At 31.8% G+C, this 69,673-nt stretch overlaps 10 protein-coding genes and 1 long non-coding RNA gene across 14 annotated transcripts in view; 7 read left to right on the forward strand and 4 right to left on the reverse strand.

The window, feature by feature from the left end:
- The window catches only part of LOC149497377 (uncharacterized), a 700-nt gene extending 351 nt beyond the window's left edge, over window positions 1–349 (forward strand). The window contains exon 1 of the mRNA XM_089719426.1: window positions 1–349. This exon is cut by the window's left edge and continues 351 nt beyond it. Within this exon, the coding sequence (XP_089575552.1) occupies window positions 1–109 (109 nt within the window). The 3' untranslated portion in view covers window positions 110–349.
- Window positions 350–1,333: 984 nt separating this feature from the next.
- YLMG1-1 (YGGT family protein) lies at window positions 1,334–2,366 on the forward strand. The gene has a single exon (XM_012229604.4). The coding sequence runs from the start codon at window positions 1,399–1,401 to the stop codon at window positions 2,158–2,160; it is 762 nt and encodes a 253-aa protein (XP_012084994.1). The 5' UTR covers window positions 1,334–1,398; the 3' UTR covers window positions 2,161–2,366.
- A 514-nt stretch (window positions 2,367–2,880) lies between these two features.
- Window positions 2,881–8,539, reverse strand: LOC105644293 (embryonic stem cell-specific 5-hydroxymethylcytosine-binding protein). Of its 2 annotated transcripts, XM_012229593.4 has the most exons (8): window positions 8,302–8,538; window positions 8,055–8,211; window positions 5,552–5,637; window positions 4,992–5,104; window positions 4,598–4,663; window positions 3,927–4,036; window positions 3,699–3,764; window positions 2,881–3,515 (listed from the first exon to the last, which is right to left on the reverse strand). In XM_012229593.4, the coding sequence occupies exons 1-8, from the start codon at window positions 8,394–8,396 to the stop codon at window positions 3,120–3,122; spliced, it is 1,089 nt and encodes a 362-aa protein (XP_012084983.1). In that variant the 5' UTR covers window positions 8,397–8,538; the 3' UTR covers window positions 2,881–3,119. The 2 variants fall into 2 exon arrangements, with proteins under 2 accessions (XP_012084983.1, XP_037496066.1); XM_037640138.2 differs by lacking the exon at window positions 4,598–4,663 and having other exon boundaries at window positions 8,302–8,539.
- Window positions 8,540–10,841: 2,302 nt separating this feature from the next.
- LOC105644284 (uncharacterized) lies at window positions 10,842–15,238 on the forward strand. Its single transcript, XM_012229588.4, has 5 exons — window positions 10,842–11,309; window positions 11,986–12,146; window positions 13,209–13,233; window positions 13,657–13,759; window positions 14,689–15,238. Exons 1-5 carry the CDS (start codon window positions 11,004–11,006, stop codon window positions 14,790–14,792), a joined length of 699 nt encoding a protein of 232 aa, XP_012084978.1. The 5' UTR covers window positions 10,842–11,003; the 3' UTR covers window positions 14,793–15,238.
- A 665-nt stretch (window positions 15,239–15,903) lies between these two features.
- On the forward strand, window positions 15,904–27,457 carry AUG3 (HAUS augmin-like complex subunit). Its single transcript, XM_012229579.4, has 18 exons — window positions 15,904–16,285; window positions 16,433–16,469; window positions 16,907–17,010; window positions 17,248–17,443; window positions 17,577–17,643; window positions 18,279–18,382; window positions 19,164–19,248; window positions 19,560–19,614; window positions 20,266–20,397; window positions 21,960–22,029; window positions 23,151–23,208; window positions 23,333–23,388; window positions 23,821–23,973; window positions 24,166–24,277; window positions 24,375–24,516; window positions 25,584–25,659; window positions 26,341–26,436; window positions 27,077–27,457. Exons 1-18 carry the CDS (start codon window positions 16,110–16,112, stop codon window positions 27,206–27,208), a joined length of 1,851 nt encoding a protein of 616 aa, XP_012084969.1. The 5' UTR covers window positions 15,904–16,109; the 3' UTR covers window positions 27,209–27,457.
- Window positions 27,458–30,343: 2,886 nt separating this feature from the next.
- Window positions 30,344–32,006, reverse strand: LOC105644263 (pathogenic type III effector avirulence factor Avr AvrRpt-cleavage: cleavage site protein). 2 transcript variants are annotated; one of them, XM_012229559.4, is made up of 4 exons: window positions 31,744–32,006; window positions 31,373–31,579; window positions 30,824–31,006; window positions 30,344–30,622 (listed from the first exon to the last, which is right to left on the reverse strand). In XM_012229559.4, the coding sequence occupies exons 1-4, from the start codon at window positions 31,747–31,749 to the stop codon at window positions 30,569–30,571; spliced, it is 450 nt and encodes a 149-aa protein (XP_012084949.1). In that variant the 5' UTR covers window positions 31,750–32,006; the 3' UTR covers window positions 30,344–30,568. The 2 variants fall into 2 exon arrangements, with proteins under 2 accessions (XP_012084949.1, XP_020538789.1); XM_020683130.3 differs by lacking the exon at window positions 31,744–32,006 and having other exon boundaries at window positions 31,373–31,585.
- A 4,109-nt stretch (window positions 32,007–36,115) lies between these two features.
- On the reverse strand, window positions 36,116–37,288 carry LOC105644252 (replication factor C large subunit). The gene is made up of 2 exons (XM_012229547.4): window positions 37,130–37,288; window positions 36,116–36,638 (listed from the first exon to the last, which is right to left on the reverse strand). Exons 1-2 carry the CDS (start codon window positions 37,142–37,144, stop codon window positions 36,348–36,350), a joined length of 306 nt encoding a protein of 101 aa, XP_012084937.1. The 5' UTR covers window positions 37,145–37,288; the 3' UTR covers window positions 36,116–36,347.
- A 3,228-nt stretch (window positions 37,289–40,516) lies between these two features.
- LOC105644249 (putative lipid-transfer protein DIR1) lies at window positions 40,517–41,583 on the forward strand. The gene is made up of 2 exons (XR_001047361.4): window positions 40,517–40,871; window positions 41,381–41,583. It is a non-coding gene; the product is annotated as a putative lipid-transfer protein DIR1 (long non-coding RNA).
- Window positions 41,584–44,047: 2,464 nt separating this feature from the next.
- Window positions 44,048–45,514, reverse strand: LOC105644239 (Lactoylglutathione lyase / glyoxalase I family protein). Its single transcript, XM_012229527.4, has 2 exons — window positions 45,139–45,514; window positions 44,048–44,412 (listed from the first exon to the last, which is right to left on the reverse strand). The coding sequence occupies exons 1-2, from the start codon at window positions 45,402–45,404 to the stop codon at window positions 44,193–44,195; spliced, it is 486 nt and encodes a 161-aa protein (XP_012084917.1). The 5' UTR covers window positions 45,405–45,514; the 3' UTR covers window positions 44,048–44,192.
- Window positions 45,515–53,138: 7,624 nt separating this feature from the next.
- On the forward strand, window positions 53,139–58,835 carry LOC105644228 (protein PEP-RELATED DEVELOPMENT ARRESTED 1, chloroplastic). Of its 2 annotated transcripts, none has more exons than XM_012229517.4 (9): window positions 53,139–53,629; window positions 54,933–55,088; window positions 55,941–56,009; window positions 56,102–56,272; window positions 56,908–57,031; window positions 57,277–57,398; window positions 57,548–57,613; window positions 57,895–57,954; window positions 58,302–58,835. In XM_012229517.4, the coding sequence occupies exons 1-9, from the start codon at window positions 53,282–53,284 to the stop codon at window positions 58,344–58,346; spliced, it is 1,161 nt and encodes a 386-aa protein (XP_012084907.1). In that variant the 5' UTR covers window positions 53,139–53,281; the 3' UTR covers window positions 58,347–58,835. The 2 variants fall into 2 exon arrangements, with proteins under 2 accessions (XP_012084907.1, XP_012084899.1); XM_012229509.4 differs by having other exon boundaries at window positions 53,141–53,629; window positions 56,908–57,051; window positions 57,240–57,398.
- A 4,375-nt stretch (window positions 58,836–63,210) lies between these two features.
- On the forward strand, window positions 63,211–68,691 carry LOC105644224 (Actin binding Calponin homology (CH) domain-containing protein). Its single transcript, XM_012229505.4, has 14 exons — window positions 63,211–63,570; window positions 63,692–63,862; window positions 64,337–64,578; window positions 64,696–64,867; window positions 65,009–65,047; window positions 65,229–65,297; window positions 65,383–65,499; window positions 66,479–66,690; window positions 66,856–67,011; window positions 67,192–67,391; window positions 67,496–67,653; window positions 67,756–67,852; window positions 67,997–68,088; window positions 68,348–68,691. Exons 1-14 carry the CDS (start codon window positions 63,484–63,486, stop codon window positions 68,513–68,515), a joined length of 1,980 nt encoding a protein of 659 aa, XP_012084895.1. The 5' UTR covers window positions 63,211–63,483; the 3' UTR covers window positions 68,516–68,691.
- Window positions 68,692–69,673: the final 982 nt, after the last annotated feature.

Below are 69,673 nucleotides of genomic sequence, written 5' to 3' on the forward strand. Positions count from 1 at the left end.
TCGAATGCTTAAGAAGATTATTTTGGATATTGCACCTAATGGTCAATTAATAGAGGCTTATTATTGGTCTTTACCATTTCTACGTCCCCAAATATTTCCTCTATGCTGATTGCTAATTTTGACTTGGCTACATTATTTCTTTGTGGGTGTTTTATGTTCTTTCTTTCTTCCTTCCTTTTCTTTTTCTTTTTTTGCCTTTAATTGTAAAAATAAGGGCACAAAGTCCCTATCAATCTCACAGGCAAACTTGTACTTGTACCGTAAATTACTACGATATATTTTGGAAAGAGCTGCAACTAATGTATTGTTGAGGCAAATTCATCATAATAGTATAAAAAGTTAAAAACAACAGAGAGTGATCTCAATTCAACTAAGTCGGCCTTAATTACAGGCCTAATATAGATGGTGGGCCTCAAAAAAGGCCTGTTACTTTGGATCCAAACGCGAACTCTCAAGTCAAACTTTCAGCCCAGTCTTTGACCAGTCTTTGGCCCAGTCAATCATGGACATCCCATGTCAGTTACTAGCAAATTTGGCTGTGGTTTTGTTGGTAGGATTGTTGTTGGAAATTCCTTTTTTTTTTTTTTTTTTTTCTCTAAAATTTTCTAAATCTTAGCCAGTTAATCACAATTAGAACTTAAGAATGCATAAAAATTCTCGTAGAATTGAAAATGAAGTTTTTATTCTGTACGTGTCAGATCATGAATTAATAACTGCATCCAATCGACAATGTTTAAAAAAAAATATTTAGGTTTTGTTTTATTTCTATTTAATTGCTTAATGGAAATTTTTATTTTTTATTTTTAAAATTTTGTGAAACTAATTTTTTATCAAATATGGGTCGATGTTAAGTTAAAAAAACATCATTATTGAATATTATTAATGTGCTAATAATAACTTTTTCATGAAACAAAATACCAATCCCCAAAGGTTTTATTTTATTTTTATTTTAGATATAGATTTTAATGGACCTCAAATTATAAAAAATAATTTTAATATAAGCTAATCAAATTTTAAAATGATATTTGATTGCCAAAACACAAATGCAAGACATTTTATTAATACATCTATTTAGAGGAGATTACAGATTTAAATTCTAACAATCTCACTTTCTTCAAAAAAAAAAGAATTTTTTTTTTACTTATCAAAAATTAAAAAAAAAATTCTACCAAAAATAAAACGAATGTAGCTAACTGAAATCATTTTATCATAATGTTTTTTTCTGGATGTAGTAAAAAAATATATTAAACTATTTTTAATTTAATTTAATTTTAATTTCTTTTTCATTTTCAGGAAGGGCAAAACGGGTTTAAAACGCCCGTCTAGACTCGATACCTTCTCGAACAACTTGATCTTCCTACAAAAAAAAAAAAAAAAAAACATAATCTGAAGCAAAAAATGGCACTCGCCCTTTCTTCCCAGAACGGAGTTCTCCGTCCACCGGTTCCCTTGTCTAGCCGCCGTCCTATCCAACCCGCCGTCACTCTCTTTTTTCCAGTTCAAGAACCTCTAAAATCTTTCTCTATTCCCTTTGACAATCCCAAGAAGCCTCTCTGTTTCTACACCAAACAACATTCTAGGCTTAGGGTTTTGGCCTCGCTATCCTCACAATCTTCACAAATCACCACTCTATCTCCTTCCACCGAGTCACAACCCTTACTCACTGGTTCAACACGGACTATCACAACTATCTTAACCCTCGCTTTCTCTCTCTCTCGAGTATTCCTAACTTCCATTCAGAAATTCGCTGTATCAGTTGCCGGCGCTTCATTTTTTCCTAATCTCAATGGATTGGCGACTATACGAGGTCTACAAGGCGACCTGGTTAACTCAGTTGGTCCGCTTTTCTTCGCTTCCCTCAAGGACCGTCCAAGCGGGTACTTGAATACGCCTCTGACGGTGGTGGCAGCCGGTTTGGCTAAATGGCTTGATATATACAGTGGGGTTTTGATGGTTAGGGTTTTGCTTAGTTGGTTTCCTAACATTCCTTGGGATCGCCAGCCATTATCGGCTATCAGAGACCTTTGCGATCCATACTTGAACTTATTTAGGAATATAATTCCTCCTATTTTTGATACTCTTGATGTGAGTCCGCTTCTTGCTTTTGCGGTTTTGGGTACGCTCGGGTCCATTCTCCATAGCAGTGGCGGAGTGTATTGAAGAGCAGTGATGGATGATACGAGGGCATTTTTATTAAGTAATAATTTTGAAGTTCATATTCATGTTAGTCTTCTTTTGGAATTGGGGGTTTAGTGGTTTTAGTATTTGTAATACTGAAACTGATCAGTTTGGTTCAGATATATAAATTTTGGAAAGTTTATTTGTTAAAGAATACTCTATAATGATTTTATAAGTGGATTGCTGCATATGCTTTATTTGCTTTCTCCTGCCCATTTTAAGTTGGATGCTTGTCAAAGGTATATCCTATCCATTTAGAGGCTTGTCTTTTTAAGGCTGAACTTAACCATGAGGCAAGCCTCTTGTGAACCAAATTTTGATGGTAATATAGATGTTATGATGCGTCTTATACAAGAAGAATAGTTCTAGAAAGTGAGTTGGAAGTACTGACCATGTTCCATGGAAATTTTTCTTCCTAAATGTTCCTAGATCCACATCCTAGTAGCAGTTCACTGATGAGACTTTAATGCAGGCCTAGGCTCATATCTCAGCTTTGGTAGACATGGTAAGTTAAAAGTCTGCCCAACCATTTTCATTGTTGTTCTTATAGCATTCATATTATCTTGTATAAAAATAAATGCTCATATTATCTTGTATAAAAATAAATGCTCTAAGCAATTATGCAGCGTTAGCTATCTAGTTTTGGCTGCATATACAGAATGAGCCAAATTGCTGTCACCAATTTCATTCAAATGCATACCCTGCCATATAAATGTTAGACTGTACTTTATACTGCAGCACGAGGAAATCATCAACTACAAACACATTATGGCATTTGCACTACAAAATTACAAGTTCTAAGTGCTTCCCTACTTGTGTATAAACATAATCACACTAGCACAAACAAAAATGGTCAAAGTGCATGCCTTAAAACAAAACAGATGTTAGGTTACCAGGATGTTCTTATATCACGTACAAGACAGGTGCTCATGAAGATGAAACTACTTTTTGCTGAAGTATGAAAAGAGAGTTGGCTGTTTATCACCATCAATCTTAAGGTTAACCTTTTTCCTTGCGGGACTCTGCGGCGGTTTCTCATCTTTATCCAAGCCCAGCTTTGAATCATTTAGAGTCTCCTCATAGTCCCGCTTTGTTTTGTACTTTGTTCCGTCCTCCTTAGTAATTGTACAAACACTGGATCTCGAATCATTGTTGACCAATGATGGAATATCCAACTTGTCTGCAATTACATCTTCCTCTTTTACACGTTTCGGAGTATTTACATCAGCAGATTTCTCACATGTACTTCCCTGTAGGTTTGATTCTTGTTCACTTTTAATTTCCTTCCTTGAAAAAAACTTAGAGATAGTGCCTTTGTCCTCGGTCTTCAAATGAATCTGCCCAATATTTTACTATGCAAATAATACTCTCATCTCACAGGACAAAAAAAAATTTATGCACATTCGTGAAAGATAAATCCTGGGTGCAAAATGCAGCTTTGCTAGGAATTTTACTTTGTGTAGCAAAATTGTAAACATAAGATTAAGGTTGCATAAAAGAAAAGAATTAACCAACCGCACCTCTTTAATGCACTCTGGGCCATCAAAAGATATCTTGCCCATTGCAGGTGTCACTGGGTACCATACCTTAAAAATAAAACAATAGTGAAAATATATTTTAATACTTAAATAGAAATGGAAGGTGCATCTCTCAACTCTTACATATATTCTTTCTGGTACCCTAGATAGAAAATAATAATAATAATAATAATAATAAAATGGACAACTCTTTGTCCGAAAGGCTCTTACCAAGTCTGGATTTTCATAAGGTTTCAGCATGATATCAAACTTTGAAGAGGAAGATCCATTAAGCCATGTGTCAATTGCACCCTTGTCTCCCAGAATGACAGGCATCCTGTCTGCATTAGCATATGCGTGATTAAAGTATCAGTATTCAGTTGCTATTTATCAAGCTGAAACGCCTAAAATATCGCATTGTATGGAAATTTAAATTTCAGTACTCTTAAGTTGAAACACTTTGATCAATTGTCCACATATACACCCTAATAGCTTCTCATGCGCTGCTGAAAATCCAGAGGGAATAATATAATCCAAAAGCAAGATCTACAATGAATATGTTTCCTTCTCTTTCTCAAGATATTAGAAATAATTGAGGATTTTTTTCATTCTCACTTAGTACACCTTTGTTGTGAAATATTGATACTAAATTTGTTGTTCAATCTTTTCATCTTCTTTTTACTTGAATAATCAATTAATCATATTGGATGCAACTACCGTACTAGAGAATGATAAAAAATGCTGTCGAAGATGTAGAACTTCTGATTCCTTGAGAAAGTATAGCCTGGAACTTGAGCTCAGACAAAGAGGTCAAGATGGTACAAATTCACTTCCGATTAATAAGTGGTTCACAATATCTAAAACTGAAACAGCAGGAATCCACAGAAACAAACATCACTCACCATGCAACCACTGTAAGGCTGAAGAAGAGGACGTTGTAAGTATAGTGAAGGTATCAAGTATCTCACCTGCAACATGGCATGCACTTAAATCATTGTCCAGAGCAAGTATACCAAAAAATAGAAAACTTATTGCCGAAAGCAAATCATCCTTTAGAACAGATATTCCACTGAAAATCAACTTTAGTAAAAGATAATTCCAGCAAACTAACTGCATATAATAGCAGACTCTGCTTCAAACTAATTTTTTTAAGGTACAAAAAGAACACCTAGGTAAGGTGAAATATATGCAGGATAAGGTACAAATGTACAAGAAATGAGAATTACTAACAGGCCTTACAATAATACAATGCATATCCAAGAAGAACCCAAAAAAATGAAAGAAAAAACCATTCACCTTCAGAATTCTGCCACGAATCATAAAGAGCAGCAAATACGAGAGGCCTATCATCCTTGAAATGAATGTAGTAAGGCTGCTTTTTAGACCCATCTTTTTTCCACTCATAAAACCTGAAGGATAATTTGGAGTCATGGCATGAAACTGAGCTTAAATTATGTAAAGATGCAAGGATAAACAAAAATATAGTTTTACTATTCAGTTTGTGCCAAAGTATTCTTAAGAAATATCAGCACCAGGCAGGCTCATATCATCTAACTTGTAAAAGTTTTGCTTTTAACCAGACTGACCAGAGGTTTAGAGTAAAAATAAATTGTGAATGAACCATGGGTTATTCCCAGCAGAATTCAAAAAATCCTGCCATCCTATTTATAAATCTATGGCAAACATCAAGAATAGGAAGTTTCAAAATCTTATTGCAAATGGTTACCGTATTTAAACGATCATTTTAAATATTGTCAGAACAAAAATATAATGTAGATTGGTTGAAAATTAAGTGTCAGCATCAGTAGCAAAGAATGGGTAACAAACAAACAAACAAACCATGGTATCAGACATACCCTTCTACTGCTACAAGACAACGATTTTTAGGAAGTAGTCTACGAAAAGAGGCCTTTTCACGTACTGATTCAGATCGAGCATTGAACTGCATTTGCAAGATGATATTAATGGAATTCTCCCAACACAAATATGTTGTGCAGACACAGTTATATGACTGTCAAGGAAAATCTACTAACAATTATATTGAAACATATTATCCATGTTAATAAGAAACTATTAGGATAATAAACTGTCCTTGTCCAGCTAAGTTTATAAATTAACAACAAAGTTTAATTAGCCCCTTTACAAAGTCAATCTTGATTTTTATTTTTCAGCCTACTGCTAAAAAAATACACCCAAAAGATTAACACGTAACCAGAATAGAAAACAAGATAAGGAAATCAGAGTATAATTTCCAAGCTGTAAGCTAGCATTAAGGTGATGGCAAAGCACATGCTTCAAGCAGAAATCACTGGAATAATTGTTCAAACTGCTCATATCAGCCAGAGTCGATGATTACTCTGTCTACAGAATAAGCTTTGTGGTAAACATGTAAGTCCAAAACAAAGCTTTTAAAGAATAAAGACATATAGTTATGTGACTCAGTACTGATAAATAGTTAACTGCTTACACAACAGATTGATCCCATTGAAGCTGTGTCAATCGCATTGAACTGAATAATACAAAATGTTATAGCATCAAACTGACTGGGAAAGGTCAATGATGAGAATATTATGAGAACATCAAGAAATGATTAGTTGATCCATACTGGCTTTAAAATTTTTAACCGATTGCTAAGGTTATATTTTAGAGAGGGTGAGGGATGGAAAAGAATGATAAACAGGTGAGGTTATCCTTGGGATATGGGAGAGGGGATAGTATTAGAAGTGAAGATTAAGGAATAGTAAGTTGTATCTCTTTAACACCAAAGCCATATACCGAGTAAACCAAGGGAAGGTAACTTTAACTTTTCCTCAGTTCCTTCAAAGCAGGAGTCGCAGAAATTTAATGAAACTTTAATTCCCCTCCCAAATATAATGTTAAGAGGTAAAAAAAGGGACAATCGGGCAAGGAAGCAAGTGATGAGTTAATGTTCAATTGGATTGTGGAAGCCAAATCACATGTGAATAGAATAATATGTGTTCAGTTATCCGCCTAAATGATTCTTGTTCAAAGAGGATATTTTCAGTTATCCGCCTAAATGATTCTTGTTCAAAGAGGATATTTTACACTTAAAACCAAATAAAGGAGGGTTTTGCATGGATGTACAATATAATTTTTTTAAGACTAGGACATTCTAACTGTGGTATTTTTTCTTCTTCTGTAATTTTTTATTTTTCTTCCTTTCTTCCATACTTATGAAACCCTAGACTTGGTAGGAAAATTGCAATTCTCAACTTGAAAGTGAAAAAACGCAGAAGATAGACGTAGCCACATTGCTGAACCACATGCTCTCTCTTTTCAAGTTTGTATAGCATGAATTTCACTGACGAGGATGTGCAAGCAAATCAATGGGTAGTTTCTATTCTAAAATACACTGATTGAAGTACAACAACATGAAAAAGAAAAATAAAATTAAAATCAAAACATGAAGTAGCAACAAAGACATTTTAGAGCATCCACTCAATGACAAAGTGTTAAGTAGAGATTCCAAGTTAACAGGTAAGGCATCCCTTGTTCAATCAATGAAGAAAATGATTTGGCCTCTACACATTTGCAGCCTGTAACACATTGCATGTAGCTTGTTGTAAAATAAATACAAGGAACTTCCTAATTAACAACGTCCATTTATTGCTTTTATCATATGAGATCAGAAAGCCCTTCACAACCCTCAAGCAAGCACACCTAATTTTTACAAACTAAAGCCCTATCTTTGGGCAATACCTGCAGAAATTTTCGTATATAACAATCTGCTGGCCCAACATCTGTTATTACAACGTCTATTATGTTTAAAATAACGATAAAACAAAAGCAGAAAAAGATGACCACCTATCCAGATTTAGACCAAGCAAATGTCCTGGATTCTGAGTAAAATGTTGATTTGGCACTTAATAGTTAATAGCATAGCTCTAGACGTATAAGTTGTAGCCTACCGACTTCTATGTAAAATGAAGGTATCCTAATGTAAAGGGGAGGTAATACGACTAAAATCAGCAGAGACAACTCAACAAACTCGACAAAACCCTAAGTTGAACTTCAGTAAACAAGTGATTAATCCTATGTAACTCTTAAAAGTCTATTCATAAGAATGATCCTACTGTACATAAACAACATCCTGCATTTGCCTATGCACAAATTATATGAATATATCGTTGTTACTAAAAATAAGGAGAGCTAAAAGGAATAACTACTCACTGCAATAAAAATAGGAACGGGCAAATTCACCATATGTTTACATGTGAAAATGGAAGTAGAATTTGTAGTCCACCAGGAAAAAAAAACATTAAAAAAATGAGAAACAAACAAGATGTCAAATCAAATATCCATTCATTTTCTATAAATGAAATTAGAAAAGGAATTTACCATCCTGTAGAAATCAGGTTTCTCAGTTTTCTTAGTGAAACTAGGAACTAATCCCCAAGTCATACAGTGAAGAGAATAACCCTCGCCACCGGACACATCGCCTCTATAAACAACCGGCAAGTTCGATCCCGGAGAGACATTGTAATATGGCCGGTATCTAAAAAATTAAAACCAGAAGTAGAAATAGCTAAAAGATCAACCATCGATTAAGACAATAAGTCAAATGACCCGGCGATATGGTAAGTACCGGTCCATGTTGACCGAACGGACTGGAGCGCCGTTGCAGTGACAGGCTCTGGAGATGTCATCGGCCCTGAGAGTACAACGCGCTCTACCACACATGCCTTTTCGGTGACCGCCAATCGATTCTCACTTCCCTCTCTTTTCCTTAATCAACTGAATGAAGGCGGGAAGAAAGTGCGGGACATATATATTCGTATTTTTTAGTATTGTGTTGCGGTGGCGAGTGTTGTACAAAACCACTCGAAAACCGCGGTATTTGAGACATATAGTCCAAGATTGTAATTTTCCGCCTCGGCTTCCCAAGTTCCCACGTGACCCATGTCGTATTGGAGCACGTCTGCCGGTCGCCGGTCTATATTTCGCATTAACTTTTCAAATAATTTTTAATAGTAAAAAATGTTAAACTTTATTATTGCCATATTGGATAGTGTAGGGTTTGATTAACCTTTAAAAATAAAGTTAACATATCCTTTTATAAAAACGTTAAACATGTATTATTTATATTTTAGCATCTTATGAAAATGTTGCTTAAATAATTAACAATTAAACGCTATTTAAACGGTTGATAATAAAATAATTAATTTTGTGAATAAACCTTAAAAACACTTGAATTAAACTTTTTCTATATTTATAGATTGGTAATAGCTTTTTAAGTAGATATTGATCAAAACATTAAACGTTATTTTTATAACTAAAAAACGTGATGATCTCAAGAAGGTAGTAATATTTTGCTTATATTCCATATTTTGGATTCATTAACCTTTTTATAGATATCATTATGTACAAGTTATTTGTGTCAAGTTGGTTACCCAAATAATTGGAGAGTGATATCCGGCATTATCTTCTAAAATCAAGTTCACATTATATTTATATTATTCACAATTCATGGAATCTGAAGATCTCAGTCAAGCAAGTGTCTATCATTAGTGTTCGATATGTTAAGATAACGTTTTATAAAAGTTAACTACTGTAGCCTTTTAGTTTTTTTGTGTCTTATGAAGAGTTAATCAAATAGTTGATAGCTAAAAACTACTATAACTTATTAAAACAGCTAATTTTGACAGACAAATCAATAAATTTATAAATATGTATTCAATGCGAAAGATACATAAATTTTATATGTAATAACCCAGTAATAAAGGTTAATTTTAAAATATTTAAATTAACACATATTTCTAAACTCAAAACACAAATCAAGATAAAGAGATGTATTATACTTTTTCGTATATCATTTTTCTATGTAATATATTTAATTAATTTTTTTAGTAAAATTAGTAGGCCTGATTCCAACAATAATTTTTATTAAATGCCTATACAACGATTATCACATTTTAAGTACATTGAATAATTATATATTAAATCGACTCAAAATGACAGATAGGATATTTTTCAATCATTTTAAATAAGTTTAATGTTAAATTAACCCAAAATATGAAATATAATACTTTTAATTGTTTTAAACAAGCTTAAAAGTTAAATTGGCCCAAAAGGTTAAAGCTAAAATTTTTATCCGCTAAATAAATTCACATGTTAAATTGGCTTTTATTCAAAATTAAATTAGTTTTTACAATTCTTTATAAAAATAAAATATACATAATTTTAATACAATTACTTTTTCATGTATATGTAAATTAGCCGCACGTAAAGTGCGGGCACCGATTAGCTATAAATATTTCCATGACCTTATAAGTTAAAAATTTTAATTTTTAAATTAATTTTTATTATTGAAATTAAATAAGGGAAAATGAGTCATTTTAAAATATTTTTTATAAAAATATGTTTTGTAGTCTTAAAAAAAAATTGAAATTATTTTTGAAAATAAAAGAAGTTAAGACTCCATTTATTTGGGCGGTAAGGAAATATTTTATATAATTTTTCATTGTTTGGGGTATTCAATAAAATAAGTCAATAAGAAATATTTTTTCAATAAAAAAATTAAATCATTTTTAAATAAAGTTCACTTTTTATTTTTAAGAGCGTAAACATTTATCGAACATTAATAAATTTATTATAACTTTATATATATATATTTATTTATTTATTAATCCTTAGTAGCGACTAACACTAGCAATCGCCACTACTAATAGTAGTCGTTCGCTATCGGTACTAGCCACTGACGATATTCATAATTTAACATTTCTTTTATATTTTTTCATATTTAACAATAAAAATTTTGAAATATAAAATTTTTGTATTATAAATATATCTTATAGTCTTATGAATTAAAATATTAAATATTTTTTAATTAATTTTCAATATTAAGTAAATAGTAGAAAAAATATTGAGAGTTAGAGGTTTCGAGTTCGAGTTCTCTTCACCACAAAATTATCACCTATTTGATGAATATTATTTAAAGGAGAGAACGACTTCTTATTATACGACCATTCTGCTATTCCGGTACATTAAACATTCCATATATAGAAAAAAGCTAAATAGTAAATAATAAATTATTTAAAAAATATTTTTCAATATTTTTACATAAGCAAACGGAGCCTAAAATAGTTAAAATTGGGAAGTTTTATAGCAGAGCCGTGGTATAATCAACGTTTGTAAAAAGACACCATGTTGTTGTTGATACATTAAAAGAGAATCGCAACAACAGTACTTCTTTAGTGCCAAACTCCATTACTCGATAGCGCCAACTCTGCAAAATCTCTTCACACCTCCTCGATAGCGCCAACTCTGCAAAATCTCTTCACACCTCCTATGTTTTTCCGTTTAAGACTACTCCAGAGCTTAAGCCCCCGCCTTCATCCCGCCGCCAATCAGTTTCGGTTCATCAGAACTGAGCATGGTGCAAACAGGCGGCGGTCGAAGTCGCCGCCTTTTCCAGTGAAAAAGACCGACGAGAAATCGGAGTGGTGGATAGTCGACGGCGAGATGCACGAGATCGGAGATCACGTACCTCCACGTGAGCGCTTTGTTATTCCCAGAGACAATATCCCCAACAAGCGCCGGAAGCATCTCAGAGAGCAGTTCATGCGCCGTACTCGCCTCGTTCTCAAGGAATCGGTGAGTTTTTTTAGCTTTTGAAATGGGGATTTTCTTTTTGTTTATTTTATTACGAGTTATATAATTGCAAATATATTTTTAGTAATTGCAAATATATTTTTAGTTTACAATTTGTTCTCCTTTCGACGGCTTTGGTTAATAGCTTCAATTTAGCGTCATTTTTTTTTTACAAATTATACAAAAATAGCGTACCTTTCTGATGCCATAACGATTTTGATAAATATTATATGCGAAGAACTATCAGATTAGTAGTGTAAGACTTTGTTGGATCTAACTGAAAACAAAGGAAGCTTGATTTTTGCTAGTGGAAAATGTTAAAGTGAAAGCAAGAAATGTGCTAGAAAATTGAAATTTATCTGAAACCGGAACTTGTATGGAAGTACATGTAGCATACGAGGACCACCAATTGATGCATTTTGAGAGATGCAAAAGTGGATAAGTCTTGGCCGGGGTCCTTATTGTATTTTAGTATGGCCAAGAATAAGTCGAAATACTGTTGATGATTTGAGTATTTTGTTCCCTCTGTTCATTTCTTTATAAATGGGAGTGAAGATAGCTATTCTTATTCTACCAAGAACACTGACCTAAGTATGTATGTGGGAATGGGCGTGTATTTGCTTTCAGAGTATGAGATTTTTAACTGGGTTTGCGTCTGACTGTATTTATTTATTTGAAGGAGCATGAGCCCTGGTGCAAAAGATATATGGAACTATACCAGGAACTCAGAGAGAATTGGGAAAGGTTATACTGGGATGAGGGCTACTCTAAAAAAATTGCCCAAGATCATGCAAACTATGAGTCTGCTGAGGATGATGATCAAGACTTTAACCCATACAGGTTCGTTCATGCAAATTCTTCTGGCATTATTTCAGTCTTGGAACAGTTTTCCTGATTTGCAAATATATGTACTTCTTTTTCTGGCTCTAGTATTTGGTTATACATATAATGATTATTTTTCTTGGAAACGATAATGCCAATCGAAAGGCTTATTTTGGCTACATATATTATCATTCATTCTCTTTTGCTGGGCAAGGGATGGGGAACTAGAATGATATGTGTGAGACATTATATATTAGGGATTGTTGTAAAGATACAACAACAAGAAACAACAGTAAGCCTCAGTATTTACAATCTAGAAACATTCCACTAGCTGCCTCAAAAAGCAATAGTTTTGGATTTTAAAGTACACATATTACTCCTCTCCTATCTTGTTTTGAATATACATTCAATAGTTACCATAGCTGTTACCTCAAATATATTAGACAGTAATTAAACCCGGTATTCAAACAAATTGTAACCAAGGAAGAGACCGCCGAGGCTCTAAGGCAGGAAGGGATTCTTAAGGCAGGCATACCTGCTTGGTTTAATCACTGATGCTGCAATTCTTTTCATTAATCAAACAATTAAACAATCAAAGTCAGTTAATATATACAAATAGAAAAATGGATATATTTACTATTTCAAGCAGATGAAGAGTAAACCAAGAGACCTCATTCCTTTTGAATTATAAAAACAAAAGCATGACTCCTTTTTATTCCCTTTGGATGATGATAATTGTACGTGACAAGTTTTGCCTTCTAGATTTAGAAGACTTTTAACTACCGCATGTTTGTGTATACTTATTTATTCTTTTGGGGTGGGGGTTCATCATGCTCTTGAAAAGCTCTGTTGCTGCTTAGCCTAGTGCTTTTATCTATTGAATCTGTGTTTTTGACGGTCTTTGGTTTGGAGTTGTTGGTCATATTAAAATTCTAAGAATATATCAACGTATGTTAGATTTCTTTTAATTTGATATATTTTTCATCACCAATCTATATCTATTCTTAAAATCTAATAATATTTCCATCACTTGTTTTGACTAGATATGTGTACCCCTTTAATGTTTTGCTTATATTGCAGGAGCAGGCAAGCGGAGCAGGTGAAGGTATGAATTCAAATCATAGATCTTGTCATTTCAATTGGTATTGATCGAAATGATGTCAATACATTCTATAGTTAAATTTTGTTCCATCAGATATAACTGAACCCCAGTTAGATTGGACTGGGGTGAACTATTTTATTTTTTCTACCTGCTGGACTTGAAAAAAAAAAAAAAAAGCAATTAATTCGAGGCATATATGACTGTATGTTTTAGTTCATTTGTTCAGCCTTTGTGTTGAATCAATCCAATGTTATATTTTGGAGATTTCTTGAAGTTTGTCACTATTGTTGGAATAATGGGAAACACTCTTATGAATGGATTTGTGTGTAAATGCTGAAATGGTGTACAATGCTGGAGAACATATATGTTTATTTGCGTCATAGATGTGTTTGGTACTTTATTTGCTGATTGGATTTCTGGATGCAGGATCAAGGTTTTGGGAGAAATAGGCAGAATGAAACAAGGGAAAAGCTCAGCCAAATTCGGGACAAATTTGAATATGATAGAGAGAAAAGGATGAGGGAAAAATGTAGGTCAATATGCATAGTTTATTACTACAACTGCTGATGCTGCTTCTATGTTCTACTAACTCGGATTCCTTCAACTAAATTGCTTAGTTATTCATTTGATGCTTATAAGGTTATGTAGAGGACTAAACAATCATAGCAATTTGAAACTAATATCTTAACGAATTTGTTTGTCAGTGAGGGAGTCCAAGATTGCATCTATCAGCTTACTCGTCAAAATTATTAGAGTCTAGTTTGTGCACACTTATGTGCTGTGTGTTTCTAATTCACCTGAATCAATTCTTTTTAGAGTCATTTTATGTTTCTGAAGATTGTGAAATATGCAACTCCTGCTTCTAATTTATAAAGATGGAAATTTTCCATGTGAAGTACAATTTCACTTTTGCATTTCATTGTATATTAGTTTTTTCTCTGTTCATCATACGTTGTACTATCACTTCAACACTTACACATTTGTTTGGTACCGATTAATATGCTGAATGGTTTGTTTTTATACTATAGGCTTCACAATTTTATTTGTCAATTCTCATAAAAGCCATGTTGATCTTGAACGCATAATAGTTTATTTATTTAGGGGTAAAGAAAAATCCAACTTGACAGAAAACCCTTGATACTACTACCTGGTTCATAGGAGCCAGATTCTTTAATCAAGCTGAGAGGACAGGTGGCATGACATTTATTATGTCAAGTACAAAAGTAATAAAAAGAAGACTGCAATCTTGTAGCACTGAGCTGGGTGGGGAGTTATCCCTATTCAGCCATACCAAAAGCTTATTTTTTTCCTTCAGCACCTTGGTTATATAGTTTTCTAAACTGTTGGTTGTTTATGAAAACAACTTAATTGGCTAGGTCTACCTGACTGTCTATGATATGATTTCATTTAAATCTTGTATGAATGCAGTTCTCATGTACTTTGTTTTTCTAATTGCAGCATTTGCACCAATGAATAGAGGATCGCCTTTGGAACTACCTGACCCAAATTCCAGGAACCAGCCATTTGATGCCCGAAGATATTTCACTGATGAAAGTGACTGAAAACGAAGAGTTGTTGCTCTTGAACTTTAATGGCAAAGTTCCTAAAACCTTGGGAGAGGTCTGCTGGAGGAGTGATACAGATAATATCTGTTATGGATATTCACTGATTGATCATTGCCCGACTAAACAGGAAGCAAAATGGTCTCTGATAATGTGAAGATTATGGTTCCTTTCTCTAATCTAGTTCTAGTCATTTTTTGGCTTACAGCATCCTTCATCCAAAATGAAAATGCTTGTAAGATATTTTAGTTCCTTGGTACTTAAAAACATTTGTAAGATTAAGTTAGTATACATAATTTTGTTATCAGGTTAAGTTCATGTCATTCTGCAAAGCATGATTTCCCTTTTTAACTTGCTAGGTACTACCCACAGTGTACAATAAGCATCAAGTGACTATAAAATCTCTTTGTAGAAAATGTTGGTTATTGAATCTTTTCCTCGGACAAGTAGTTGTTGCCTTCGTTTGTTACATAGTGGAAGAAAATTAGTTGAGCTTCAATGATTTACCAAGGGCTCAATTCCATTTCTCAGATGTATTAATGGATGCACTTGAGTGGAAACCAATGATTCTACATTTCTAGAACTTGCGTCCGCTAGTAGATGTCAACGGCCATTATGTTGAAGCTAAGGTCATGAGACTCGAGTTTAGGTGTGATTTTCCTTTATTTTAGATTTGAGTTATATTTGATAAGTCCATTTAGCCTGACAAACAATTTTGTATCAATTGATAACCAGGCAACAATTCAGACATTAGTTTCAATAAATCTTAAATCTGTTCTGGTGTAGATATCTAAATAAGAGTCGACTTAAATTTTCAAGGAGCGAACTTAATTTTCAAAAAGTGAAGAAATTAAGAAGTGAACTTAATTTTTTTTTCCACCGATTGAAGTCAAAAACTCAAGTCATTTTACTTTAGATGGTGTGAAAATAATAATGCATATTTGAAATAAAGTATACTAAGGTCTAACTTCACGAGTCAATTTAACTACAATTGTAATTATTAATAATTAAATAAACAATTTGAAATGAATAGGATTTGTCAACTGGGTACAAGCAGCCAAAGCACAAAAGTAAAACTGTAAAAACAAATGAATGCATAGCTGATTACAGATTGCGCCATCCATTCACCCACCTTCAAAAGCCATTGTCGTTTCAATCAGGCCGGCGCCAAAAGCCATTTCGCTTCAACGCGTACAAACCAATCTTCTAGAATTTTGTAAGTGAAAATGAGATGATGAAAATGAAGCACCGAAGATCCATAACTCTTTAGAGCACACCTGATTGGTCGCTAAAGCCTAAAAAGGGGAAAAATTCGAAATGAGCGGAGCTCGATTGTGCGCTCTGCTCAGTGAATTGGGATACCAAGGCGCAGAGACGTTGGACCCTGACAGCTTTGAATGGCCCTTCCAATACGACGACGCACGCCCTATACTAGACTGGATCTGCTCCAGCCTCCGGACCTCCAACGTGCTATCTGTCTCCGACCTTTCTCAGTTACTTTTTCCTTCCCTCCTTTATTTTTTAAAAAATTATTTTATCTAATTTTTACTGAGATCTGCTCAGAGGAATAATTAAGTGTATTTTCCCTTCAATTTGCTATATTAAGTGTGTCAAGTAATTCTATAGCTTGTGTTGTCCAGGTATGAGCAGTTTCTGCAAGAAGGGAAGCTATTGGAGGTGAAATGCTCATAAATCTTCTTTATTATACTCTTTGCATATCTTTTCTTGCCTTACTTTTTATTGGGAAAGTGGCCATTATGTTAATTTCCTTAATTTTTGCTATGGCATAGAGAGAAAAGATGGTAGGTCAGTATAAGGTTCATTTGGATAGGTTTGCGTTTGAAATGAAGTTGGTTGGGATTTATTTTTCAACTGAAAGGTGATAACAACAATATGGTATCAAGTATAACTTCTCCTTTATTTCAAATCCCTTTTCTGTCCAAATGCAACTTTATAATTGAATACCCTTTACCGTAATAGCTCTGGCTAAGGTGTTGCATAAGGAACAATTTTGATCACATTATGTACCCTGTCCTGTTATTTATCGTGAGATTTGACTTTGATGGATAGAGTGAATACATTATTTAAATAAAGTGAATATCATGACTGAACAGGGGGAAGATTTGGACTTTGCCTATGATAGCATTTCAGTATTTTCTTCTGGAAGAGACAATCAGGAAGCAGTTTTTGGAGCTGAAGAAGGTTTAAAAGATATAAGGTAATGTTTTCCCATGTATGTTATACTCATGGTTTATGTCCAATGGTATTCGTTGTGTTTACACTTAATATGGAGGAAGATTTTCAAAATTTGAGATTTGAGGCCATTGCCCAGTTGTGGCTTTTACATGTAATTAAGGTTCTTAGTTAGTCTGTGAATAAGTAATTTTAACATTCAGATTTGATCAAGCATTGTGGTGGTGTCTTCCGTTGCTGATATATTTCTTTTCATCTTTAGGGATGCAACTCTGGCATATAGAGCTGAAGCTTTAGAGTTGCAGAGACAGCTTATGCATCTGCAGTCTCAATTTGATATGCTCACTGGCCAGGCTTCTGCATTGATACAAGGGAGACGGGCTCGAGTTGCTGCGACATCTACTGTCAATGGACACCTCACATCAATAGATGATAGTCTTTCAGCACGAAATTTACGAGTATGGAAGTAAAAAAAAATTTGCTTGTTTGTCCATCAGCTGTTCTATAGTTAGAATACTCTCTCTTTGAGTGGGCTGTTTCTGTATTTCTTGCTTGCTTATATAAAATAGTTTTTATTTCATTCTTATATAGATGAATGAAGTGCTTGGAAGAATTGCATCTACAGCGCAAGAGTTGGCTCATTATCATTCTGGGGATGGTAGTGTTTTCCTTTTCATGTTTATACTTCTTGTCTTCACCACTTGACATTCTGGAATCTGCATTATTGCTTTTTTGTCTTCTGTTCCTAATATTTTACACGAGAGATGCAAACCTAGAAGTCGAAAAGTTTTCCGTTATGGTAGTATGATTCCTGTCTGTAAATAGGATAAACATGGCTAACTTGGAGACTTTTTGGTCTGATATGAGCATTGATGTTTAGTTCTCTTCCATTTGATTGACCATGTAGATGGTCGGTCGGTAACCTATAAGTCATGTTGGGATATGGTTCAGGCTTAATTCTGTCTCTCTGTGTGTTTCTCACGCATGTTTGCATGTGTTTGTGTCTCTCTAACCAATAGCTAAGTGTTAGACAAAACCTAAGTTTTAGCCACGTATACAAGAGGTGTGGGGTGGAAATGGCCAAAAGAAGAGGAGTACATAAAAATGTAAGATCAAATGAAATAGCTGAGGCACTATTGTTAGGCAGAGTTTTGGCAACTATTTGTCAGGTCAAGCCTGATCAGCTCCAACTCCAAACTGTCATAAATGTGGGATTCCACATACATGCGCACAAGAAAAAAAAATTACTTTGAATTTTTCCTTTTGCTGACTACATCATTATATTTTGTGCAGAGGATGGTATCTACTTAGCTTACTCAGATTTTCATCCATACTTGCTTGGGGATTCATCTTGTATAAAAGAATTAAATCAGTGGTTTTCTAAGCAACTGGACACGGTATGTAGACACAGAAATATTATTTTCTAATATCTTTGAAGCCACTATATCTCCATATTGATTCTGGCAGGGAACTAAAGATGCAGAAATTTGGATGGGAAAGATATCCCTAAACTAGAGAATGTTGTTGATACTGTGTCCCTTGTTGTTTCTTTCAAATGATTTTCTAATGTAATCATTATTTCAACCATGCTTTCATCTTTCCACTAGTGTCTAATGCAGATATGCTTTTCACTTGGTAGTTCTTTCCTTTAGTATTTGTCTAAATTATGTTGTACATTATCATTATCAATGCTACCTTTATGTTGCCATGATCAACTTTAGGGCTCTAGGTATAAGGTAGAATATTTTATATTAGTCCATATCATTCTTGCTTTGTCTCTCATCGTCTTCATTCAATAATTGGAAAGTGCTCATTCTTCAGAATGGTGAATTCTCATCTTTCTACACTTGGACATAACCAAACCATCTCAAACATCCTTGGTGACTGCAAAAGACCAAGTATAAAGATTTAACAGAATTTTATACTGATTATTAAAACTCTCCTTTCTGTTTAGGTTTGAGACTTGCCATGCTTGATTTAATTTGGGATACAATCTTTAATCGGTGGAGTTCTTTTGTTGTTAGCTCAATGTGGATTGGCTTTATGCTGTTTTTCATCATTAGACAACATGTTCCATACTCTGATAATTTTGACTGAAAATTATAAATTGTTAATTAAGATGGAAAATATATTTTGGATATTCATGCAAAAACGGCCTAACCATGTTACTATAATCAGGGTCCTTTTCGACTGGTCGCTGAGGAGGGAAAATCAAAATGTTCATGGGTGAGTCTTGATGACATCTCAAATCTTTTAGTAAGAGGTATTCTTCCCTTTCGCTTCTACATCTTAAGTTCCAAGTTGTTTCTTCTGCTTCTTCTTGTAATTGCTGTGTGTTAACCTCCCAATATGCATGTGTTAAAATTTGATTCTGTAGCTAATTTGGCCTAGAAAAACAGGTGACACTTGAAACCTTGTGAAATCCTGCCACCAACGTCCAATTGCATTGATGCATTATGTTGATAGTCATTTGCAATTAAACATCTTGATTTAGATATGCATGAGTGTCAGATATGTCAAGTATTTATATCTCATATATCAATCTAATTATACATTTTTTTTTTTTTGCGGCAGATTTGGAGAAATCTCATCACCAACGTGTATCTGAGTTACAACGGCTTCGATCCATGTAAGTTTTTTTCTTTACCATAATTTTTGAAAATTATTTTTCCCCTTCCATTTTTTTTTGCCTTCTCATTACCTGAAATTATGTTGTTTTTCTTGGGCCTAATAGACAATTTTTAGCTCTATGCTTTGCGACATCTTGATGGTAGCAACTAAATTGCCAATTAATTGGTTGATAGGAGTGGTACAGGCTTAAGTGTCATGTAGGACAGATTTTCAATTTTAGTTGAAAATTCATGACTTAAACTTGAGTGGTCATTCTTATGCTTCCTCTAACTCGATTTTCATCAAAAAGCTTCTTCTACAGTAAGCCTACGGATTGGAAAATGGTTTAGAATTTTCATTTGCCAATTTATTCTAATTCACTCTCTCTTTCTCTTTCGACCACGCACACATGTGCATAAGACTTGCACACAAAGGCAAGTGCATGCAGGAGCACTCATGAGCCTATGATCTTTGGGCAACCTAATTTTTGATTATTTGATCTTTCTATGTCAGTTTGTTAATTATGTTTCTTGGTTTTGTGTGAATGAATTTGGGGCCTCTTTTAAGTTCTTCTTAGTGCACAATGGTGATAATGATGCTGCTTCAATGGTGATAATGATGCTGCTTTATTTAATTCAAATCATTTATAAGCTATTCACTGAATTAACAGATTTGGAACAAGTGAAAGACAATGGGTTGAAGCCCAGGTTGAGAATGCTAAGCAGCAAGCTATTCTTGTGACACTTAAATCTCAAATAACTTCAGATGAAGCTCATATTCATCTTGATCTTCACACTCTTAGGTAAAAGCTTCATGTTTTGCATTCTCTCTTTTCTCCTTTAGCTGAGAACTTCTTATAATTTTTAAGCCTCCTGTTTGAAAGTCAGCGGAAAATTTTTATCTTTAGGTTTGTTGATTTGCATATAAATATTGAGAGTCTCTCCCAACATTAAATCCATTTTGTACTTCTAGTGCACTGGGAATAAGGTTAGCTGTAGCTCTTGTCACATGAAAGAAAACATGGAACTTAAGCATGTTATCCTGAATTATTTAAATCACATCTTAATTTGTTCCATATAGGTTCTTTTGTTCCAAATAAGTGAAAATTATTAAACCTGGCTTTACACTCTTGGAACCTGGATCTCCTCAAAGTGTGCCATAATAGGGGAAAAACAAGTTATCAAACCACAGAGTGAAGTGTTAACAATTGCTTTGATAAATGTAATGTAGAATCTTTGCTACTCTGTCATGTTAATGGCTCAAGTGCATCCATGATATATGAAAGACAAATGACTTCACAAGGGAATCTTTGAAAAATAAAATCCTTATTATTTGGACTTTTTCAATAAACTAAGATATGAGTTCCATTGTAGGGATCAAGTTTCAGCATTTATGAAACTTCAAAGAAGCAAAAATCGAACCCAAATATTTCGGTGTTATTGATAGAAAAATGAACCAAACCAAGTAACTGAAATTACAACTTTTACCTTTCTAACCAATTTAGCTGGGGAAATCAAACTAAACTGACCAGAAATAGCATTGGTTAGGTTTGAAATTATCTTGTCCTTGTAGTTTGCCAAAAGTTACTACTTTGTCCCTGTGTTTTGAAAAATAGACTACTTTATCTCCATATTTTTCTCCTGTTATATACTATTGTCCTTATGTGAAAAAAAATCCACAATTTGCTGTTAAGTGTTTTATAACAAGGTAGAAATACCCAATCCCTCTCTTCCCTCAAAACAATTTTCCATGAAAGCTGTAGCTGCCATTGATGGAGATGAAGAGGGTTGAGTAGCAATGGTCGGCTTTGGCGATGAAGATGATAGAAATTTGAGTGTGAGTGGGATTTGAGGAATCTCTGTCTTGGTATAAGGTACTTAACGGCAAAAGTTGAGTTTTTTTGACAGAGAGACAATTGTGTATATTGGTAAAAAATATGGGGACAAAGTAGTCTAGTTTTCAAGACAAATGAATAAAGTATTACCTTTTAGCAAAATACAAGGACAAGATTATAATTTTCCCAAGTAACAATTGAACAAGTGAGAAACAAAAGCATCCATGCTGAATCCCCTAATTCTAATTTGAATGGTGCTATTAGATTAAGTGTAGCAAAGGGTAATGGTTATATCCTTAGCACTCTTGAAAAAAATTTACCATGATTTAGTTATGTTCCTGTTAAGCTGGATATTCTAGTTTCTCTGCTCACAAGCACAAGTTTGCAACTCTGTATGAGCTAGTTACATCTTTAGGTTCAATTATTCAAATTTCTGGTTGCATCTTTTTCCTGTTTTGAAGAAAAAGAACTTTAGTATGATATCCATTTTGATTGTTACATATTTGTTTTTGTATATTATAAATGAGCAGGAGAAAGCATTCTGAATTGATGGGAGAACTTTCAAATCTTCATCACAAAGAAGAGAAGTTATTATCCGAGGTTTGTATGATAAGTCTTTTCTCCTGTTATTTGTCCCTAACTGTCATTCTATATTTGCTCAGTAACAATTAGGGATTTAACCGACATAATTAAAGGCATTTTGTTTCCACTTAGATGTATCTCTTTCATGATTTTGGTTGTTCATGTAATGCATATGTAAGGTTGACACCATTATGGCCAACTCTTCCAGGATCACATAAAGATTGATTGGTTGATATTAGTTTAACGTATTACCTAAAACTCCAAAACTCCCGCCTTTTGGTTTATCTTTGTTATTAATAGAAAAGACCAGTTTTTTATTTTTTTGAGCCTACAAAAATACAAATGGGGTTGAAACTCGTTATTGTCGCTGTACTTAAATGACTACTTGCTATTTATTGAACTATGAAGGGTAAGCAGGATACCCAGATACAACATAACTGAGGCCTTGAAGAACCCAAATGGGAGTGACTGAAAAAATTACGACAAATGTCTGCATAGACAGATTTAGTTAAATTTGAGGCATGTGTATGAGCACCGCGAGGAGGGGAGAGTGTGGTTACTGTGGTTGGTCATTGTGGGGATCAAAAAGCATGCAGAAACAACAATGATGGATGTGGAAGTGGTTCTGCATTGATGATTTTGAAGATTAGGTTGTAATGAGCTGACAAGTGGACATTTGGTGATAGGGACAATAACCTTAAGGTTTATTTATTGCAGTTGGAGTGGCCATGTTTCTGCTGCAGTGATGGATCTGCTGGAGCTACTACCGATCAATCAAAAAATGATTGTTTGCTGGTGGCACTAACAGCTTTTGATTTTAAAATTACCAATTAGTGAGACATTGTGGATGAGCAGAAACCAGGTTGGTGTTTGAAGATATGTGCTAAATGGTGGTCAGCAGAAAGGGAGAGGGTAAGGGAGAGAGAAGAAGGAGAAGCAACAGCTGGAGGAGAAAAGAAAGGAAGCAAAAAAGATGTTCACTAGAAGGATTCCAGTTTAATTCTTACATATGTCTATTCCTTGTCCATTTCACTCAATTTTACACTGACCATGTCATCTATATATTATGAACTTCCCTGATCATTCTTAGGGTAGTACATTTATATTTGTTCTCTAATGATTCAACCTCAAACTTGCAGACCATTCCAGATCTTTGTTGGGAGCTGGCTCAACTCCAAGACACATACATTTTGCAAGGTATTGGGTGGTAATTTTCAGGTTTTACAACTGTTGAAGACTAACATTTTTTTTTGTTTTTTTTCTTTTTCTTGGTTCTGGTAGTGTTTTATATAGTTAATAGTGTAAATTTATGCACTTGTAGGTGATTATGATCTAAAGGTCATGCGCCAAGAATATTACATTAACCGACAGAAAGCGGTATTGTTGTCAACTTTTTATATCCTTGGATTCCTTTCTTCTGTGAAATAAGATCATCCTGCAATATGAATTTTTAAATCAATTAGCTCTATCAGACTCCTAATTCAACCTCTTACTCTGATTCTTTTGCTGTTTTTTCATTTCTTTCTGGCAATTGACTGTACGGGTTTGAAGATAACTTTAGTAATATCTGTTTCTCAGAATTAATTGTTTTTAATATTAATGTTATAATTATACTTTTACTTGGGTTTTACTAGAACTTAGAGAGATTTAACTTCACAAGGCTGGGTTATTTTGTGAATATTAGTATATCATGTAAAACTGCAGACTTCTTCTGCTGTATTGTTATAATGCTGTTAACAAATTCTATGCTCAAAATGGATGTGGATGCATTGATACCAGGGCGTTCACAGTCTCAATTTCTTCTTGCAGTATATAAATCATCTAATCAATCAGCTTGCCAGACACCAGTTCCTAAAAATGGCTTGTCAGTTGGAAAAAAAGAACATGCTTGGAGCATATTCATTACTTAAAGTCATTGAGTCAGAGCTTCAGGGGTACCTGTCAGCAACTAAAGGAAGAGTGGTATTATACACTTCTGAATCATGTTTTTCTTTTTATTTTAAGTATTACAGCCACATGCATGTTTGTGTATTTGAATATTTTTTAGTTGACGTTTGTGACTGTGATGAATAAAATAAAGTTGAATTTTCTCTTTTGGTCCTTTATCTTTATTGGACTTCACTCTTTTTTCTTTACTTTCTATCATCATCTCAGGGTCGTTGCCTAGCACTGACTCAAGCTGCATCTGATATACAAGAACAAGGAGCGGTGGATGATCGGGATACTCTTCTGCATGGTGTTAGAGACCTCTTAAGCATTTACTCAAGTAATCCCCATATATAACCTTTTTATCTTTTTTACTTGATCATATTATTCATAAAATTAACAATTATGAGCTTCAACTTGTTACTTTATTTTCTTAGATTCTCAAGCTGGATTATCAACATATGTATCAGCCCCGGGCATTATACAGCAGATTTCTGCTCTTCATTCAGACTTGATGACCCTGCAGTCTGATCTTGAAAATTCTCTTCCAGAGGACAGGAATAGATGCATTGATGAACTGTGAGTAATCCTATTTTGAGTAGAGCATCCAAATAGTACTTATGAAAGTACAAATTTCACTTCATACTTATAAAATTTGTAGTTTAATCTCTCTTTTTCACATTATTTTGTTATGTATTTGTGTATTTCTTTTCCTGCTTTAATTTGATAAACCTAGATTTGTTCCTTTGTGGTGTCATTATCATTGGGTGTTGCAACATAAGCAAGTACACGATGAATTTCCATGGCTCTATGACATGGTGCACCTGTTTACACAATTTGATTCTAGGATCTAATATTAACATCAGGATTCAGTTCTAGAACATGCAACGAGAATAGTTATGCCTCAATCCAGGAAGCTACATATATAGAAGGGTTTAAATGTTCTACTACTACTACCATGTCTTCATGCTCAATCACATTTGATATGGAAGAATCTAATATTACTTGATAGAATACTTTGTATTGACAATGAATTTGAGGGAAAAATACACTGCTGAGTTTTTTCTTCTGCATATAGTCCTCAACTTGTTTATTCTTGATGAAATTCTTGTTTAAATGCATGTCAAAGTTTGTATCTAATACTCCAACAAAGGTTACTGTTCGAGAATGATAATATGTGTGTACTTATGTAGATATATTTTGTATGAAGATTAGTTTATCTAAGAGGAAAAATAGGTAGCAGAGACTGTCCATTGAGCACTCCCTGAGCTAAATTTTGTTGCTCATCTTGAATGTTGTGGCTGTTATACTGGGAAAAAAAACATATTGGAGCCTGTTTTAGTTCAGAAGGAGAGGTGAATATTGAGATGTTGAGGAGTGTTTAAATCATTTGATGTTCTATGGCATTATGGATTCTGATATTAAGGTGCTAAGGAATGTGTAAATCATTTGATTTTCTATGGATATGGAGATAGTTTAATATTGTGTGAAATCATGGATTCTTTTTACTTGATATTGGAAGCTTTTTTGGCTTGGTAGCTGAGTGATTGCGATATCATTCTTCTAAAATCATGAATATAACAAGTGATGCTAGGAAAAAAAAAACAAGATTCTCATTTTTTTCAGTTGTATTTTATGCGTTTTAGGTGCACATTTATTCAGAGTTTACAGCAACTACTGTTTGCATCATCAACTACTGCACAACCAATATTGACACCCCGGGTATATCTTCCTAATCATGCTAATTAATCCTATAATTTGCTGTTGCTTCAGTTATTCTATGCTTGTATTATATTCATTTTCTGCATGCTTTTGTTAGTTTTTGCTCTTATTACTATTTAAGAGTACTTATGATTTGATAGTGAATTTAGAATATCAAGCTTGCATAATCAGTTTATTTATTTATTTATTTAATTTTTTTTTCTCTTGAGATTGCAAATTCTCAATCTCAATTTAAGCGAGATGGTCCATGTTGATCCTTTTCTTGAACCTTCTGTATAGTCTAGGGTCAGAAACATCTAGATCATTTAATCCTTTTCTTCTACCTATAGACCTGCTTAGGTTGGCCTCTCACTTTCCTTTCACCTGCAACTTTAATATGTTCAAATTTTCACATGTTGCACTTTTTGGTATATGATCTAAACCATCTCAACTTTCTATTCTCCTTCCTCAACGGGTTCTACTTCCATCCTACTGAGGCATTAGTATCTATCCAAACTATCCTTATTTTTCTGCCCATCTATTTTAGCATTTCCATAACAGCAACGATAGATTTTTTTTTTCGTCCTGCATTTTCATCTTAGTCAGTGTCACAAAAGCATTTACGTATTCATCTTACTTTTTGGAATTTCTTTTGTATTCTAATCTGATTCATTTGGTCTATAATATTTGCTGCTCTTTTAGCTATTGATGAAGGAACTCGATGAAATGGAAAAGATAAATGCAAAACTCTCTGTTGCAGTTGAAGAGGTGACGCTTGAACACAATAAAAAGAATGAGGTAATCATAATTTGATTATCACTATTATCTTATTGTTTGATTTCTTCTAGTTATTGAATTAGTACTTATTTAAATGCAATATGTTGCGATGCAAGAGCAACTGTGCAGTCCCTTATACTCCACCTCAATATTTGTAATTGATGCATCTCCTTATTATGCTGGTCTAAATTAAATTAAGTTGCCAAGTTTTGTTGGTGTATGCAATTAATATGCAAGACTGCAAAAGCGCATTTGGGTACAACGACTGAAGGAGATAGCAAAAGGTTAATGTAACAGTAACATCTCACATTAATAAAAGCTGACACAAAAAAAAAGAAAAGAAAAAAGAAACCAGAACAGAGATCATGATGTCGGTTCTTAGGCGAACATAGTAGCATACTATGTATAACATGTGGAACCAATTCACCTCTTACTCTTACTGTTTTGAAAGAAATCTGTGCAGTGAAATTTCCCAATTCTGCAGTAATTTGGTGCTTTTACCACAACTGCTGCTATGCATCTAAATCTGTTTTTTGAAAAACTTTTTAATACTATAATGACACAAAGAATATTGGATACAGTAATTCTGATAAGTTCTCATTGTTACTAGTTACTGAATTATAAACTGAAATCCTTATCCTTATTCTTTATGCTTGTGTAGATTGTAAAACACCATTCGCAAGAGGTTGGACTTCAACGGCGTGTATTTGTCGACTTCTTCTGCAATCCTGAACGGTTGAGGAGCCAAGTCAGAGAATTGACTGCACGAGTTAGAGCCTTGCAAGTTTCTTAATCCATTCATTCATTTGATGATTCCTGTATGTATCTTAAATCATTCTTTTTCTTCTCTTCTTCTCCCGCCAACCAAAAACGGTGAGAATGGTGAAAGAGACTACTGAATCACCGCATGTATGTATATTTTGTCCATCTGGTGAAAGCTGCTGCTAGAAAGGGTATCATGATTCCACATTATTAGCTTCTGTTCTTTACAAATGCCAAAAGCTTTTTATTAGAGAAGGAACATTCTAGAAATTTGTTACAATATTATCATCTGTACAAACCCTTGTTAAGCTGGCTGCAAATGATGCTTCGATTCGCGATAACATGATTCCTTAAGACTATTAGGGGCTGTTTATTTATAGAAAATCGAAAAATACTTTTTTAGAAAAAATTTTAAGAAACTGGATAACAGTTTTTTATTATTTTCCATCTGTAGAATTGGAAACTAATTTTCCAATTTTTCTAAAATTTAACAGAGATTCAAATAATGTAAAACGTTTTCAATATTCTGGTTTCTAGTTTTAGTAATTTTCTTAGAAAAACTGAATTGTTTCTTTTGATTCTAGGTTTATAGGTTTATCTCCTTTTCGTTTAATTTTCATTAAACTTGTAATCTCTATCCTTAACTAGTTTCGTCTGTTCGAATTGCATGAGCTCCATCTAGATCATTTTCTTACCATTAATTAGGCATGATGAACAGATCATCATTACTCTACAAGCTTACAATATTAAAAGCTTCGGGTACATTTTTATTACAATGTTGTAGACAAGAAATTTAAGATTCATCAAAACCCCTCTTATCGTATGTACACTTCACAGTACAGAAAAGCACATTGGTCTAGCAGTGGGTTCTATCTATCTTCCGCTATGGTCAAAAAGACATAAAAAAAATGTATAGTAGCTTTTGGACTCACATTACAGTTAAAAGATCCCCACTCTCATTCTATAAATTCCCACTGAAAAATAACCCGCAAACCAACAAAGATGAGTGAAAAAATGACGTTTCAGCACTTCCCACCATAGCTGTGTCACCATCACAAATTCCTGTAGATTAATCTAAATATATGAATACCCGAAAAAGCCACTACTAAGTACTAATCAACCAGTTCAAAGAGAGAGAAAAAAAATGCACTAATTAGCCCTAATTATTTGATATTTACAGTATATATGTATATAAAGATATGGGTATTTCTTATCACTGTTAGAAAGAGTAGCCCTACCAAACCTAGAGAAAGACAAGTGAGGTTTGGGACCAGAGAAACTGCGGGTGCATAGTAATTCTGATAGGGTTAAAGGTTTGAATAGTTTTACTATAATGAGTAGGTTCTTTGAAAGGCTGTGGAAGAGAGTAGTTTGCGGTTGACTATTGGCTTGCCCATCTTATACAAATCTGTTGGAATCCTATCAGATTTACAACGCTGAAAACCAATACTAAGCATGATGGAGATGACAACTAAAATGACGCAGTGTGACTTGTTGATCTTTTTTAGTTTTAGACCCCCTACTTTTGGTTTGCTTTCAGTCACATTCTTCTTGGTAATTCCATTTACTTTTGAATTCATAGATTTTTCTATTTACATGGATTCAATATTGACAGTAATAGTAAAAATATATGATGTCTCAATATATTTACAAAACGAGTGGGATGAAATTTGCATGATCTCTAACTTGTTATGTAAGTGCATAATTAACACATGCAATTCAGAATTTTGATACCAATTTCTGTATAAAACGAATCTTCCATCAGCCAATAATAAAAGGAAGATGCATGCACATGCATTGATGTATATGTAACACATACACATGTACTAAGCAACATTTGGAATGAAGCTTAGCTTCATTTATCTTACATTAGAACTTTTTATTTCTTTTTTCTTTTAATTTTTTTTTAAGCTTGGACTTTAGACTAACTTCTCCCTTTAGCACACCTCTCTTTCTCTCTACAAAGTACTCTCTCGTGCTTTATTTTCGAAAAGGAGATTTTCTCAAGAAAGAAATATAAATAATATGTAATAAAACGTAAGAAAAAGAAAAGATTTCTATTAAAAGGAGTCCCAATGACTCACAAGCATGTGATGAGGTAAAGTGAGTGTTAATGTTGGTAGTTTAGTAGTTGAATATATATCACAAAAGTTTGGCAATACCACCATCCAACACACGGTCAAGTCTCCATTTATTTTTTAAAAAATAATTTATTTGAAAAATATTTCCTAATTTTTTTTTTTAAATTTGAACACTTAAAAAATTAACTACTGAAAACTATTTTTTATATTGTAATTGAATAAGAGAAAAACAGAATTATTTAAAAATATTTTCAATGGTATACTCAAAAAAAAAAAAAAATCAATGGTAACTTATTTTACAAAAACAAATTATCTAACATTTAGATGAGATTTTTATGCAATTTGTTAAAATTTATGGACTTTTACCATATTTTTAATGTTTAAACTTATGAATTTGAAATAAAAAAAATAAGATTTTTTATTTGTTAAAATGATATAGTATTTAAAATTCATGCAATATATTAAATTTTCATCCGTCAAATAATAAAATTGAAAAATATTCACAAATTGTCACTTACCTAACATCTATCAACCCAAACGTTTAAACTTTGACATCTTATTTTATTTCATCTTTGGCAATTCTCAATGCATAAAAAGAAAAAAAAAAGATATAAATAAGTCAATTAGATTTTGCTTTATACAAATCTTTTCTTTCTTTCCATTTTAAACTTTTTCCAATAATATTGGTAAGTATTTCAAACTTGTCAAACTCTAAAACATGAAATAAGACCAAACAAAGTTTCTTACAATAAAGAGATTCACGTGATCTAAACATTACACAGTTAAACACGTCTCAATCAGTCAGTTCATTAATGTATTATGTACCTTCAAAAACAAGTAGAGTGGTCTAATATGGAGCTTGAAAGGTTAGTTTTATGAAACGATATCATGACTTTGACAAAAAAAAAAACAAAAGAGAGAAGAGAAGATGATGCAATGCAAATTCATAGAAAATACTCTTTTTCTTTTTCTTTTTCTTTTGCCTTTTCTTTTCTCATAGAAAGGGGAAGAATATTCACAGCTCCATATCAATATATAAATATATATAATTTCCATTTTCTCCAATGCCAAAATAGAGAAGCAAATTCAAGAAAATAAAAATAAACCCTTCAGTAATTAGAAACTAATAGTAATAATATTCAACAATATTCTCCACATTCCATTGGAATCCAATCGGATGATTCGTGTAAACTGATCCGAGAATATCCTAATATTAAGTACCCAAAAAAGAAGAAGGTATAATTACATATATATATTCTTCTCATATCTCTCCATATATATATATATATGTACCCATAATCCAACAAGCTTCACAATACACAAGTAGGAAGCAAGCAGCTTGAAAAGAAGCACAATCCTCTTTTCTGCACAAAAAATAAATAAAAGAAGAAGAAACTTTAGTAGAAAGTCAAAAATGTTAGCCTAAAATTAAAGATTGAGCGTGAAAGATATTAAAAGAAGCAAAAAAGATTATTACTTAGAACAACTTTAATTATGGATGATAATTGATTATAATTTAGTGATTAAAGGTTAAAGCTTTAAGCTAAAGCTAAGTTAAGGCCTACCTTTTTGGGTTTTTGATAAAGAAGCTCTGGTGGGATTTTGTACAAGTCCTCATCAACAGGCTTAGGTGTTGGCCTGCTCATAGCCATAAAATTATTATTAGGACTGGGTGCTTCTTTCACGTCACCAACAGCCCAATTTTCCTGCCTTTTCTCCTCTTTTTCACGAGACTGACGTACTTTTCCCTGCAAATATCAAAATTATATACACAAACTTCATTTTCAATTTCACTTTTCTTTTAATTCTTGTGAACTTCTTTTAATGAATCTTTTCTCCTTCTTTTCTTTGTGTTTTACGCTGTTTAATACTTTTTATGAATCATGTGCATGCGGCATCGTGTAATTTAATTAAATTAATTTAAAATATATTCTTATATTTCGTTACTCGTACCAAGTTGAATGAGAATTAGTTGATTTACAAAAAATAAATTTTAACATAAAGTAATGAAATGCAGTTAGTAATATAATTATAAATGTATTATTACATTTCATTAAGCTTATAATTATGCTGTACCAAACTAAACGAAAAGTAAATTGAGAAGAGAATAATACCCTGCGACGAGGAACAACAATCATAGCAGGTGTAACCACATCATTCTCATACAAATCACCAGCAACATATAAATCACGATCTTCAGAGAAACTGTAACGAAGCAGCCCAGCTTGTCTAGCTGATTCAAAGCATTGAGTAAAAGGTAAATCATTGTTCCAATCCCAGCTTCCAAAAGCCGGAACATGGTTTCTTGAATAATAGTAGTCCTGCATATGTACATGCAAGTAAAACCACAAATCAACAAGCTAAATAAAAATGTGCTATAAATCAAGAAATCAAGAAATCAAGAAATATATTATAAAGAAGGAGGAGGAGGAGGAGGAGGAGGAGGAGAAGGAGGAGGAGGAGGAAGAAAGAAATAGAGACTCACTTCCATGGTATATTAGAATCTTGAAACTTGATTCTTGAAAGGGTTTTCAAAAAAATGCAGTCTTTCTTTCTCTGATTCTTTCTCTCTTAAGTACTACCTGAGCTGATAAGCGTGGGCGCAGCACCAAGATTTAAAAGGGTGGGAAGGGAAAGAGAGAGAAAATGGGAAAAAGTAATGACTAAGGGAGTGTGGATCCAAAGCAATTAAAAATTCTTTTAAGGGTAAAAGGAAATTAACTCAGATAACGAAGTTTCACAGTAGCAGACAGAGAGACAAAGAGGTAAGGCAAAGAGAGAGAGAAGGGAATTGAGTAACAAGGGTAGGTCACTTTTCTTTTCTTTTCTTTTCTTTTTCTTTTTTTGGGTCTTCTTTTAATATTCTATCTTTATTCTTTATTACAATAAATTACTTGTATCAGGGTTTTTGCTTTGCTTTACCTGGTTTGTCGCTGATCGGATGTATATTCCAATGCATAATAAAGGGTCGTTGGTTTCTCTCATTTCTTTCTTTCTTGATTCCTGAGTTGCCTTCTCATCTCTTTAAACCAAACAAAAATATAAATTTTTTCAAACAGTGATAACTCTAAGCTTAAAATCTTTGATTTTACAGTTAAAATTTATTTGACAATACAGTTCTCTCTCACCGATTCCAAATATTACTGATAAAAGTTAAATTGATAAAAAGAAATTCTTCAGTCACTGTTCATATACATAAAAAAATTTTAAAAACCCATGAGCTATAGAGAGCTATAGCTTTTCTGCGTGGTGTTTAGCACTTTTTAAAGCCCACACGCGTAGGTAAAGAGGGGCATGGAAATAGCTAAAGACAATAGAGATAAGGCCATAGGTTCTCTAAAAGTAAAACTAAATTAATTGCCTAATGACTAACTGTACAAATCAGTGAGAGAGCCACAGAAGAAGGGTCAACGCCCAACAGAAGGCCAGAAGCAATGAAGCATCAAGTTCAAGAAAGAAGAGCTTACTGTACAGACTGTATGTATAATATATTATAATATTACTATATTAAAGTTCAATCTCAAGACTTGCTTGCAATAGGACAGCTAGGCAGGCAGGCAGTGCAGGGTGGGAAACAAAATTGCTTAAATTTAATAATATTATCATTTGTTTTGGTTTACTGGTTCACAGTGTAAAGGGGAATAGGAGGAGGAGGAGGAGGAGGAGGTGTGCATCAGAGAAAGCATGGCCTTTGGTCTCTGCAACTCACATATATTATATATATATTATTTAATGTGTAATATAGTACTATAATTCTTGGGCCTTGAATGATTACGGGGGTGATGGTCATTCTCTTCACTCAAAGTAAATAAATGTTTTTATCTGTCAGAGTTATTTTCTTAAATTATCTGCAATGGATAATTATTGGTTTTAAATTTTAATTAAGGATTCTTTTTCATATTATTAATTAAAAATTTTAATTATGAAATCGTATCATATAATGAACATATGTTTTATTTAAGTGATTCTCTGGAACTTCTTCATTAAAATTTTCTTTCCCTCTCTCCGTTATAAAAACTAAACATGTAGATAACTCGAGAGGCTAATTTTTGTTTTTTGTGACACCCCTCTCTATTATTTTTATTTTCTTGCAAAATTTTAAATTTTTTTTTTAAATAAGTTACATATCTATATATATTTGATATAAATTTATGTTTTTTTTTATTATTTATCTTAATCTTATGTGGAGTTTGTGATATCTCCTATTCATGTGAAATATTTATTTTATTTTCTTGCATTTATTTTGTTTTGTTTAGACATGTGTATAATTTGTGGTGAATTTTTTAAATTCTCGATGATCTTTATCTTTTAGAGCCTATAGTGCGGCATGTTCCTTTAGATTTAGTGGTTCAAATCTTCTATATTATTTATAAGTAACTAGTTCATGGATATTAGACTATGCAAAGAAGATTCAAAGAGTTTGTCTAGCCACCACTTCGAAGATTTATTAATTTTTTCAAGTTCACCTTCCAATTTTTATTAGAATTTCTTATTAGATCAGTAAACAATAATTATTTTAATTATAACAGTTAATAATTATTTTAGTTATAATATTTTTATTCTATGTCTGATTTTAGCATGGAATGATAATATCATTTTTGTATTATTTATATTGATTTGAAATTTTTTAATGAAATTGTAATATATTGTATCTGAAAAAAAAAAGTGATCCTCTAGAATGATTTGATTTTTTGAAATAAGATGATAATGATTTTTTTTTTTAATAAATGGAAATTTCAGTTTTAATATAGATTGCGTGTTCTAAATTGAACAAAAGAAATAAATTTATTCTAGTTTGGAAAAAGTTGACACGTGACATCGGATTTATTTGTAACAAAAATTATATTTAATACTCTTTTTATCTTAAAATATAGATCGTTTGATAATTATTTTGTATAAAATATAAGTTATTTTGCATATTTTAAGCATTAAGAAATTATGTTTTTCCAATGTTACCGTTATTTACATTAGATATAATAAATACTTTCACAAGTAACTATTGAGCTAAAAGATGATACGGTTAAATTACCTTTAATTTTGTTATAATCTAAGAGAATTAATTGTTTCCTTAATCACTGTATAAAAATCTTAAACGACTTATATTTTGGGATAGATGAAGTAATCAATAAAGTGTTGATTCGCCCTTAACCATTATAAGTGTGAGAACACAAGTTTTTATAGACTAGTTAAGTATACCATAATTAACTTATAACACAAAACTACTTATACTTTCAAATTAACAATTTGATAATAATATAAAAAAAGTTCAGTGTAAAAATATATTTTCATATTAACCGGTAGTTTATTTGTATTTATTTTATATTTAAATTTTATTAAATTTATAAAAATGATTGTTATTTTTCCAAATTAATATTTTTATGATTTATTTATTTATAATTATTTAAAAACAAATTTTTATAAATTAAAATATTAAAAAATCAATATTTTATTTATATAATATATTAAAATAAAAATAATATTCACTTTAAACTAAAAAAATATATATACACATATAAATTATACGTCATAATATATAAAAACAATTACATCATTAATGATCATTTTATATTTTAACAGAAACTATTACAAAAATTTTATCAAATACCAATAATGATCAGCTATCAGACACCAGTAATTCCAACCAACTTGTCTAGTATGAGCCGTTGAACCAAACTGCCTTAGTAATTATAATATTACCATTACATTCATATTGTTTGGTAAAATCACTATTTTATCCATGAAGTAATGTAGTTTAGTCTCATTAAACTACTTCATTTATTAATACTTAAAAAAGTGTCATTTTTGTCTTTTAAGCACGAGATCGAATATTAATTAATGATAAATATGAGAAATTAAATAGTAATATTATATTACATATAATAAAAAATCAATTAACCAAATATTATAAAAATACTTGCAAGAAAGAAATACTTTTTTAATAAAATAAAATGGCCAAGTAATTTTGTCAAAAAAAAAAGAGCAAGTAGTATATAAAATGTTAATTGCCCTTTTGTTTGTTTAAATACGAGAGATGTGCATGTGGAGGAGGGGCACGAGTTCAGGGATTTCAGTCTCTGTTTATGGAGATTCCAACCATTCTGTTACAGCCTCAAAACCAGAGCCCAAAAAAATGACAAAAAAGAAGAAAGAAAAAGAAAAGAAAAGGAAGATAATAAAAGAAGGGAAGGGAAGGGAAGGGCCCTCTCTCTACGCCCTGCCTCTGATCGATGATCTCTCCCATCTTCTCTTATGAACGTGGGCTTCTCTTTATTCTTCAATTTTTGTCCTTTTCAATACTGTTTACTTCTGCTGCTTAGCTTCTATTTTTCAAAAACAAATGATAGAAAGTAGGTCCCGCTCCCACTCTGCGCTTTGAATTTTCTTTTTTTTTTTTTTTCGATAAATGAGCCCATTTACGTAAGGTTGATGGGTCTAGTTGCTATGTATTACATGGGCCTACCTCTAGTACAATGTGGTCCACCTCTCAAATTGACCTTCTACAAGGCCTTTTAAACCCCCCTATTGATGACTCTCAGCCCATTTATTTCAGAGGCTCTATCGCTTTGTCGTTTTATGTAGAGTGACGAACTGCCGAACAAGAGATCAAAATACCACTTCTCTTCGCTTTGTCGTTTTAAGTTCACAATTTTTTATTTGGTACCTTAATATTTAAAAAAGTTTTATTTTAGCCATGACATTGAATTTTAATTTTAATACTGATTGTGTTCATATAATTATTGTTGAAATTGAAAGTATAAATAAACCCGCATATAACTAAAAAATCCATTAACAACCAAACAAACAAGGAAATAAAAAAAATAATAATAAAAAAAAAGAATTATTGAAGTGCATAATCATTTGCTAACAAAGGCACCTCCTTTCGATTTTCCATATAAGCACCAGCAACATTACAAATAAAAACACTCCCTAAACAAATTAATTAACAAAAGGCATAAAGCCAACGTGATTAATTAATTCGTCAAATAGTTCAGTTCATGTTATTTTCCAAAGCCAAAACGTGCAAACTAAAAGTTAAAACAAGATGTTTAATTTGACTGCATGGATATGTAAAATTATATATATGTCTTTTTAAACGAGGTCACCTTCTTCATCATCAGCTTCAGCTTCTCTTTCTACATCAAAAGAAGCAGTTGGTTCATCATCGCCAAGAATTGGTGAACCTGCAAATTTTTCCTCTCTATTTTCTTTATTTGCTGTTTCTTCGTCTTCTTTCTCATCTTCTCCCTCCTCTTCTTCCTCTGCGTCCCCTTCATGAACTACTATTTCCGGTTCTTCGCATGGCTTTTCCTCATTAACATGAATTTCTTGCTGTGATTTTTCAACTTGGTCATCGGCTACCTCTTTGATCGGTGCATCTTCCTGAAAATATCATCATACCAAGTTATAATTAACATTTAAGTATATCTTTTTAGATACATATCAAAAATTCATAAGCCTATATGATCTATTTTTAATTGTTCTTGGAGATATAAACGTAATATGATGTGCAAAAGTTGTCACATGAGATCATCTTGTCACTTAAAAACAAACAGAATTAAATAGAATTCTTATAAAAATTATTTCAAACCAGATGTATATTCATTTTTTTAATTCAGGGAAATTAGTTTAAGAAGAAAAAATTGCTTAGGAGAGACTAGAAGACCCATGAATTTTATTATTATTTTTTTTGAATATTGAAATATGAAATTAGAACCTAAATCTATTATCAAGTTGTATATATACTTAGCGTTAATTTATGTCTTATCGTAGACTAATCATGAATTATTTATTAGCTTAATTGCATATTTGAAATATCAAATTTCAATATATATATAAATAAAAAGCAAAAAGAAAAACCTCGGAAACACAACCTGAATAGAAGCCATGGAGAGAGTATTGAACAAAAAGAGAAATAGGGGAAAGAAATTGAAAATGAAGGGTGAGCAAAAGCAACCTAAGTCAAGTCAGGATAATTTGAAAGGCTCTTAACTTAAGGCCTATTTATACAAATGTTTCCTGCATGCGTACACAAAACTTGCTCCTCACAAAAGTGTCAGAGAATGAGATATTTTCAATTACCGTTATACATATATTTTGAATTTTACTCAAAAATAAAACCCTAATTATTACACGAAGCAAACAAATTCAAACTCAAGGCCTTTTAAAAATAATTGGTATACTAATTAGCAAAAATATATTTCAAATTTTCTTCAAACATTTTCTTTAGCTCTGTTGGAAGTTTGAAATTACTAGTAATGCAAAAAAAAAACAAAAAGTAATTATTTTGATGCTGATACTAAATTACTAAATATATAAGTATTGTAATACTTATAGCCAATATAATTGGAAAAAAAAAAAAAAAAAGTATACTATGAATTTCACTAGAGATCTGAAATCTTTATTGAAAACTTGCAAGAAAATCAGAAGAAAGATCACAAACAAAGGAATAAAGAGAGAGAGAGAAAGCAAATAATAAATCCTTCATTATTGAGCATATTTTATCACTTGTAGAACAAATTCTATCCACGTGTCATTCATCAAATGGGTAGATGTGATCAACTTGCAAAGGTAGAGGAACTAATTTGTGTGGGTCCAGATTAGTTGGAAAAAATATGCAAAGGAGAGGTGGTGGTGGTGTGCTTTAATTGAAGGAGAGGTGATTTCTTGATTAATTTCATATTAAGAAGATGTCATTTCCACTATGGAATTTCTTGTTGCTTTCATAGAATAAGGTCTATGGGGTACACCATGTTCTGGAAAAGTAACGCCAAGAATTTCTTTTTCACATTATCATCACAACAGAGTTTGATATGTTTAAATATTTCAATTTGTATTTGTGCACCCTAATTATTATATATAAGATTGCATAAAGGGTAAATAATAAAATTATTAATTAATTAATAATGGATTTTGAGTCTCTTCTTATATATATGGTCCTACAGTGTCCGAATCGGATGCGATCGAAGTTCAATGAACTTTCGCATACTAGTGATTATATATATCTTAAGTTAATATTAAAATTTTTAAAAGTATAAAATTAAGAGATGGAAATACTTTTAATCAAAATTTAATTATTACAGTTGTACTTAAGAACTTAAGATTATAGTATGGAAATTGGAGGCTTTATTCCATTGTACTAAAAAAAGAGGTTAGAATTTAGAAGTGTATTAAAGAATCTGTGGCTGGCTGTTAAAATAATTCAATTTGAAGATTCTACAATAGAGAATCTCTCTATAATGGTTTGATTGAAAAGGAGGAGAATAGAAGTTCATAAAAATATAAATGAAAGGATATTTTCAGAAAATTTTTAAACTTAGTAACATTTATCAAATTTTAATAATTTATTTTTAGAAAAAAATTTCACATAATTTAATCAAAGTAAATAAAGTTAGACGTTAGAATTCAGTTTTAACCCTTATTTTATTTGTTTTCTTTCACTTAATTTATTTTTAGTATATCATGACTTTTTTCTCAAAGACAAAAACTGAATTTCAATCATTTTTATAATTATCATTGGTTCTTTTAATTTTAGAAATTAATATCTTAAAATAATTTTTTAATAATAATTATATGATTTTTCATCCATATATCATCAAAACGAGGATGACTTGGCTGTTAAACTTATACACAATGCACCCTATATTTTAGCACGTAACTATATGGACTTCGAACGTACATAAAAACATTAGCCAATTATACTTAAAATAGGTTGATCTATTGATTGAAGCGCATTAAATTTTATTGAAAGGTCAAATCGTGGCATCGGTATTTTAGAGAGAACTTCCAACATAAATACTCATCGATTTAAAGCTAACTGTTAAACTGGAGTGGAAAGATATTCTTGATAGAGGAAGTTTTTTTTTATCCCGATACGTTTCATGTCACCTTATGAAAATGAAACAGACATATGAGCCTACGTCCAAGTCCAACTAGTTTGGTACATGGATGGGAAAGTTGTCCAAAAAATAATAGGATAGGGCACTAACACCAAAATATTACAAGACAAATCGTAACGTCTACAAGGAAACAAAACAACCGTCCAAATCAGAAAATTGCTTAAATATTTAACTTTCTTACAGGACAAAAAGAATAATTTTTCCTATGTCCAATACGTGTGAAAATAATATGTCCTACAATTATTGACACGCTTAGAGGTGACAGTGGCCATTATTCTCTCAAACATTTTGAAAATTTACTTAATTCAAAAAATGATAAATTTTTTAGCTATTTTTCTAATTTTATATTCAAATTTAAAATTTCAGAATTTTTTATCAAAATAGGGATTATGTAGAAATTACTTTTTCTTTTTCTTTCCATAATTATTTTCATTTTCAGTTTCGAGTAAAATATCTTAAGGACGATATTTTTAGATTTTAAATTCCTTAATCTTACAAGTAAAATTTATTTATATCTAACATTGTATTAGTTTAATTATATTTCTTTCAATGCAGTTATTTATTTATTTTTAATACGTTTGATGTACATGTCAGCGAAATCTGATTTTTTTTTATTTGACATTTGCCAATGATTACATGGCAATAAATTGATAATTATCCATGGAAATTGTCAAGTTTAAATTCAAAAATATAACTATTAAAATGATTTAAGTTAATGAATTTTTTTATAATTAAGCTTTTAGAATTATTTTATACTGCCTGTATTTTTACTTCAGTTATAATATTTTTTATTTTAATACGCCAAATCATTTTATAATCTTTGATTGTGTATATATTTCTTACCTTATCCATAAATACTTTCATTTTAGACCTAAAAGCATTTGATTTTTTTCATCGTTCATACACTTTTTTTAGAGCATAAAGACATTTTTGAATATGAGCATTTTCCCTCTTTTTTTGACCATAATTAAATTAAAATAATTCAGAAAAATTAATTAATAACTAAGAATGTTGATATGCATGCTTTTCCTCTCTATACATGGGATATGCTCGAGCCGTGAATGGTATTCTGATACAATACACGATGACTTGAGATTTTAAACATCTTTACAAGTAAAGTTCATCCACTCAAAATCTAATATTAAAACTGGTCTAAATCTTGCATAGATCACTGCCTACAATCAAAATTATGTGGGATCCACTTGAAATCATAAAATTTAATTGATTATAGCTTATAATTTACAGAGGGGATGACCTGCCAATTTAGATCTCGTGATCTTGAATGCTGCCAATTCTTGTTCACGGGTTTTTAACTTGTGGTTCTTACGTTAACCCTTCTCTCTATATAAACAAGAAACATTTGGTAACAAGTGCACATGCACTAATAAGTAAGCACAAGAATGGCAAAGACAATAATGGCGACGGTGGTGGTGGTGGCGGTGGTGGTGGCAGCCATGTTTGAAGGAACAAGGTCACTGAACTTGTGTGACATGGATGACGATGGGCTTTTAGCTTGCAAACCATCAGTTACAAAACCTAATCCAGTGGTTCCACCATCACCAAAATGTTGCAAGGCACTCTCAGGGGCTAATTTGACATGTCTGTGTTCTTATAGGAACTCTTTAATGTTGCCTTCTCTTGGTATTGATCCTGATCTTGCTTTGGCTTTGCCTGCCAAATGCAATCTCACCACTCCTGCCGATTGCTAATGCTTAAGGTATGTTTCTCCGTCTCTCACTCTCAGTACACACAATTTGGTCTTTTGAGTGCCCACACCTATACTATTAAGTAACTTCTATTGGATCACTACATTAGGCCTTAGAATGGAGAAAGCCCAATATAATTTTAACAGAGCCCATTTACCATATTTTCTTTCTTATCCAAAGGGGTATCAGAGGAGTCTCCAATTTTTAAGTTCTTTCTTCTATTGGAATTATAGACCTGGTCTACACAAATCTAATTAATAAAATAATACATAATATTAGTGAAACAGTAGGACAAAAAAAGAAAAGAAAAAGAATTATTTTAAGTTCTTTATCATTAAACGTTACAATTTATTCTAATTCAATCAAGCTAATCAATTGTAGTGTAAATCAAACTAACTATGGAGTAACTTAGGAGTAATAGTAACATTCAATGGGGTAAAAAAAGCCTAAACTTTGGTTAATTAGATTGGTTAGGTATTTTATTCTAATAAGAATTAATAGCCTATATGTTTTTCTACAGGTTTGCAATGAAAGGGCTTCAAGAAATGGATTTATTGTGTTTTAAGAGTTGAATATATTCAATATGCTCTGTGTTTGGTCTTAATTAGTTGTTCTGCTTTGTGCAGCAATTTTAATATGAAAGGATTGATGTTATAGTGCATTAGGAACTGGTTTTGTATTATAATTTTGTGCAATCAAATTTATCTCGAGTTTGAAATGAAACAGATTGTTCAATTAAGTCCTACCATCATCAATGAGGCAATTTATCCTTAAATTTTTAATATAATGTTGCCAATTAAGAATTTAACATATGCAAGATTGACAATTTTAATCTCTTATTTCTTTAAAATTTTATCCTTAGCTGTAGAAAATAGAACCCAATTGAAAGGAATTCTCATCATTAAAACTTTCTTCTAAAGATCACAATCAACTAAGCAAATAGATCAAGAAACTACAATACATATATATGTCCTCTCTCAAAAGTCTAATACTTGAGGAAATATTAAAAATGGAAAAATGAACTAGATTCATCATCTATATTCAACATGCTCGCTTTGTTGGATCTCACCAGGTCGAGTTCACTCAGTTCTACCCTGCAACTGGACTGTGTTGTTTCTTTATTTTATGTAAAGTTAGAATCTTTATTTTTTGGTTATTATTAATTAGTTTGATAATTCCCATTTGCCATCGTCAATCCAATAAAACTTAGAAAATAAAGTTTCTAACTTTACACATTAGGAGCTTCAACGTCGTCGGTCTCCGAGCATAAAGTGATTCTGGTTCGTGGTCTTTACCCTGCTCAACCAGTACAGGATAAACACACCTCCAGATACGTCTTTCCAAGTTTTAAATTATGATCAGTAAGAACAAAGAGATGAGAAAGAAAAAGAAATGCTTGACATGACATCAAACTTGCAAAGGCAAAGTCCAACAAAAGGGAGTGCATGCATAGGCAAGATTCAAGAGCCTTTTAACTAGTTCTCATAATTGACAGTTTGATTTGGTTTATACAAATTTGAAAATTAAGTCAATGGTTCGATTTACAGATTCAAACTCAAAACTAGCAAAATCAAATCAAATCAAATCAAACATTAATTATTATGGTATTAGTGGCTTTGGCAATAACCAATAAAAGAATTAATTAAGGTGTATCCATTAATTATAGTATTGTAAAGTATGGAATGTGGGATTATTGCAAGAGGGAGTTGGTAAGATATACTTAATTTGCTGTCAAAAATAGTTAGTTTGCGATAAGGTCTGACTTTTGTTGAAGTGGTAAGTGAAGCATCTTTGTCTTGCAATCTCATTAATCAATGACAGCAAGTCCCTGCAATTAAGTATGTACTTCAGAGACTTGAAATTGAGATTCCAATTCAAGACATCGGTCTTTTATTTATGATTTAAATATTGAAATAGATGTAGAAAATTTTAGAGATGGCCTTATAATACAGTGTCGTTTTGCTCTCAATTGAGCTTGGATAAAATTAATTCAAGCTCAATTGTGTATCTGCCATTTATAATTCTTTATTCTAAACCCTAAACATAGATTTGGATCTGGAGTACAATTAATTTAAAATTGCAATTTAGGTATACGTGTTAAAAAGGTCGAATTAAGGGTGTAATTACAATAAATAGTAAAATTTGCTACGTTATTAATTAATAAACCGAGATAGGAGGGCATGAAGGCAAATTTTTTTTTTTTTTCAAAGTCACGAGTGTAAATTTGGTAAGGAAGAATCCATTAGACACGTGGTACAAATGGTCCATCAGGATTTTGGAATGGATTTCAAAGTTTGTTAGCATTATTATGCGAGTTAGCTCTTAGATAGTCCAAATCAACTTTAAAAATTCGATTTTGTGCATTGAATAATGCGTGCATTGTCATGATATCCATGCTCTGATTATACTTCATAACTACACAATCTATAGTATACAGTACGCAATTTAACTTTCCAATTATAAATTAATTGCAATTCCTAATTAGATTAAAATTATAAAATTAAAATTAATTGTAATTCCTAACAATAATTGTCGGAAATAATTTTACTATTTATAAATGTATTTTTCTACCTTATTTTGCTCTCTAGTATCCTCACAAATATCCAAACATCTTTTAGAATGCATGCGTGTACATATACCACTTGCTTCTTTACAGTTTTTTATTTATTAATTCATATTAAAATAACACTGCCCAAGATCTAACCCATGCGATGGACGAGTCTAGTAAGTAGTAAGAATATATAATTATTTTTATTCCAAAATGTTAATGAATAATAATAAACAATTAGAAAAGCAAGATAATGTAGTAAAACGAGGAACAACCAGAAACAGACAACACTGCAGATCGATACATCTTATACTATTTCCAGTCATTGAAAAAGTAAATCAAACTTCCAATCACAAACCACCAGCATTCCATATGATTTTCATTGATTAATTGTTTAACGCGATTAAAGTATTAAACGTGACATATACACAAACACATGCAATTAAATCAAATTGAAGACTAAACATAAAATAAAAATCGACAATGTAACCAGGAGATAATAACACCAGCTACCACTATCAGTTAAAAAAAAAAAATGTCCCCCGAGTCATTTTCTTAAATTACCAAAATATCCATAGTCAAGCGTGTCAAATATTCAAATAGCAAGAACCCCATCGCTTCACCACCCTATTGATCTTGATCACCTAATCCTAACAGATAGTACACCTTTTTTCTGATACCAAGGTCCCACTCCTACATTTAACAGAAAAGCCAAAAAACAAAAACAACAATCTAGAAGCAGAACTAATTAGAGAGTCAGGATCGAGATCATATCGAGCGGCGTCTAAGCTTCCACGTCAGCAACAGGCTTCTTGGCGGGGGATGAAATTAGCCACACGAAACCGTAGGGATCCTTGACCTTGCCCACGCGCCCACCAAAACACGCGCCTTCTTCCACGATCTCTCCCTCAGCAACAGCTCCAGCGGCCACAGCCTTGGATATAGCAGATTCAACGTCCTCGGTCTCCAGGCTGAAAGTGATTCTGGTTCCCACAGTATTTACCCTGTTGAACCAGTAAGGCATCACCACCTCTCTAAATACATCTTTACAACAATAAATAGACGCAAAATATCCCAAAAAAATACTACAAGCAATCTAGAAAATCATATTAGGTGTCAGCAAGTAATAGATAAAAGGTAAGGTCTACACGGAGAAAAAGTGAACAGAAAAAAAAAGGGAAAAAACGTAGAGATACGAAGAGATTCAACACCAAAATAAATACTAAAATATGGCAACGGGAAAGGAAAATATACTGTACACAGACTATCAAACAGTTAAAAAACAAATTCGACCAAAACACACCAGAACGACTAAACCATAAGCAAGAACAGCAAGAGAGAGAAATACTTGACGTGATACATCAAGATCAAGAGCAATCAAGGAAGCAGAGTATAAGCAAGATAAAGAGCCTTTTAAGTTTTAACGAGTTAAGCAGATATAAAAAAAAAAAAAAGAAAGAAAAAAGTTCAACAAAAAAAAAAGTCCCAACAAAGAACCGAAACATTCACCATGAAGAGACGCGCATTTAAGACATAGAAATAAAGTCGTGGGGTACGTGAATAAGCAGATCAAAGATCCAGAAATGGAGTGCAAGACATAAATAAACATCAAAAGAAAGATTCCACCACAAAAATGTCAAGATCTGAAGAAAACATAAGTCAGAAGCATGCTTAACAACAATAGTGCAAGTGTGAGAGAGAACACGAGCGAAACAGAGAAGAAACCGTACGGTGCGGAGTCATCTGCGAGGTCAGAGACAACAATGTTGGAACCAGCAAGCTGGAGCTCAGCTGAGATTATATGCGGGATCTCCTGCTCTGCTTTACGCTTAGGCTGGGTGATACGGGCAGTCTCCACGGCACCAAAGGCGGCCTTGTAGAACTGAACGGCCTCATTTGCCTTGGGTGCCTCCACCAACAGCTGAGGCTTCACGACTGAGAAAGTTACTTCGGAAGCCTTCTCGGAGCCACCGTTTTGAATCTCCTGGTTTGCCATTTATGCCTTTTGAGAGAGCTTTTGGAGAGAAAAAGCAAAAGGTTTAGTGAAAGAAAAGCCAAACCCTAAGAAAGAGAAAAATATCAGAGAAGTAGATAAATGAGGTTGGTGTGGGGTGCGAATATGGGTTCTTATAGAAGCGGAAAAGCGGAAACGTTGGTTTCTTGTGAGGAGAAAACCGTTGGTGTGGAATTACCACTGGCATTTTGCTTAATTTACAAATAATGCCCTCAGCATTTTGTTCCTCCGATGACGAAAATGCCCCTTGGCTTGTCTCCTACTCAAAGTCAAAGTAATATTTGTTGCTTTATCCATAAGAGGGCAATTGATTATACAGTTTTATTTTTATGACGTGCAGCATTCTGAACCGAAACTTTTTATTTAAAAAAATATATATATAATTTGATCCTCAACTTATATTTTAATCCAACATTTTTATCTATGCCGTTTTTTACTTAAATCCACTGTCGTTGTTATCATCCAAAAAGCGAGTATATTCGGTTCAAAATTAATGGTTTTAGCTAAAAGGAAAATATTAATTTTTTAGCTGAAAGTATCCGATAGTAAGTTTAAAAACTTTATAGTAATTTTTTAAAAATAAAAATGATGAAAGTGTTAATTAGAATAAAAATTAGAAATTAAGTATATTTTTCCCTTTTTATTTTACTTTAAAGAACGTCTTCTCTTCTTGTTTAATGGTTAAAAAGACTAATTTTTTTCGGACTAAAAGGGTGATTATGTTGTAACCTTTATTAAATATAGACTCTACGATTGGGTTTTCTAATTACCATAATGAGTTTTAGTTCGTTTCAATTATAAGACTAAGTTATTTTAAATTTTTATTCTTTTATAGAAAGTAAAAGATGAATGCAATTGCATTTAATTGGCTATTAATTTTAGCTTATATAGGAAAGTAATACAAAAGCAATGTTAGAAACAAATTATTTATTTAGCAAGACTTGAAATATAATGACAAAACTTTCAAAGAATTTAGTTCAATATCTCCCGTCCGTACATTTGAAACTGGATAAAAGCACATCTGGCATTCTCGTGCCAAATAGATATAATATTACATACGTAGAGAGGTGAGCAACTCGTGGGTTTCATCCGCAGGGCCGTAGGGGTGAGCAAATCAAATCGTGAGTTCCATTCAAATTAAACTGGATTAAGCTGAAAAAATATGAATCGAATTTTTCAAGTCTATAATTGAAGCGAATCAAAATTGATATTTGAATGAATAGACTCTAACTAAACTAATCAGTTTGATTTGTATTTATCAATTCGGTTTTATGCCTTATCGATTAATTTTTGTAAAACTAATTTGAACCAATAATAATTTTGATTCAAATGGATTAATCCAATGAAAAATAAAATTTCTCTTGAACAAGCTGAATGAATCAAAATAAATAGGTTCAATGTTCGAGATTTAGTAGATCCTTTTACACGCCCTGTAGGTGATTTTACACTCTTGAATATGTGTAATATTGTAGGAAGATATTAACAACACATAATAAGGAGCAAAGTGAAATCAACAGCTTTTTTGCCGAATAAAATTTTATCCGTGGATGCAAGTGAAATCTAACAAACATTGAAATACATTTCTTAAACTGTTTTTTTATTGGTTGAATAAGAAATATATAATATACATACACGAATTAAAAATCTGATACATTAATCTCTTCACAAAATTATGATAATTTTATAAATACTGTGTTAAATATAATCTACACAAACTTTTTTCAGAACGACGGTGAGATTATAAATAGCGGCAGAGTCAATAAGATATATTTTTTGTAATATAAGAAATTTAAAATAAATTAAATTAATAAAATCTACAACTTTCAGTCATAATAAAAAAAGACAATTATATTAATTAAAAAAAAAAATCACAATAGGCCTCTCATTGATTTCATATTTTGAAACCACTTAATGTTTAGTTTATTGTTAATGCTATTAAATACTTTTTTTTTTTTTTTCTATACAAATAACTAAACAATCATTCATCTAAATATCTCCCGTTCAATTAGACAATTGATTCATGACAATTTTCATTGTAGAAAATGTTTTATCTACAGTTGTTGCGGCAACAAATAAAACTAATGCTAACTTAATAAATGAATACACTAATAGATAAATAATATATCTCTCAGTTTCAATAAGTGAATACACTAATAGATAAATAATATATTTCTTAATTTCAACTAACTCATGTTTCTTGAAAATATCAACTCAATTTTTTATATATTTAAGAAGACGTTCAAACTAATTTAGGATTCACAAATTGTAAATATAACAATTTAAGAAATTTACTTTATACATATATTAATAGTTACTTAGAAAAAATTTTCAAATCAGAGGCCGCACAACTATACGTGCCTCCGCCTCTAATTACAAACGAACAGCTCACGTTGAGCTGACTGTAAATAGAAAATCCACTTTTAAACTTAAATTTTACGTTTAAGTTTTATTTGTTTTGCTTGCACTCTTATTTCTTCAACTAATCCATAGGTTATTTTCCCAATTTATTTAAAAATTATATATTAAAGTTAGATTTGTTTGTAGAAAATAACTTTTTAAAACATATATTTTTCAAGAAATCTCAAAAAAAAAAAAAAACTAATTTGATTATTTGGTTGTGATATTGAAAATTAGTTTAAAATATTAAAATTTTAATTATTAAATGTAAAAATATTTAGGATCAATTATATAATTTTAGCCGTTCTAGTAGCTGCTACCTATTGTAATGGCCACCAACTGTTTTATTAGCATTAGCAGTTAGATATTAGATGCTAGTAATTAATTATTTATATAACTGTTTAAAATAAGAATGTTCAGTAGGAATAAATATTTGATTAGTTGTTTATATAAAATAACAAAAAAAGGTAAAAACATAAAGAACAAAGCAAAAACAAATGATGGGTATATGAGCCATAAAAAATTTATAAAACGCTAAATATTAACGAAGATAACGTTTCATAAAACACTATTCAAATTTTAAACGTTAAAATAAATGTGACATTACCAAACACGATAATTAAAATAGTGTTTTAACACAATTAAAACACTAAACAGTACTATAAACGCTATTGCCGAATAAATTATAGAAATTTCAGATTATAAATTTATTATATTAAATAAATATGAAAAAAAAATGTATAAAAATAATAAATTATAGTGATCACCAATAACCAATAGTGGTCAATAATAATTAATGGTTATTAACAATGATCAATAATAATAACTACCGGTGATTAATGAATTAATAAACATGTAATTATAAAATTATAAATTATAATTAATTTGTCCACATCTAAAGACATTTTTATCTCTAGTAAAGAGAAAGTCATTTCTTTTAAATGATTTAATCTTCTATTTTACCAAGAAAATATTTTTTATCGGTTAATTATTCTACAGATTCCCAAACATAAAAAATCTAAAAGACATGTTTGAGGAAATAAAATCTAAGTGGTCTGTTAGTTTCGAGCATAAAGAAATCATATATAGAGCCTTCACATACTTTTGTACTAATTAGTTTTAAAATTATGTCAGTTGGTTAACTGTTTTCAAAGTTAAGTTACTTTGATCAATAATACAGTCAAACTATGCAATAGAGGCATATAGTTTTACCTTAAAATACATTATTTTTAATAATGTTTGGAGATAGGAAAGTATGGAAGGAAATTTTTTATGTAATAAGGGTAATTTTGGAAGGGAGCAACCGTCTGACACATGGTACAAATGGTCAGATCAGGCTTTTGGGTAGGATTTCAAAGTTCATTGGCATTATGTGACTGAGGTCTTATATCGTCGTTTTGTGCTTTTAATCCTTTTCAATTTTTCTGGGATAGGGTTGTTCAACTATAATTTATAGTAGGTTCTCTTTCTTACTTTTTTTTTTTTTTTTTTTTTTTTAACTTATTTATTACTTCACCCATAAGTACAGATGTCAAGCCCATAACCTTTTTTTCATCATTTATGGTTTTCTTTTAATTTGCGGAAAAAAAAATTTTCAGATCCTAAATTATAGCAGATAAATACTTTTACTTTTACTTTTTCGAAAATAACTGTAGCCTCTCTAAATTATAGAAAAATTAATATGTAAATCTCTCTTTTCACAGAATTGGAATTTTTAATTTGGGATAGAATAGAAGTATTGATTAGAGTCTTAGGTATTAGTAATTTTGGCATTTATAAGAATTAGCAGAGAAAAATAACTTTTTTTAGACAATATGGACTTATGCCTCAGCTTCATTGTAACTTAGTCACCTCACAATATTTTTTTTATTGGTTGGGACTCTCGACTCACCAGATTGATAAAAGTACTTATAGTCGAAAGTGTCACGTTTTGGATCAAACTAATTCTATTCCATACTGAATTCACAGAAATCTGCATGGTTTTGTCCTGCAGGTGAATTCTAAGAGGGCATCCATGTTAAGATTGCATGCTTAACCTCAGGGTTTTTTCAACTTTTTCAGGTCATTCTACCAAAAAAGCCTTTGATGATTAATTTTTTCTTTTTCGATATATGATCTGATTCATTCTTGTATACCGCATTCCACTACTCATAACTAACCTGTCATCCTAGAAACTAGTCAAGAGCTTTACTCTACCCACTATTTTAGAATCGTTTCTCGCATTCCACCAATCATAACTAGCTTGACATCCTATAAGCTAACTAAAAGCTTTGCTCTACCCGTCCTTTTAAGATCACTTTGCCGGGTGGAGATGTCATAAACCCACAGCTTCCGCGTGGTTCGTCCTCGAACCAAACATCTATCAGAGGGGGTCTGGCTTTGATACCATTTGTCACGCTCGACTTCAACCACTTGAGGAATTGTCCGCTTTAGATTAAGTCAATTCTATCTCATACTAGATTGGCAATACACACAGTTTTCCTAACCTTTAAACAAGCACGCTTAATCTCGAAGTTCTTCAAACTCTCGAGACCATTTCAGCAAAAGAAGCCTCTGATAATTTGTTCCCTATTTTCGATATCTGATTTGATTCATTTCTGTGTCCCGCATTTTACTATTCATAGCTAGCCTGCTATCTTAGAAGCTAGCCAGGAGCTCTACTCTATTCGCCTTCTTATGATTGCTTTGCTCAATCGAAATGTTACGAAAATGACTCAAACTCAAGACCTCTCACATCTCACATAAGTGAAAAGATTAACTAAAAGTGACCTTACAGTTATTCTTGAAAGTAGAAGGAACATATATTGAATTCACTATAATTTACAAACTCGAATTTCTCCGTGTATTGTTTTATTTTTTATTTTTTATTAAATGAAAAAATAAATTGGTATCTTAATCATAGTCAAATTAACATATAAAAACTTTTATTTTAAAAAACTAACTGGGACATTTTTAATTTATAAATTTAATAATATATTGATTTTTTCATTCAAAATAAAATATTTTAACCTTAAAAACTCGACATTTACAAATCACGCATACATTTTTAAGAAATGACATGTGATGCATTCTTTTTATGAGCCTCCACTTGGCACTCTAACCCACTTGACATTTTTATTTATTTATTATCATGTAATTACTCTCGATGGTCTATTTATATAAACACAATTAATTTTATACAAGGATTAAGAACTTTACACAGATTTATTTCATAGTTTTTAGCTAAATATTTTCTATTTTTTTCTTCAATATTATATTAATCGAATGTTTGTTTTGAAAATCAAATATGTCATGCCAATTTATTTCATAAATACAAGTAATAATTTGTATCCATAATTAAAAGACTATTAAAACAAAAACTATTAATTTCTCCTAAATAATTAAAGGAGTATTATTTTCAATTAATTGTCATTAATTATTGTAATTGTTATTATTATTATTTAAAATGAAAAATGATTTGATATCATAATTAAAATTTATAAAATATTTAATTATATTTATTAAATTAAAAATTTGAATATTTTAAAAATTATTTATAAATATATTGTATAAATAGTAGAAAATAATTTTAATAAAACGCGAATGAAACGTTAAAAATCGAATTTAATATTAAAAATCAATATTTATAAATATTGTGCGCAACGCAAGCATGTGTCAGTAGGGATATAATTATTTTTAGAACAGATTTTATTAATGCAAAATATTGAAAGTTAGTTACAAATTTTATTAAAAAAATATATTATGGTAGCTGTTAGACCAATTGCGACGATGGAGGCTGGATGATCACAGTAGTTGGCAAATGTGACTAATTGATTAATTAATAAATATATATTTATAAACCATTTATTTTGTTGTAATAAATTTAACAATACTTTAAATATATTTGTCTTTTCTCAAAAGAGGAATTTATTGTTGATTTTTCTTTAATTTTGGAGAAATATAATTATCTAAACTGCCGCCCCTTCTCTCTCTCTCTCTCTCTCTCTCTCTCTCTCTCTCTCTCTCTCTCTCTCTCTCTCTCTCTCTCTCATCACAAAATTAAGCATGTAGACATGGAAGACGCTGATTTTTGTCTTTTATGACAGTTTCTCCTCGTTTTTTTGTTTTATTGCAAATTTTTATGTTTTTTATTAAATAAATTATAGATTTATGTCTATTTTGATATAGATTTTTGTTATTTATGTTTTTACTACTGTTTATGTTTCATTTTCGTCTTGTGTGGAGTTTACGATCTCTCCATTTTGTGTGGAGTTTTGTTTTGTTGTTTGTATTTGTTTGGTTTATCTGGATAAGTTGCAACTTGTGGAGAATTTTTCAACTAAACGATGATTTTCGTCTTTTAGAGCCTGGTAGTGTGATATGCTCCTCCATTGGCTTTAGTGGTTTACATTCTCTGTGTTCATTCATAAACAATTCATAGATAATTACGCTATATACAGAATATTTAGGGAGTTCATCTAATTAACTACTTTTAAATATATATCCATTTTCTTGAAGTTCACATTCTATTTTTTATTAGAATTTCTTATTAGATCAACGAATAATAATTATTTATAATTATTTTATAGTTTTTGTTTTATATTTGATCTTTAGGAGATGAGTCATGTCCTCCTTATAATATTTATATTGATTTGAAATTTTTTAATGAAATCCTAATATTATCTTAAAAAAGAAATATAATTATCCAATAATAATAATAATAAGTATTATAAAAGCTCATACAGAACATATACGGAATTTACTATCTTTTAACAAATTAAATAGATTTGTCTATATTTTTTAAGGAATAAAATTAAAATTAAAAAAGAAAATATTAGATACTTTTATTTGACAATGATATTGATAAAAAATATGAATTTTTATAGAAATAATTGGTCCTTCTCTGAATCTTCTATGTCTATGCTAAAAGATATATATAAATGAATTCTCAATACTATGCATCAATAATATTAATGAACTAAAATCTGAATCTTCTAATTAAATAAAATTAAATATTATATTTTTATTTATTAATAATTTTTAAAAAAACCAAACCTTTATCAAAGAAGAGAAAAAAAAATTCTAAATACGGAACAAAACAATAATAAAATATATAAAAAAAACAAATATAAAATTATTAAAAGCAAAAAAAAGTATTGGAAGTGAAAAAAAGGAGTCGAAGAGTGAGGAAAATATATTTGAATTTATTAAAAATATATTTTAAATATAAAGAAAAGAGTTAAGAAGTGAAAGGCAAGACTAATGTTGATAACGGCAGCAAGTAACGACCTCAAATTAAAATGACCTAATTAGTTATATTATGAAAAGAACGTTGAGATTTTATTTCATAATACTGGCAAGTGATGTTAGTGCCCATTAGCGTACAGTATCTGAAGTATCCTCAATTCTCAATCCTTCCCTCTCTCTTCAAGAGGCGAAACGGCTAAACCCAAAACCCCAACGCGACCGCAAACTGTCGGAAGATGTTGCAGAGCACCTTCAACTTTTACCCTTCTTCTCTGTTACATAAAACTGCTCTTGCTCCTAATATTACACTCTCACTCCCTAACTCTTCACTTTTCTTCAAATCACCGTCGTCCTTTCACCATTCGCAGTGGCAACTACAACAACCCAGAAAAGATAAGCAATTTGTGGTTTGTTGCGCCAGTTATGAGGTGGGTGGTGGTTACTTGGATGAGGAATTGGGTGCACAAGACACAAGAGGAAGAACAGAAGAAGAATGGAACGAGAAAATGGATTCTTCCCAATATGAAGCTTTACTTAAAGGTGGAGAACAGGTCACTTCTGTCCTCCAAGAAATGATCGCCCTTGTACGTCTCTTTCCCTTTATTACTCTGTTTTTAGTTGTTTATGAAAGGAATTTTGTTTATTTTAAAATTTTTGTGTGCTTTCTTGTGCTTTTAGCATTTCTGTTCATGAATTTTGGTTTTCAAATTTCTCTGTTTTTCAGTAATTCATTGGTTTTCAATTACAGTAAGAATTGTCCAATTTCACTTAAACTGAATGAATATGATCATTATTACTCAGAAACCTGTAGTTGATTCTAATGGGAGATTCTATTTCCTTAATTTATAAGCACTTTTAAATATTTATGGATCTTTGACATTGATTTTGCTGGTGCTTAGGAGTTAGGAGTTAGGATATTCTTTTTTTCATGAGTTTTTTTTTTTTTTTTTACCTATTTAATTAGTCACATGTTATAGATTATGCTTGATATTGTGCATCTTCTTTTTTTGATATAATAGTCTAAATATAATGTTAAATTGTTAATTTTATTGCTGGTGCAGCTAATGATTTTTCAATTTCCATATGATTATGTCATAATGCTTTTGTATGCAAAAAAAAAAAAAAAAAAAGGGTTATGTTGAAAAATCTGTTTTTCTGCAGATTCCACTTGGATATGAACATATAATGGGTGATTTTGTATCTGACACTAAAGTCCTTGAGTCTTTGTTAAGTTAAATCACAACAAGATGTGACTCAGATGCGAAGATTTCTGTGTGAATCCTGTGAAAAAATCGTGTCTATTATCCTGTTTGGTTCATTATATGGCATGAAATAAGGAGGGAATAAAATAATTATTCAATACGAATAGCTATTGCTAGCTTTGGTTCAAATTTAAATATGGATGACAAATTTATAAAATTTAAGTTTTGGTTGACGTTTTAAGCATGTAATAATTTGTTATATGAATAATTTTCAAATTTGTGAAACATAAATTTTCTAAAGAGTGAAGTATTAGCTAAAACACAAATTTTAAAAATTTTCCATGGGATAACTATTTTATTTATTCAATTCTGCAGACTGAACAAGGCTCTAGCAGTTAAAGAACCCTTCTAAACTTTGGCGGCCTCAAAATTTAGTTTAGTTCTAGTTCTAACTACTAAGTGTTCATGAACACACCACAAGGCACATTATGCCAAAATAATAGTAATGTTTTCATTTGATATGTTCAACGTTGCTAGTTTCCATAAATGAAAATCCTCAATCTCCTTTTGGGTTTCAAAATGTCTAAACGTTTTCTCTTGGTGCTCTTAGCAAGCTTGTTATGGAAATTCAGAGTCCACTAATAGTTCTTTATGCTGTTTGTCAAATGCATATATGATGGTGTAGTTGGAGGACATGGACATGGATGAAGCATCAGAGAAAGTGGCAGTTGAATTAGCTGCACAAGGTGTCATTGGGAAAAGAGTTGATGAGATGGAATCAAGTTTTATGATGGCCCTTGATTACATGATTCAAATTGCTGAAAAGGATCAAGATGACAAGGTAACATTATGATATCATATCACACTTGAATTGCCTGCCTTTTTCTGGAATGTTCTTTCTCAATCTGCAGTTGCTTTGTGAGGTAAAATCTTGGTTAAATTTTACGCTTGGATTGCCTGTATTTTTTGATAAAATTTGCCTGAATCATTCAAGTAGAAGAAGAGCTTCAAAATGAATATTAGGGCTTTTGAACCTACTGCAATTATTATGCTTTGAAGCTGCCTTTGCATTTCATTTTTTATCTGCAGCATGAAAAGTTAAACACAGGTAGGATTGTTGTTGTCCTGCACTATCATGTAGTTCTGAACTTCTGATTATTGAAATTTTGTGTGGTCTGGATGTATGCTAATTAGTAATTTGGTTCTTTCCTAGATGTCTTAAACAACTTGACATGTGAGAGTAGCATTTAAAGTTTGAAAGTTGCTTTCTTTTTCTTTTTGTAGATTTAAAGACCTTGTTAGTTCTCAAGGTCAATCAATTCTTGATTCAACCCTGCTTTGTCCCTTAAATCCGCTTTTGGTTACTGGCCGATTGTTCCATCGACTTTTATGGTATTTTACTAGGATTGCACCAGGCAGTTGGAAGTACAACTTAACACTAGTTTCTTAACTGATGGAAGTTGGACCATATACATTTGGATATACAACCTATGCATTTGCATTTGGCGATAGTTGGTGAGGTTCCAAGTGGTTGCTTTCTGCATTTTGTGGCTTTGTTTCATTGGCAAAACCTATGATCAGATCATCTTTTCCTAGATCACATTTGGGTTTTTTTTATCTGTTCTTAGTTTATTTTTACTTATTTCCAATGAAAAAATTTATTGTTTGTCATTTGTATATGGTTTCTCTTCAGCGTAAATCACTGTTGGAAGTTATCAAGGAAACTGTATTGTCCCATCTTACAAGAAAGTGCCCGCCACAAGTAAGGATGTCCCTTAATACCTATTTGATTCTTGTTCTAGTTAAAAGTTAGTCATTTCGTTTTATGGATTGCAATAACCTTTCTATTTCCAGGTTCAAGTGATTGGCTTGCTATGCAGAACTCCCCAGAAAGAAAGCCGGCATGAATTACTGCGTAGAGTGGCGGCTGGTGGTGGTGCCTTTGAGAGTAAGAATGGAACCAAAGTTCATATTCCAGGGGCAAATCTAAATGATATAGCAAACCAGGCAGATGATATATTGGAGGTAATGTGCAGATACTGTGTTCTGTGAACCATCAAAGGGTATTAAATAATTCAGATTGATTCATAGTTATCAAAGGCGTGCACCTGAGGCTTTTCAGACTTTTTAACTTCTTTAGTTTTAGATTGAGACTTTATTTTAAACGTTTTATTGATTTATTATAAATACTTGTCGTATATAGGATTGTTTGTATTATTTTGTTTCCTGTGTGCATTGACTCACTCGTGTGTGTACCATCACCCTGCGTCTTGTGCCTACAGATCCCCTTTGTGCCTCGTTCCTTTAATAACTATGCTTGGTTTTTCAATCATAAGGACCATATGAAGTCTTCAATTTGTTCCTCTTTCATTCCTTTGTAGGTTCAACATTTTATCAAATATTTGGGTCAGCGGTAACTTTAAACTCATTGCTACTTTGTCCAGAAGTCTTTCCATCTGTCTTTTACATACCATTAAATTTTGCTTACAATATTCTTTACACTTTGGTTATTTAAAGTATCTAATGCATAATGTAAATCACTTTTGCTGCAATTTGCAATCAAATATTGCTTCAATTGGTTGGTGCGAATTGGTCTTTATGGTTATTAACATTTATGTTTTTCTGGCATATCATAATTATTATTAATAATAATACTACAGACAATGGAAACTCGACCAGTCATTCCCGATCGAAAGCTACTTGCAAGGCTTGTTTTAATCAGAGAGGAAGCGAGGAATATGATGGGGGGTGGAATACTTGATGAAAGAAATGACCGTGGTTTAAGTACACTTCCTGAATCTGAGGTCTTGATTCTTAATTCATGATATGTCACATCAAATGATAGCCACCTGGTTGATTCTTAGTCTTGTCTTTTGTTTTAACTTTAAACTTAAGTATGCAATTTGTAACCTCCTGCATTTCAGCATTTGATGCCAAAAGTTGTTTACTCATATTGTCGTTGATGGCATGATTATGCACCTTGTTAGTGCAGGTGAACTTCTTAACCAAACTAGTTGCTCTGAAACCAGGGAAGACTGTCGAGGAAATGATAAAAAACGTAATGCTAGGGAAAGATGAAGGTGCCGATAACACTGCTAATGAGGAGAAAGACACTAGCAGTGGAAGTACTTCAAGTGGAATTGCAGGAAGGGTGCGTTTCATCTCATTGAATCTGTGCATGCAAATACAGATATGCATTCACATGACAAAAAAAATTACTGGCATGAACACTTTGCTTCTTTTTTCCTTTCCTTTATTCTATAACAAGAATCAAGTTAATTTGCTTCTCATGGTTTGCAGCCAAGTGTAACAGGACGAAGACCACTTCCCGTTCGTCCTGGCATGTTTCTTGAGACTGTCACCAAGGTATCCATTCTTATGTTGTTTGTTCTTACGCAATGCACACAATGTGTTGCTTCAAAATTTGTGATAATGGTGGACTACAGAGGACCTTGTAAGAAGGGGATTACTCAGATTCGACTAAATTGCAGAACAAAAGTTTATGCAGCTAGTGTGAAAAGTGATGACAGTTTTCATGTGCTCTACTTATAAGTGCTTCATTCCATCTGGTTGTCAGTCATTGTGTAATGAATGTAAGCAAGGTTATTCTCAAATAATAACTGATCAGTTGTCCTTTGACTTTATAGGTGTTGGGTGGTATATACTCTGGAAATGTCTCTGGCATTACAGCACAACATCTAGAATGGGTAAATTCTCCTGCACCTAATAAAGCTTTCTCTATTTCTGTTTGCACTAGTAGCCACTATTCATCTCTTGTTATAATTTGCTTTCTAGTATTCATGCTAAAATGCCAAAGAGACTTCTGTGGTGATTACTAAAATATCAAAAACTACAACGTTGGTTCTTTCAATGACTTGCATTAGTTTACTGAGCTTCAAAACCTATCTTACTGTTGCCACTGCTTCAACTTTCCCTGGACACAGAGTTTTGTTTGTTCACATCACACATGTTGTACACATATCCTCGTTGAGATTGTCTCCTACTAAAATCTTGGCAATGACTCACCCGGTTTCGTTGTGTGCCCTTTAATCAGGTTCATCAGAAGACACTTCAAGTTCTTCAGGAAATAGCATTTTAGTCTTATGGAAGTAACAGATGCCTCATTGCACTGCACAATACAAAACCAATTTGCCAATAATATGGTCGTAGAAGAAGGTTACGAATCATGAAGAAGCTAGTAATTGCTTGATTTATATACTCTGATAGAAACGAAAATCCAGTAACACTGTTTCACAAAGGAATCAAGCGCTGCAGCCAGAATTGACGAAGAAACTTGATAGCCACTCATGTCGAGAAAAGTTTCTGGTGGAAATGGGAGACTTCTTTTGCAATGCGGAGACGACAAATTAGATGGTCTCAAAAGGATAGCAGAAAAGAAAGCAGCATCAGTAACAAGATCATAGATTTACTGCAAAGTAAAGAACAAACAAACTCTTATATCTATGAGTTATTCACATTTGCTTTGCCTAGGGAATTGATTTCCTTAATTAAGTACACTATAATCAATTAGTATACTTGTTAATGAGATCTTCAATGATAAATATATCAAGCCTATATGTAGCTGAAATCATACTTTTGATTGCATACAAAATCAGCTAACAATGATGAAGATTGATATTCCAGTTAACAAGAGTGGAATAGCATGTGGGGGAATGGACCCTGCTTGATACATGGGATAAGTGTAGACCTTGGTAATGATTTGGATGTTGTGAGGAGTAGAAGCAAACACAGCAAGGATTGCTACATATTCCCCAATTATTTTCTCAGCTTTTCCCCACAAACTCCTCTCATTGCCTCATTGCCTTTTTAGTAAAGTAAAATTTGTACATCTACAAGACTCCCTTACCTATTTCTATTTGGCACCACATTTTCGAATGTTTATGTACCTGTACCACTAATGTCTCTTTTGCTTGGCCCACTCTTTGCCCTACAGAAATGCTGTCTTCCGATTTTTCTTCTTCTCCTCTCTACCCTCCTTGGTGTTCTCCATTATCTTTCATAAATTAGCCACGTGAGCCGTCTTTTCAAATTTCTATCCCTTGCCTAACGGTAAGATCAAAATGTAAAAGAGTGTACAGCGAGGAGTTTTAAATATTACAAGGCAAATATTCAAGAATGAATTACTAAATTAGACTAATCTTTGATTGACGTGATTATGTAATAATCAAGTAACTCACATTGAGAACAGAAAATAAACGATTGAAAATTTAATGTAATACAATTAAATTAATAAAATAAAGTATTCGCAATAGTTTTGCTTTTTTTTTTTTTTGTTTGTACACGTGTTTTTATGCTCGAGATAGAGACAGTACTTAGACAAAATGTTTTTATGTTCATGTTAGAGATAGTACTCAGATAAAATGTTTTTATGCTCGAGTTAAAGATAATATTCAAATAAAATCCTTTTTTCGGGTGGACGATTCATATTTTGAACCCTAACTTTAAAAGTAAATTTTATTTAAAAATGCATTTTTTTTTTCTACTGATTAAGTTAAACCATCTGTTAGTTGAAAAATCAAGCCACCATTTGAATGGATTCTTGTTATGTTATATTTTGTTAATAGCTACATCTGTAAAGTGAAGATGATCTTTCTATTCAAAATTGCTTATATATTTGGATCCCATGCGTTTGTTCCATTGCACGCAACATATCTTCTTGTTGGTCCACGTTGAGATAACGAACACAGCTTATTCCTACTTTTAGGTTTTTAGATGAAACGAATTTGTGTATCCTTTGTTCTTTTCAAGTTGACATTTTGTTTTAATTTCAAATAGCCATCTGGGTTTTCCTTTGGCTCCAAATTTTTTGAAAGGATATGCCACCAATTCAATTTCTAAACTTCAATATAAATTCTATAGTTGGACAAGTAATCTAATGATTCAAACATTTTTTTTCCAGAGTTAGGAAATTCAAGAGTTTAAATAATAGAGAATAAAAAATAAATTTTTTTCCAGTCAAAATTAGTTTTAACTCATTATCAAATAATTCATTTGAGAAACCCTGAAATTTAATTCTATTCAATAATTTTGGACAGTTGGTCCAGCTAAATTGGAATACATCTTTTTAGTTTAAGGTAAGGGAAGAACCAAAAAAAAAATATATATATATATATTTGACATTATATACATCTTATAGTAGGACACCTAATCTAATGATTCAATTTTTTTACCTTTTCAAACATTTTTTTAAGTGTCAGGAGATTCAACGCGTATGAATAATAGAATAAAGAATAATCTTTTTTTCGGGTCAAAGTTAGTTTTAACTAATTATCAATAATTCAATTGAGAAATTCTGAAATTTAATTCCATTCAATAATTTTGGACAGTTGGTCCAGCTAATTTGGAACACTCTTTTCAATTTTTCCCCTCTCTTTAGTTTAAAAAAAGTAAAAGAAAAAAAAAAAACATTTGACATTCCAAATACGCTGAATAATAATTGTGTATATATATATATATATGCAAAAAAACAGAATAATTTTGGAAACTCTTAAACATTTAATAATTTATAATCCATGTATGCATAAAAATAAAGCCAATTCAAATTTAGAAAAGAGATAGAACAGTAAATATTGGGTGAGCAAGAATGACAAAGACAAATGAATGTCACAAAGGTCGTTATAAAGGGCACCTCTTGTATCTTTATCACAAGCATATCATACCCTTTTAGGTCTCATGTCTCTCTCTGGTCCCTCCATCACATGGCTATTTCTTTTGCAAGATAAACCTTACCTAGTTTAGGTCGAACAAAATGAAGTTAAAAAGAAACCCAAAATAATAATAATAATAATTTTTATTTATACATAGGAGGCTGAAGGGTAACCCTCCCTTTTGAACAGTATTCACCAAATTGATAATAACTTTTTATGGTGGAGAAAACTCGAACTCGAGACCTCTCACTCTCACATTTTCTACAAACCGTGACGACACCCTAAAATTCCAAAAATGAGTTTTAGTATCTTTACAAAATACACCATGTTTAATTTTTTTTAGAGAAACCTTTAAATTATTACTATTAGTTTAAGGTAATTAAATACACAAATAATGCACGAGTGAAAATTAATATATTTGCTAATCTTATTAAGAGATCCAACGCATAGTTGGATGTTTTTCTTCTTTTTATGGGAATTATTAGTAAGCGTTAGTTAGCTATTTCCTATTGGGCAATAGAAAAGATTTATCATGGAAAGATGAATGGATGGCTTACCAGCTTCGAGTGATAGTCTTAATTAGTAGTCAAAAATATAATTTTGACTGGATTGATAAATTGAGTTTTGTGTTTTACTTCGTTAATTAAACTTTTAAAATTTTAATATCTGAAAATAAATAATTTTTTTTTACTATTTCTATAATCTGTTAGCAAATTACTTTTAAATTAAAATGATAAAATAATATTACTTGTAATATTTATAACAATAAATTAAAAATTATAAGGTAAAATCAAATGCATGGTTCATCCAAGTTATTAGGAAATGTTAAAGACTACCGTTGTTCTGTTATCAATTCAACTTTTTAAAAGGCAAGTAAGCTTTCTCGTGTGGGGCAATCTCAATTTTGAAACTAGCCAAGTCATCCTCTTCCTCCAAAATGACGCTATTACCCTTAGAAACTTGCCTATAGGGTTATTAAATGTGCTGAGCTGACCTGAGCTCGAGAAGACTTAAACTCAGCTTGATAAGAATATACTCAAACTCGACTTGTTTAGAAAGTAACAAAACTCGATCATGACTTGATAATTATAAATGAGCCAAATTTTAATCAATTCAACTATTTCTTTTTTTAAATTAAAATTATTTAATAACTTCTTTGTCACTGTGTAATTATCTTAAACTACATTTGAGATAGAAGAGAGAAAGTATGAATTAAAAAAATAAATAGTAATACATAAAAACATGGCTTTGACTAGTATAAAGAAAGTGAAAAAATTCTATATGAATATATAATTGTTCACTAACTTACACATGGCAATTTACCTGATATAGTAGGTTGCATTACCTATACACATAACATAGAGCACTTTTTTTTTTTTTACTCACATTGCTTTTTATATTTTTATCTTATAACTGCAAATTAATTAATTTATTATTTTTAAAATCATTTAATTACTTTGCTAATCTAATATGCAATATAGTTTGGCTTACAATAAAACAAGTTTTTTTTAATTAATTTACTAAAGTTATACATATAAAAGAATTTTTTAGACTGATATTTTTTTATTAGACTTATAATTGCATTGTATTTATAAAAAGTTAAATTTTTTACTTTTGACAAAAGAAATAATTTTTGTCAAAATAAAAATAAAAGAAATATTTGATTTTTTTTTTTACAAATTAGATGGAATTATTTATTTATAAAATCAGCAACTAATTGTTATTTATTATTTAATGTAATGGCCAATTTTTAAATATTAAAATCTAATGGCTAATTGGTACCAAAATAATAATATTCTGTGTCATAGTTTTGTCCTAGGTTTCCTTATATTTTTTAGAATGTTACTCATTAAATATTTATTATTTTCAATTATATTGAATTATTTTATTTAGTTATGTAAAGCTTTTTATTATTACAAACCTGTATGTTTTAGAGACCAGAAGAGATTAGCTTCACGAAGCTCCTTATTCTACCAAAAACAATATTTTTACTTATGCTTAAATTCACAAGCTCATCTAAAAAATATAAACGGGTACTTAATCCTTTTTATCGAGGCTCGTGCAGGTGTGGAAATTATAATAAGCGTAACATGGGCGTGGATTAACCAAAGTTAGTTTGAATTATAATGGCACAAGATTTGAAAAAGTAGCAGTTAGGGATAAATTAGTCATAATTTGAATTTAGAAACGACACACTGTCCCATCTCCAATTGCCGTACCCCACTTTCTGCTTAGGGAGGGAATATCAAATTCACTATATCAGATACACACGATAAAGAATCGGGACAAATTGGTCATTATTTGAATTCTTTGAAACTCTGACAGCTCCAACTCCGTCCCCCCTAAACGAACTCTCACATAAGCTTAAAGAAACACCAAACGCAAAATACAGTGCTCTAGAGAGAGAAGAGAGAAAGAAGAAAATCTGGTGAAGATAGACAAGTGTGCCTAATACACCAAGATTCAAGAAAGAGAGGAAGAGGAAACCTGTCTTCCTCTCTTTCTTATTAGTTTTGCTTTTTCAAAAACAGCAGAGAAAGAGAGATTTGTTTAAATTTGAAAAAGAAAATGTCTGGTTATGTTGGAATTCTTGTATCAGATCCATGGCTCCAAAATCAGTTTACTCAAGTTGAGCTTCGTAGCTTAAAGTCTCAGGTAAGCTACAGAAATGAAACTTTAAATCTGTTCTGTTTTTTGTTTTTTGTTTTTTGTTTTTGATCTGTTGTATTTTTTATTCTGTTGCTTTTGATTCTAAATGTGGAAAAATATTATGAAGTTTATGAGCATGAGAAGAGAGAGCGGGAAGCTGACGCTGAAAGACTTGGCTTCGAGGATGTCCAGATTGAAAGTAGTTGGAGAGAATCTGACAGAGGAAGAGAGAGCTTCTTTTATTCAAGATTTGTATCAAAATCTAGACGATGAGGTTGATTTTGAGTTCTTTTTGAAGGTAATCAACTTTCACTTGCTCTTATTCAATCAATTTGCTCTGTTTCGCTTTTTAAGATTTGTTTTTGTGTAGAAGAGATAGAGCTCTGATTTTTTGAAAAAGGTAGTTTGATATATGAACCAAAGGGATCTTGAATTTATAATTTCTTTTGATTTTTGTTTTGTATAGTTCTTGATTTGATTTTTCTGTCCACCGGTGACAAACTAAAGTGAAACAATTGATTTGTGGAAATATTTAAATCTTCAATCAATTAATATTTGCTCAATCAATTTAGGCTTACAATCTAAGAAAGTAATTGTGTTTGGATTTTTCTTTCTTTTTCTGGGTGATGTCTTCAATGATGTGTTTGGATTGGAAACATTGCCGGTGAAATTAGTGGGGTCAACTAGGATATCTTGCTTTGTTTAGTCTTTCTAGATAAAGATTACTTTCTAGTTGGAGGTTAAAGAAAAGTGGAAATTGTAATCACTGCAGGTATATTTGAAACTTCATGCACATGCTAGTGCAAGAACAGGAAGTGTAGCAAAAAACTCATCAGCATTTCTTAAAGCTGCCACCACCACATTGCTTCACACAATCAGTGAACCCGAAAAAGCATCTTATGTTGCTCATATCAATAACTATTTAGCAAAAGATGACTTCTTGAAGAAATACCTTCCTATTGATCCTTCAACTAATGATCTCTTTGAGATTGCAAAAGATGGTGTGCTTCTTTGGTAATTATGCTTTAATCTCACACTTGCAGTGTTGTTGTTCGGTTATTGTTATTTTTTTTTGTTTAAATTGAATTTTGTAGTGGTGAGTAAGAATTTGAGAATTTTTTTTGGGTGCAGCAAGCTTATCAATGTAGCAGTTCCTGGTACAATTGATGAAAGGGCTATCAATACCAAACGAGTACTCAATCCATGGGAAAGAAACGAAAACCACACACTATGTCTTAACTCTGCTAAGGCTATCGGATGTACTGTAGTTAATATTGGAACCCAAGACTTCATTGAAGGAAGGGTATGTAGAGAAGCCATTCTGTGCTTTAATATATTTATTCCTCTCTTGGGTTATGTTGGGTTCAATTGGTATGATTTGTAGATATTATTTTCACTTAACTGTAATAACTGATTATAGTGTCCTGTTTCATTTCAATTTCAGCGCCATCTTGTGCTTGGATTGATCTCCCAAATCATTAAGGTAAATCTAGATAATTTTGCCCTTAATTTAAATTTATTTATGAATTCATGATACTAGTCTATTAGAGGTTGAAATTGTCTGATCATAAGTAGCTGATAATGACAACGAATTGTGAGGCTTTTAAAGTGTTTATACAAATGTATTAGGCTCTGCTTAACATTCTGTGGTCCTGCTGTTTTAGATACAACTCTTGGCAGACCTCAATCTCAATAAGACACCACAGTTGGTGGAGTTAGTTGATGACAGTAAGGTACATAGTGTTCTGTAGTACTTCACATTCTCTTTAACCATTTGTTTTTAAAGACTTACCTTTTTATGGTGCCTAATGCAAACAGGAGGTGGAAGAGTTGATGAGTCTACCACCAGAGAAGATCTTATTAAGGTGGATGAATTTCCAGTTGAAAAAAGCTGGATACAAGAAAATAGTCACAAACTTCTCTTCCGATGTGAAGGTAGAATAGAGCTAAGCTTTTATCATGAGTACTTGACAAGTTACCTATTCCTTTGACCACTTTATTTTATTTTGATCTGCCTAAACTTGTCTTTAATGCATTGCATTTCGAATGGGTAACTTAAAAAGAAAGGATGGTCCCCCAAAGGTATGAATGGCAAGTATATTGGTCTAAGTCATTGTCACTTAATGCTCACAATATGCTCTGAGCACGAGCATGGTCTTACTAGAGCTTGCCTTTCAGTTTCATTGGATTGTGGATGAATAATTTTTCAATTTGTACGTCCAGAAACCTGAGAAAGTGGTAATCCTTATTGTTTAAGTCCTGATTCTTAAAACTTTCAACAGTCGTACTTAATACTAAAAAAAATTTTCTACAAAATTGACTAAAAGGTTTCCTGTGTGCTGCATTTAATTTAGAGAGTTAGCCTATCAGCAAATTATAGACAAGATTTAGGTATCTTCAATCATACTGCCAGAGCATATCTTTTATAATGGACAATTGATTTAACCGATGGTGTCAGTGCATATCAATCTAGATTTTAGTTCCACACGGGAGTAATAATTTCGGTATCTTGGTTAAGAAGCCTCATTTTCACATCAATCTTCTTTCAGAAAAACCTCTTAAGGAAAGTCCGACATACTCGACATCTATCACTTCTTTTAGTTACTTTATAAATGTTGACTTGGTATACACGCCAGCTGTTGAATGATTAATCTCATTTAGCAATTACATTTATCTTCAGATTCAAGATAGTTTACATGAAAGTTCAACAATATTATGTTTGATTATAAAGAAACATCATAATAAAAAAGAAATGTTATAAATATAGAAACATGAGTAACTTTTCGTCTCCATTTGATGTGTCAATCATAAATAAACCCGTAAATGACATGTCATAATGATTATAATTATTTTCCTTTTGATATCTCTTCTTAGGATTATGTTGGCGTTTGACTATATGATCTGCTACATGCAGGATGCCGAGGCTTATGCTTACCTTTTAAATGTTCTTGCACCTGAGTATACTAATCCATCTACATTGACCGTGAAAGGTCACCTAGAAAGAGCAAAGTTGGTTCTTGCACATGCTGATAGAATGGGTTGCAAGAGATATTTGACAGCAAAGGACATTGTTGAAGGTTCCCCAAATCTCAACCTTGCATTTGTTGCACACATTTTCCAGCATAGGTGAGAGTATACCCGTCTTGGATAGATCAGAAATTTTAGACCCTTCGTCAAGCAATGTATTTCATGTAAAACGGCTAAAGTTCTTTTCACACGTTGATGGATTGAAAATTACCTCGTACTTATCAGTCTAGAGAATTCAAACTAACTGCCATTTTTTGCTTGCAGAAATGGGCTGTCAACCCAAACTAAACAGATATCTTTTCTTGAGATGCTGCCTGACGACACACAAGTCTCTAGAGAGGAAAAAGCATTTCGATTCTGGCTGAATAGTTTTGGGAATTCAACCTATATTGACAACGTTTTTGAAGATCTAAGGAATGGGTCAGTATCAGCTTAATATAATTTTTCCAATCATAATTAACTTGTGTCTTAGAACACCTACGATTTTGCGCATCAAAATTACCTAAACAGAATTGGAAGAGTTCCAATTGCGTTGTAACAGCTAAAAACTATTTCTTTGATTATCAATGACGCTGAAGTAAATTTCCTGTTGATTTACAGGTGGTTGCTTTTAGAGACACTTGACAAGGTTTCACCAGGGATTGTTAATTGGAAAATAGCAAATAAGCCTCCAATCAAGTTGCCATTCAGAAAAGTAGAAAATTGTAATCAAGTTGTAAAAATAGGAAAACAGTTAAAATTTTCCCTGGTTAACGTCGCTGGAAATGATATCGTACAAGGAAATAAAAAATTAATATTGGGTACGTTCTTTACCGAAATAGTATATTTATGATGAGAATCTTAGCAAAGTCAAAACTGGTTTTCTGCTCACATTTTTTAAACTAATGTTTGCAATTCTCTTTAGCTTATCTGTGGCAGTTGATGAGATACAACATCCTCCAACTTTTAAAGAACTTGAGATTCCACTCTCATGGAAAGGAAATCACTGATGCTGACATTCTACAGTGGGCCAACACCAAAGTGCGCAATGCAGGAAGTCAGAGTCGCATGGATAGTTTTAAGGTATTATATTATTCCTGACTTCATTTCATGGAAAATTAATATTATAGCTTGGATATAATAATATAACATCAAGTTTCAACTTTAACTATCTTGATATTGCAGGATAAAAGTTTATCAGATGGCATTTTTTTCCTTGAACTTCTCAGTGCTGTTCAGCCCAGAGCAGTAAATTGGAGTCTTGTTACAAAAGGAATAACTGGTATATTTTCTTTTTATATCTGATTCCATCTGATCCTGACTGCTATTATGTTTTTCTTATTGCTTAAAGTCACTAAAATCACAATTTAAAATAGTTTTCTTATATCCAAACTATTTTTTTCCACAAAACTTGGGACCAATGCAGATGAAGAGAAAAAGATGAATGCCACTTACATCATAAGTATTGCAAGGAAGCTAGGATGTTCGATATTCTTGCTTCCTGAAGACATAACAGAGGTACTTTTCATCATTAACATTTTCGTTCAATTTGTTATAATATCCATCCACAGCTTTGCTGGCCAACGTAGCAAAATTACATGCAGCATGATAACATTTACTGTGGAGAGGATTTAAACTCGAGACTTCTCAATCCCTGTATTCTTTACGAGGCCAACCAGACCACACACCTGATTGGCAGTGCTTCATTTTTTTTATTCTTGTTTGTTTCTGAAATGAAACATAACTTAGATATGGTACTAATATTTTTCTTGTTCAGGTGAATCAAAAGATGATCCTTACGTTGACTGCAAGCGTTATGTATTGGTTCTTGAAACAACCTGTTGAAGAGAAACCATCAGGAACATCAGATAGTGAGACAATCTCAAATTCAACGGTAGATGATTCTGCCTCTGAGTCATCTTTAGAAGACAGCGGAAATCCGTGAACAAACCATAAAAGTTCATATATTTATTCTGAATTTTTCTGCCTTTTCTTTTTTTTTTTTTTTTTTGTTAAGCTTGATTGGAGAGATGTCTGTAATGAATTATAGGGAAATGGAGTGTTTTCAAAGCAAATTTTGCTAAGTAAATGCATATGTGAGTAGTTTTCCTTTTTCCATTACTAACTACTGTCTTTTCTTTTCTTTTTTTTCTTTTTCCTTTTTTTTTTTTTTTAATGTTTCTGTCATCACTCAAAATCAGAAATTAGTGAATCAAATTACCAGCTTTCCTAGCAAAGTTTAAAGGGGAGAAAATGAAATTAATAGAAATAGTTAAGATATAAAGTTTCCAAAATTTTATTTTATTTTCCAAATTTTGCCCTTATTGGGATCTGATACGTTAGGTAACAGAAATTTCAGATCTTTAACCAATCTGTTAAATAAATAAAAATGCAATTCTTTATAGAAATCAAGTTTCAGTATAAACAAGATCCGTCATTCAGAAAACCTTATAAAATAGCTCGCTCTCTATGATGTTAACATTAGGTCTAGTACGCCAAGCCACCACACCAAGTTGCTTTGGATACTTAATTTAGTAAGGAAAATTTTTTCTCTTGTTATTAGCAAATAACAAGAAAGAAATACTCTTATTTTAATAAAAAAAAAAACTGTTTTTAATTAATTTGATATATAAGTGGGTCTATATATTAATTACGGTTAAATCCTTCTTCTATCCTATACCAAAAACTCATTTGTATGAGGGGTAAGATAATAAATTTGAAGTTCCTGAGAAATCATAACTGGCAGCTGGTTCCGTTGCCTATAATTGAGAAATTTCCAAGAGTTAAAAAAGCTAACTTCCTTAACCATACGAGATCTATGTTACGGACAAATTCCGTAACCGTGTAGGCCAACATCAAAGATGCGTACCTAGCTGCGTTTCAACCTGCGTGGGTTGAGGCGGCTTAGCGGATTAGGGCGTTCTGCCCCAGTGGTACCATTACCCTATGCAAAGTTTGCATGCAGGCAGGGTAGTGTGCTGCTCGGGCACAACTGGTCAAGAGCTGGGCCGCTCTCCTGATGAGCCCATAGCAGGGCGAAACCAGTGTGGTACGGTATGGCGAGGCTTGCCTCGGAGCTATGCGGGAGGGCTCCCGGGGCGCC

This window comes from Jatropha curcas, chromosome 3, assembly GCF_041381405.1.
Source record: "Jatropha curcas cultivar XTBG-Jc1 chromosome 3, XTBG_Jcur_1.0, whole genome shotgun sequence".
NCBI classification, from domain to species: domain Eukaryota; kingdom Viridiplantae; phylum Streptophyta; class Magnoliopsida; order Malpighiales; family Euphorbiaceae; genus Jatropha; species Jatropha curcas.

Coding starts and splice junctions, on each gene's coding strand:
- YLMG1-1 (XM_012229604.4), top strand. CDS start 1,399: ATGGCACTCGCCCTTTCTTCCCAGAACGGAGTTCTCCGTCCACCGGTT.
- LOC105644293 (XM_012229593.4), bottom strand. CDS start 8,396: ATGTGTGGTAGAGCGCGTTGTACTCTCAGGGCCGATGACATCTCCAGA. Junction 5,638..8,054: donor AACCTGATTTCTACAGGATG/GTAAATTCCTTT, acceptor TTGCAAATGCAG/TTCAATGCTCGATCTGAATC. Junction 4,664..4,991: donor TTCGTGGCAGAATTCTGAAG/GTGAATGGTTTT, acceptor GCCATGTTGCAG/GTGAGATACTTGATACCTTC.
- LOC105644284 (XM_012229588.4), top strand. CDS start 11,004: ATGTTTTTCCGTTTAAGACTACTCCAGAGCTTAAGCCCCCGCCTTCAT. Junction 12,147..13,208: donor CAAGACTTTAACCCATACAG/GTTCGTTCATGC, acceptor CTTATATTGCAG/GAGCAGGCAAGCGGAGCAGG. Junction 13,234..13,656: donor GGCAAGCGGAGCAGGTGAAG/GTATGAATTCAA, acceptor TTCTGGATGCAG/GATCAAGGTTTTGGGAGAAA.
- AUG3 (XM_012229579.4), top strand. CDS start 16,110: ATGAGCGGAGCTCGATTGTGCGCTCTGCTCAGTGAATTGGGATACCAA. Junction 23,974..24,165: donor CAGCAACTAAAGGAAGAGTG/GTATTATACACT, acceptor TCATCATCTCAG/GGTCGTTGCCTAGCACTGAC. Junction 26,437..27,076: donor AACACAATAAAAAGAATGAG/GTAATCATAATT, acceptor ATGCTTGTGTAG/ATTGTAAAACACCATTCGCA.
- LOC105644263 (XM_012229559.4), bottom strand. Junction 31,007..31,372: donor TTGTTGTTCCTCGTCGCAGG/GTATTATTCTCT, acceptor TGATATTTGCAG/GGAAAAGTACGTCAGTCTCG. Junction 30,623..30,823: donor TTTATCAAAAACCCAAAAAG/GTAGGCCTTAAC, acceptor TTTTTTGTGCAG/AAAAGAGGATTGTGCTTCTT.
- LOC105644239 (XM_012229527.4), bottom strand. CDS start 45,404: ATGGCAAACCAGGAGATTCAAAACGGTGGCTCCGAGAAGGCTTCCGAA. Junction 44,413..45,138: donor CTCGCAGATGACTCCGCACC/GTACGGTTTCTT, acceptor CTGGTTCAACAG/GGTAAATACTGTGGGAACCA.
- LOC105644228 (XM_012229509.4), top strand. CDS start 53,282: ATGTTGCAGAGCACCTTCAACTTTTACCCTTCTTCTCTGTTACATAAA. Junction 53,630..54,932: donor TCCAAGAAATGATCGCCCTT/GTACGTCTCTTT, acceptor ATGATGGTGTAG/TTGGAGGACATGGACATGGA. Junction 57,052..57,239: donor GTACACTTCCTGAATCTGAG/GTCTTGATTCTT, acceptor TTGTTAGTGCAG/GTGAACTTCTTAACCAAACT.
- LOC105644224 (XM_012229505.4), top strand. CDS start 63,484: ATGTCTGGTTATGTTGGAATTCTTGTATCAGATCCATGGCTCCAAAAT. Junction 63,571..63,691: donor TTCGTAGCTTAAAGTCTCAG/GTAAGCTACAGA, acceptor AATATTATGAAG/TTTATGAGCATGAGAAGAGA. Junction 64,868..65,008: donor AAGACTTCATTGAAGGAAGG/GTATGTAGAGAA, acceptor TTTCAATTTCAG/CGCCATCTTGTGCTTGGATT.